The 69045-nt window shown below is 40.2% G+C and overlaps 1 protein-coding gene across 1 annotated transcript; it reads left to right on the top strand.

Annotated features, from left to right (window-relative positions):
* The first annotated feature begins 9117 nt into the window (after positions 1–9117).
* On the top strand, positions 9118–68159 carry LOC127525811 (zinc finger protein 345-like). Its single transcript, XM_051927855.1, has 3 exons — positions 9118–10151; positions 18396–19650; positions 65309–68159. The coding sequence occupies exons 1-3, from the start codon at positions 9773–9775 to the stop codon at positions 65847–65849; spliced, it is 2175 nt and encodes a 724-aa protein (XP_051783815.1). The 5' UTR covers positions 9118–9772; the 3' UTR covers positions 65850–68159.
* Positions 68160–69045: the final 886 nt, after the last annotated feature.

The raw sequence follows: 69045 nt of genomic DNA, 5'->3' as shown, positions 1-69045 counted from the left end.
TGAACTCTTCCCCTCTATTATAAAACACAAGAACTGGCTAGGCATTTTGTAAAATTGAAAAATGCTTCACACACTTTCATATGGCAATCATATGTCATGATTGTGAAGAAGTAACTTTGACTTAAAAATACTGAAGCTATCCTTTAACACAATACACATAACTAATTTACGTAAGCTGCGTGAATACATCAAGATGAATAAGTAGTCACTCGGTAGATGCCCTGGGGCTTCATGGAAACAGTCAGTCGCCACCCATGCAGTAAATAAAGAAGAGGTATCGGCCTACACGTCTGCGGGAGTAAAGCGAGACCCCTAAAAACAGGGCACTCTGCAACTACCATTCTGGTGCCCTCCAGAATGGGACAAAGACACATTTCTCCTTGATTTCCTCCCATCTGCTCCACAGTTTAAAATTACAAATCAAACACTTCAGACATTGCGATTAAAGTGTGCATTGCAGACTTTCAGTTAAGGGGGTTTGCATACATTTTGCTCACACAACATGTGTTTCTACACTTTCCCCCCCATTTCAGGGCACCATAATGATTGGACACAGCAATGGCAGGTCTATTAAAGCCGTTGTCATGTTTAGTTCTTTGTCGCGTATCCCTTGCATGCAATGACTTCTTGAAGTCTGCAATTCATCAACATCAGCAGGTGCTGAGGATCTTCTCTGGTGATGCTCCGCCAAGCCTCTAATGCAGCCATTTTTATCTCCTGCTTGTTTCTAGGGTTTGTCCACTTAATTTCTCTCTTCCACATATTGAAGATCTGCTCAATTGGGTTGAAACCATTCAAGAATTTTCCATTTTTTAGCTTTGAAAGACTACTTTGTTGCCTCAACAGTATGTTTGGATCATTATCCTATTGTATGATGAAGTGCCATCAAGTGACTTTGGGGACATTTACTGGAACTTGAAGAGATCAGATGTTTCTCTGCACCTCAGAATTCATTGTGTGACTGTCGTCAGCAGTTCCATCATCAGTGAAGAGGAGTGTGCCAGGACCTGTGGCAGCCATACACGCCCAAACCATAACGTCCCCACCACCATGTTTAACAGATGAGGTGGTCTGCTTTGGATCTCAGGCAGTTCCTTTTCATCTCCACACTTTGCTCTTGACACAACTCTGATCAGGTTCACGTTTTCCCAGAATCCTACAGGCTCTTTTAAGTCCTTTTTCACAAACAGTAATCTGGCCATCCTATTTCTGTGGTGTTCATCTTGCAGTGTGTCCTCTGTACTTCTGTTCATGAAGTCTTCTGTTGATAGTCGTTTCTGACACATGCACACATCGCCCCCCGTGAAGACTATTTCTGATTTGTTGGGTAGGCGTTTGGGGCTTTTTCTTTACCATAGTGGGGATTCTTCTGTCCTCAGCAGAGGAGGTCTTCCTTGGCCTACCTGTCCCTTTGTGATTACTGAGCTCACCAGTGTGTTCGTTCTTCTTAATCATATTCCAGACTGTTGATTTAGGTCACCCTAAAGTTTTACTGATGTTTTTCAGCCTCTTAATGGCTTCTTTCCCATGCACAGCTCTTATCCTCCTATTGAACTATGGCGACTACAGATTCCAAAGGTTAGAAGAAAGCCGAGGTATCTTATAAAACAATGAAACCCACCTGAGGAATCACAAACACCTGTGACACCAATGGTCCCAAATATTAGGGTGCCTTGAGCAGAGGGGTAAATCAAGGAAAGACGTGTCTTTGTCCCAAATATTATGGAGGGCATTGCATATGAGAGCAGATGAAGGTAAATGATTTCAGTAAAGGGTGATGCTTTATTTGATGACAAGAGGAAGCTATTAGTAATTTTATACAAAAATAAAGACATGTACGCATTTGAATAAATCAAATAAACAGTCTTTTTATGAACTTTATCTAGATTAACATATTCAATATGCAGCTTGGCAATGTGCAGTGATTTTTATTGTAAATGAATGAATTACCAGATCATTTAGACGTGATCAACCCAAGAAGATGATAAAACACAATTAATCCACTGCCTTGACATTAATGGTAACAAATTACATGGTTTCTCAACGAAACTTCTGGCCACATCCAAAGCATTTAATACACAGCGATGTGAAAATGCATCTTCTCTTGTATAAACAGTTCATAAATTACATTCCAACCCTTCTCATGCTAAAATCTGCGCACCAAAGTATCATAACTTACACAAAACAAACTAATATTATCAGTTAGCAATAATCTTGATTCAAAGCAAACGGGCTAAAGTAATGTGCCGATATCTGCAGCAGCATGTTTTAATGGACGGCAGCAGAAAGAAACTCGTTTCAATTTTCATTGACGCATGTGCAACTTATTTTCATATATTTTCTGATGGGAAAAACGTCGTGGGAAAGCTTTGGCAGATTGAGAAAAGCTCCTCGCGGCGACATGTGGGATGGGAGCTGGGATTTGATCTGAGTTTTCTTCCACATCTCACCATGCAAACGAGGACAACGTTATAGGGGAGGGGTCTGAGAACCAACCACGTGGCGCACGTCGTCCCGCAGTTAGGAGTAGAACCTTCTCGAACACTGCAACAAGTCACAAGATCTTGGGGGTTGAAAATCGATTTGGGCTCCAAAAGCAACTTAAAACAAGACATCGCGATCTGGGGAGAGAAAAACCAAGAACAGCCGTCGCCACCCTGAGTTATTTTATTATTATTATTATTATTATATAGCGCCTTTCCTCTGCGCAAAGCGCTTCACAGCAATTCAAAATGAACACGAGATCATATACAACTTTTGGATAAAACACTAATAAAGATAAATACAAGAAACACAAGGTTCTGAATTAGAATATGATAATAAACCAGAATAAAAATACAAAATATTACAGGAAAACCCTGAACAAAATACATAATTTTTGACACAAATGCAAAACATCCCGACCATTTGGAAAGAGAGGTTAAACTGAAAGAAGGACCAAAAAATAACTTTTTTTTTCTTTCTTTTTAATTAATGGACTCAAGTGATCTCTTTATTTACGGATGTCGTTCCAAAGTCAAGGGCGCTATAGACCTGAAGATTCTGTCACAAATGGAGCGCAGGATAGTTTGGGGCACAAAGAGATTGCCAGAATCGGTGGACCTTATAGATAGGAGCCTAGTGATAGGGGAGGGTACTGTTGTAGTGTAAAGCAAGGCCACTTAAAGCTGGATAGGTTAATAATGGATTCTATATTCAATCCTGTAAGACACAGGGAGTCAATAGCGGTGGAGCGGGATGGGTGTCACGTGCTCGCTTTGCGAGTGACTCTTGCAGCAGAGTTTTAAATGAACTGGAGCTGCGATGACAGATTAGAAAGGGCACCTGCCGGTAAATAGACGATGCGGGATGTAATAAAAGCAGGGACAACTCCGCGTCAGAAAAGGAGATGAATGAGCGAACACGTATGTTGCGGAGGTGAAAGTAAGAGCCATTCTTTTAATAAAGTATCTATCTATCTATCTATCTATCTATCTATCTATCTATCTATCTATCTATCTATCTATCTATCTATCTATCTATCTATCTATCTATCTATCTATCTATCTATCTATCTATCTATCTATCTAATGTGGTTTATGTGCGTAGAATAACAAAGGGAAGAATCAAAAAGGACACCGGAGTTCTTAGCAGAAGAAGAAGGTCTGATTATATCATTATCGCTGAAAGTGATTGCAAAAAGCTCATTTTCATAAATTGAGCTTTAATGCAAATTAGGATGACTTCGATTTTGCTGCACTTTAGTTTTAAAGAGTTGTGCTAAATTCAGACTTTAATTTTATGCAACTGGGAAGCTGAGAAAATTCTGAACTTCCCCTTTAAACATTGAAATAGTATCTGTATCGATCTTAAGGTGACGACTGGGGGAATGGGACCGAAGAGAATAATGCGAATTAATATTTTGGAGATGCCGGTACGTATATTAACGATCGTAACGCCAGTAGTGTACAGTGGCAGTACATGCTGAGCCAGCGAAGTTGACAAGATTTAAGGGACTCTCCAAAATTTCGGCGACTCTGCATCAAACGACTGCAAACTCGAGTGCCACTGTTCATTTATTTATTTATTTATTTATTTATTTATTATTTTTGTAAAAGTTTTATTTATAAAAATACAAGCCACAATAATCCCATTTCAAGATAAACAAAAACTGTTTTTAAATTACAGTTTCATTTATTTTGTCCATTCATTCGGCCTCTATTTCGTGTGTAAGTATATACGATGATCTGCTTCAACAACATACCAATGCAATACTATGAGCATTTTGATGCGACTGTGTTCTACTTTCACGCTCGCGTACGTATTGTATTTTACGACGCTGTCCGAGCCGCGGCTGTTATTACGACTGACGTCAACCATAATGTTTTGTCCGTACGGCGGGCATGTTACTATAGCGACAGGGGGCGTGTAGAGAAAGACGCATGGCGTGAAATGTAAGCGCTGCTAAACTTTACCTCGTGTGTGCATTTTGATTGTCTCGTCAACGGAGCGGGGTCGTGGAGGTCTACCGCAAGAAGAATTTCGGTCGAGCCGCTGGCTGGTGGTATCGCAGGTCCTTGCCGAGAAAAGGTAATTTCTTTTGTAATGAAGTGAATAATGAACCGAGGTAGAGTTAGCTTGATACTCGATTGCAGAATGACAGAGCACCCCAAGACCGCTGATGATAGAGACACAGATGGTTGCACTCGAGCCAGACGTGAAAGGTCTTATTAAACTCTCTTGTTTGCCTCGAACCCGGCTGAGCTTGACGCGTGTGTGGTCCCTCCGTAGTGTCCGCCCGCATCCTTAAGGATGCGTTGAAGATTTTTTTTTTTTTTACACGGGTCATTAATAATTCTCGTTTGGCTGAACACACACATTTGTGTATAAATTTCCGCGCCGAACGTTTGTAAAGACATTAGACTTTTTATTTGATAAGGTCCGTAATGCTGACAAAGTGTCTGCTTTTTACTTAAATGCCTTAACATCACTGCTATGCTGGCCCGTTTAAAAATGTAGCTTTCTCGATAGACGGCCCGATTATTGCCAATATATCCGTAACAGTTTATCTAGGTGCCCCCAAAATCTCAAAGTACAAGAAACTGTAAGTAACCAATCCATTTTTCCTTGCAACACATTGGAAGTAAAGAACATTAGCTACATTGCTGCATGCTTGGTCTGAAGCTTCTCGTCCGCGCTGCTTGAGTTCATCCATTGTTTCTTTGTAAGAACTGCCTACACCACTTCAGGATGTTGTGGGACTGGAGCGCATTCCGTCAAACGGTAAAGGCTCATACGCTCAATCACTCGTACAAGGCCAGTTTAGAGTACCAGTTAGCGTAACACACACATTCTTGGGGGACATATGGATTTGTCTCCTATGAAGACAGCCACTGGGACAGCTTAAACCCAGGACTTTAAACCTGTAAGCTAACCAGGCTGTGGTGCCCACGTGCAGATTCGATGTACTTCATTTAGTTTATCACAAAAATTAGAAGATCTAAAACCAATAATTTTACTCCTTGAGAAAGCATTATTTTGTTCTGTTTATGAACATGTTCTTCTTCAAGCTCTTTTAATGGCTATAAATTACTTTAAATCCACCATGTAAATCATTGCTACCAATTAACCATTTATTTTTGTTCTCTGTAACCAAATGGGAGTTGCGAGACCTGGAAACGTTTATTTTGTGTAGTGTCCAAATCGTGTCCTGACTACATCTGGTTGTGCAGTTAGCCTTAAAAGGTAACACGCATTAATCCTTAAAGATTAAAAGCAAAGTTGACATTTGTTTTAGAAATGTCCGTGGACGTTACAGAGCTCCAGTACAAAGCACCAAAGTTTGAAAGAATATCAGTCAAGCCTTATGGACTTAACCTGCGCTTGTCACTTCTGCCTGTACCTGGCATATTGAAGGGAGGTTTAGAAGATCTTGGGGGTTGAAAATCAAGTTGAAGTTTACAATTTTCTCAGTGTGCCCCTGCACATTTGTCTCACCTTGACCATTTCTGTTGAAATTCAAATGTAACAATCTGGTGGACACTGCTCAACAAGACATTGGCTAGCTGCTGACCTTGTTTCCTAATTTTCAGTGAGTACATTTTTATATTAAAATAAATAATCTTAAATGTTATATGAAGCTTTGTATGCATGTCTGTATACAGTATGTGTGTATCGCTCTCTATATAAAATCTCTCTGTCTGTCTGTATGTATGTCTGTTCGCTTTTCACAAGAGAACTATATAATGGATTTAAATCCGTTTTCTTCCTATAATTTGCTTGAACATATTATAATATACACACACACACACATACACACAAGGGTGGGCAAAAGTAGGTTTATAGTTGTCCATACAGAAAAAGACATACACACACGCATGTCCACCTTAATAAAAGGATGAGTGTCTGTCTGGTAGCTATGTGTGTGTCACTACAGTAGATGGTGTATCATTAACTATCACTGCTTTTACGAATACTAAACGGACATAGCAGATACATGTGCATTGCAAAGTTTATTGCTTGGGAGTATGTTGATTGTTTAGATTTCATCCTGTCTTTGACGGGTAGCAAAGCTATTATGTGTGTATATACCAGTGGTGTTATGATGCCAGACTTTCTGTATTCAATACTAATACTGTTGAAACTTTAAGATATTCAATGCCGTTTAATACCATGACAAAAACAGAAATCTCATTCAACAGCTTTTTATTAAAAGTATTTCTATTAATGAAGTGAACAATATTTTGACTTTGTCTGTAATACAATATAAAATATATAAATACTAGCAGTAGCAACCATTTTATAATACTGGGATATCCATCAAATGGTTACCCAACTTTCATTTTAAGTAAACTAGTATTGGCATTCATAAATATCAAAATACAATACAAGGCTTGAATTTTAATGTGTAGCAGAGATGGGAATTCCCACAGTGTGACAACAAATGGGGGTTTATAATCTTGGGGAGATTTCACCTTCGGGTTTATAAAGAATATGTCAGGAGCTACATGATTTATCTTGGCATGTGCACATTCTAAATTTATTCTCTGACAGTTTCTGCCCACTAACTGGAAAATACTTTTTAATATTATAACAAAAAAAAATCAAACATTATTTTATATATAATGTGTGTGTGAAGCAGTACATCCTAAGACAATTAAGGATATTTCCATTTAAACAAACTCTTTAAAGGTGTTTTTGTAACAACATGCTTTTAAAGTGTGGTTCGGCCGTAAACTATTCACTATTGTAAGGTTTATGTTTGCATCATTACCTGGTTTAAAAAATGTTACTAAAGAGTAACAGTTAACAGATGAGTCGGATTATTTAAAATTTCAAATATTAGAGAGAGTTCCAAAATCTGACCCTCATTTATTTATTTATCTTTTAACTTTAAAGTGTCTTGTGTGAAATCCAACATGTCTGTTTTATTATTATTATTTCGGAACTCCTGTTTGACAGCTTTTGATTTGCCGTTTTCTTATGTGACTGGTCAGACTTTGTCATTGCTTATGTCTGTGTACACATTGAGAATTACAGAATTATTTGGGCCACCGTTGCCTGTGGTCAATAGATTTATAACTGTGAGACAGCATTCCATTCTTCAGCATACCCTTCAGATATATGACAGGTGTGATTTTACTTCTGGGTTATACTAATTGCCTTTAAAAGCCAAACAAATGACATGATGTAAATGCAATGTTTACTACCAACTGCGTGCTTCGGCAATTATGGAAGGAGATGCCTGTACAGAGTTAGCACTGTGTAATATAAAAAGCAACTTAGAACAGCATCTTTATAGTAATGGTGGAATTTAGTTACTTGGATATAAACTGGGAAAGCCTAACAGGTTTAGGAGCGCTGTGGGGCAGAAGAGACCGAAGTAGTCAGTGATTGATGGTTTAGCATATGTAGTTGAACGTTAAAATGGTGAGGCAAGACTCAAGCAAAGTGGCTATTTGGCTAATCTAAAACTTGTTAATACTGCAGCGAGAAGTCAAGCAAAATTACACCTTTTATTGGCTAACTAAAAAGATTACAATATGCAAACGTTTGAGGCAACTTGGGCCCCTTCTTCAGACAAGATGTGAAAGGGCCTGAGTTGCCTTGAAAACCTTACATAGTTTTATTGGCTAACTAAAAAGATTATAATACGCAAATTTTCAAGGCAACTCAGGATTACATCTTGCCTGAAGAAGGGGCCCGAGTTGCCTCGAAAGCTTGCATATTATAATCTTTTTTTTTTTTTTTTTTTAGTTAGCTAATAAAAGACGTCATTTTGCTGACTTCTCATTTCATCCATAATGGATAACACAGTACAACACCTTAGTACTTAATATGGCAGTAAAATTTAATTAGTGTTTCAATGCTTTGAAGGACAAAGCACATCTCGCCCATTAATTCAACATTTATTTATTTAACAGTTGCAGTCTTTACCACACTCCTAAATACGTAACTGTGGATGCATGTCAGCCCACCCTGCCTGACCTTAAACCGTATTTACTGGTTAGAAAATGGGACGGATGCTTGGACTTGTAGACATATGTGTTCCAAACTCGAATTGGTTCTGAAATATCAGTTCTTGTGACATCTGTAATGTGTGTGTATATACTATTTATAATACTATTATGTGTGTGTGTGTGTGTGTGTATACAATGTGTTGTTATTAACCTTTTCACACCTGTATAATTCAATTCGGGGTCAAAAGAAGGACTCCCGCCTATCCATGGACCACTGGGTGTACAGCAGGGACTAAACCTGGGCAAGACTCTGGTCAAGAGCAGTCCTTGTTTTTAATAACTTAAACATTTTAGTGATTGCTTTTGCAGAAGAAACTAAAGAATGGTGGATTAGTAGATACCCTACAGATGTGTTATGGTGTCACACATTGTGTAATTATATACAATATTTTTCATTCAAAGAAGGGACTTCAGCTATAAAATTCATATTATGAGAAAGACATAAGGGTCCGTCTGAGGGGATTTATCACTGTCCTCAACCAGATGCTGGTACAGAAACATTTGGAAAGATTAACAAAGATGTTTGACTATGTAGTGTCCATGCTATATGAAGTACAGTTAGGGAGGCCTAATTTGGGACAATGTGATCAGTGTATTTTGGTGTAATTCTAAATGTATTCTTCTCTGTTTTGTTGCAGAGTTAAAGAGAAGCCTGCATTTGGAGTAACCTATACAGAAATGGAAGAGAAATGTCTGGCTATTCAGGAGCTTCTACACATGGGATATAAACATGAATAAGTGACCTCAGAAGACACTAGTAATGACAAGTGATGTGTGAGGTGCTGATAGGCACAGCCACCCCAGTTTTTTGCTGTTTTGTGGTTGCCATTTGTTTTTTTTACTGTGTGATACATTTGATTTAGTGGTGGACAGAAAGATAGAGAAAAAGAGGAGCAGCCCTCAAAGACTACCAATATAATTGAACAGATAGTTAGTAAACAGTTGTATCAACCAATCAGAGTGAAGGAAACAAATTATGTTCAGTGTGATTGGCTGGTGTATTTCATATAAAGCAGATTGACGGAGCCGTGTCACACTGTACCTGTAACTGTCGTGTCTGGGACTCAACTCCTTCCTCCTGTCAAAGTCCAAATGTCCATGAACTTTCTTCTGTTGCTCATAGCTGGAAGTGTTGGTTATTCTTGGTAAGCAGTGTTTTTTTTTTGTGTCATATGCTGCCAAGGAAACTGTGAGATTACACACACCTCCTGCACAATACAGCAAGGAAAGGGGAGAGTAATAGATGCCATTGATGTCTCATTTTAGTGTATACAATGGAGTACATAAGAAATGTGAATATTAAGGAAGAAGACTCTGAATGTGAATCTGAGCAATGCCAGGCAAAGATCAATATAATTCAGGAAGAGGAGGATTGTAAATGGAGACCAACGGTCATTAAAGAAGAGTCTGAGTCAACATCTGATACTACTGACTTCAGAAAAAGTGACATTGTAATCCACATCAAGGCAGAAGAGGTTAAATTAGAGTCTGCCTCTCAGAATGTGTGTCCAGATGAAGGGCTAACTGGGAAAAGCTTAATGAAAAGTAGACCTCACATCCTCCAGAATCATTCTGCCCAGGTGAAGACGGAATCTTTGGATCCTGAGGTGAAAAAGACGGAGGAAGCATCATGTTCAACATATCCTGGAGGAGGTAAGAGCTGACATAAAAATATAAAGCTTTATGACTTTTTTGAATTCTGAACTAAAAAACTAAGAGCACTTAGTAACTTGGGTGTAATTTGTAAATTGAACAAGAAAAACAGCAAGTTATGTATTGCTTATTAGTTTCTCTAAAATGCCAAAAGTACCATGAACCCACAATTAACCAGTATTATGCCAAAAACACAAACGCTAACCATGGATGTACAGCAGTCCAATTGTAGGTGTTAAAAGCACCAACGGAGGTGGTCGCTAGTGGTATGTCACATATAATAAAACATCTTTAATCTTTCTCATAATCCTTCAACTTACACAATTCTGTGACTGATTATTGAATCACATATCAAAAATGAAATCAAGGCAGATACTCATTCCACCCACTCCTGTGCCATTTTAAACAGTCCGGACAACTTCCATTCTAATGGCAGTGCAAGTCAGTAATATTCTGTGCAGCACAAGGCTGTATTGATTTACAAATTGTTTTGAGCAGGGGTGAGCAATGTCAGTCCCGGAGGGCCGCAGTAGTAGCTGCAGGTTTTTGTTGCAGCCCAATTTCTTAATGAGAAGTCAATTCCTGCTGATGAAGCACTTAATGCTCAATTGACATTTTGTTGCTTCATGTTAGTGTTCTCGCTTGTTAAGGTTCCCCACCCATAATTGCTTATTTCAGTCTTTTAAACAGCAGCATTCAGTGCTTTTTAATGGCTCCTTATTAGCAATAAAATGTAAATGAAGAAGGAGCCAGAAGTTCTCCATTTAGCTTGTTTCCATTTATATCTGTGTGTGTTCATGATGCACTATTTGATTTAATAAAACACTTAATAGAAAAATGTGAGAAACTGAAAATGATCAGTTTTACACTTCAAATCATTTGGATGATATCTTTGGAAAGGAAAAAATCTGTGATATAATAACCAAACCCTGCAGACTAACAAGCCAAAAAAATTAAATAAGGTCTAAGATTGGCAAGGATTGGTGTCTAATTAAACAATTGGGTTGGAAAGAAAACCTGCAGCCACTGTGGCCCTCCAGGACTGACATTGCCCAGCTCTGGTTTTGAGCCAACAGTAATCCCTCGCTATATCGCGCTTTGACTTTCGCAGCTTCACTCTATCGCGGATTTTATATGTAAGCATATCTAAATATATAACGCGGATTTTTCGCTGCTTCGCGGGTTTCTGCGGACAATGGGTCTTTTTACTTCTGGTACTTGCTTCCTCAGTTGGTTTGCCCAGTTGATTTCATACAAGGGATGCTATTGGCGGATCGCTGAGAAGCTACCCAATCAGAGCACGCAGTTAAGTTCCTGTGTGCTGCTGATTGGCTCAGCGACGGAGTGCTGCATTAACCAGGAAGTCTCATCTCACTCATTCAGCATTAACGTGCTCCTGCTACTGCTTCAGGGGCCGTGTCCAAGCGCCAACAGAAGATGCAAATGATTGCAGAAAAGGTAAAAGTTTTGGATATGTTGAAGGAAGGGAACAGCTACACCGCTGCAGGACACCATTACAGCATCAATGAGTCCACGATTCTTTTTATTTAAAAAGGAGGAAAAGCATATAAGATATACGGCCGCAGTGTCCTTTAACCAGGGCGCAAAACGAGTTGCAAGTGGACGTGATAAGGCAGTAGTGTGGATGGAATCTGCTTAAGGGATTTGGATTGAAGAGTGCTGGAAGAAGAACAACAGCAGTGCTACACAGTCGCCTGAAGAGGCTCATTTAGAAGAGCTGTAACGCTATCCTTTGTTGTGCAGTAAAATTAAACTCATCGTTATCGGACAAGTTGTCGTGTCATTGTTGGTGAGTAACCATAATTATTGTACATAGTTTAGTGTCACTGTACACACATTTTACTGTATACAATTTTTCTTGTATTGTACGTATTTATTGCTGGTGGCCTGTCTGTCGTAATGGCTGTAACATATGTGATATCGGAGACGCTCGATATCTTTAAAATAATATTTAGGTTTTACTGTTTATAAACTGTGTTTACATACATAATTTCAACGAATCTTACCTAATATCTAAGAGAATACAAAGGGTTTATGCTGTATAATTGTGCGGGAAATGTTTATAATAGTGTGGGAGAGTTTATAAGGGCTTAAAATATATAAAAATAACCATATGAACATATGGTTTCTACTTTGAGGATTTTCACCTTTCGCGGGGGGTTCTGGAACGCAACCCCCGCGATGGAGGAGGGATTACTGTATTTTTTATTTTTTTATTATGTATTTTTTTTTTTTCAAAAGAAAATTATTGCTAGTTGTTTGCCTTAATTTATGACTAAACATTTATTTTCTTCTCGCACCTAAAACTAACCAATCAAGAAAAAATAATTAAGGTAAAATAAATGCTTACCTTTACAATTTTGTGAAAAGTGCCTATAAAACTATTCTGCCCCATCTGCAGTCGACTGGTATCCAGTCCAGGATTTGTTTCTGCTTTGTGCTAGACTGGCTCCAGGCTTCTGCAGCCATTAGCTGGGTAGAAAACACTGGGATGTCCACTTCTGGCTGAGATGAAACTGACCAATAGTGCTTGCCTTTGTTTGTCTGTGTCAGTAAAGTCTGTTTCATCTAGTTTTGCAACTAATAATCTAACAATTTTTTCTTTTTTTTTTCTTTTCTGTGGAATGGTCAACAAGAGGCTGTTCCTGTGTGTCCAGCTCCAGTTAAGTGACTGCTAGGTGTAAGGGAGGCATGCTGTGTATTTTAGATTCATATCTATCCTGTGCAGAGAGGGGTTTCTCCAGAGATTAGCACATGGCCCCTAACTATTTAGTTTGTATACTGAATTAACAAGATAAGGAATTTTGAGTGGAGAAGGACAAACAAACTGTAATTGCCTTTACTTCACTATTGGCTTGTAGGCTTATCTTGCTCAACTAGAAGCATTCTAACTCGCCTCTTTTAAGTCAGTGGATAACTGATGTTATATATTATCTAAAATTAGAAAAAAATCAAATTCTCACCTAGAGAATATGTGCAAAACTTTATCAAAACATGGCAGGATCTAATCAATAACATTTTAGAATAAGCAGTCAAAGCATTGAGGAAGCGGATTCTCTCACCTGTTTTTTTTTTTTTCTTTTTTTAATTCATTTACTTATTTATAAATTTTTAGTATTATTATTACTCTGCTGACCTAGCACTGTTTCTCATGAGTGGGAGTCAATTTGTTTCGAACCTAGTTTTGTTAAACTTGACTTGCTTGTATGGAATGTTATTTGATTTTATTAAAATTCATAATCCATCCATCTATCATCCAACCCGCTATATCCTAACTACAGGGTCACGAGGGTCTGCTGGAGCCAATCCCAGCCAACACCAACAATTCCAATGCAAGGCAGGAAACAAACCCCGGGCTGGGTGCCAGCCCACCTCAGGGCGCGCACCCCCAACCCCATACCCACACACACACACACACACACACACTAGTCCTTAATTTAGAATCGCCAATGCACCTAATCTGCATGTCTTTGGACTGTGGGAGGAAACCCACACAGACACAGGGAGAACATGCAAACTCCACGCTGGGAGGACCCGGGAAGTGAACCTGGGTTCTCTAACTGCAGGGCAGCAGCACTACCCACTGCACCTCCATGCCGCCTTAAAATTAATAATGTTAAATAAGTAAATAATACAAAATACACTGTCATGCTAATAATGCTGGAATTATTTATACAGTTGTCCCTCAGTATCCATGGGTGAGTGGTTACAGGACACCCCATGGGTATCAAAATCTGCAGGTCCTCAGGTACCTTGTATAAAATGATGTAGTATTTGCATACAACATACACACACCGTCCTGTTTAATTTAAATCATTTCAGTATTCTTTATTGTACTTAACACAATGTAAATGCTGTGTAAGTAGTTGTCATACAACAACGGCAAATCGGAAAAAGTTGGGGTCGGTATGGGAAATGCAAAAAAATAAATAAAAATGCAGTAACTGTTAAATTTCCTTTGACTTACTTCATTGCAGACAGTATGAGCCCAAGATATTTCATGTTTTGTCAGGTCAGCTTCATTTCATTTGTTAATATACATCCATTCTTGCATTTCGGGCCTACAACACTTTCTAAAAACAGTTGGGATGGTAAAACATTCACCAATATGTAATGTCGCCATTCCTTCTTACAACACTTAAAAGACATTTTGGCACTGAGGATATCAAGCAATGAAATGTTTCAGGTGTTATTTTGGCCCATCCTTCCTGCAAGCATGTCTTAGAGTGTGCAACGAAATGGGGTCGTTGTTGCATTTTTCACACACATTCTCTACTGGGGACAGGTTATGACTGCAGGCAGGCCAGTCCAGTACCCACCCCCTCTTCTTCTGCGCCCATGTCTTTGTAATGTGTACAGAATGTGGGTTTGCATCGTCTTGTTGAAAAATACATGGATATCCCTGGAAAAGATGTCGACTTGAAGGCAGCACATGTTGCTCTAAAATCTCGATGTGCTGTTCTGCATTAATGCTGCCATCACAGAAGTAGAAATAATCTTTGCCAAGGGCACTGACACAACCCCATACCATGACTTGTTGCTGATAACAGTCTTGATGGTCCTTTTCGTCTTTGGTCTGGAGCACACAAAAAAGATTTGCAATTTTGATTTGACTGATCACAATGCACATCTCCACTGTGTGATGGTCCATTTCATATGTCTCTGAGCTCAGAGAAGTAGACGCCGCTTCTCAACATGGATAAAGTAAAAGTTAATGTAAAATTTGACATGGCATTTGTCAATGTAACTCCACATTGTAGTGCTTGACAAAGGTTTGCCAAAGTAATCCTTTCAAATCCCATGAAGTTATATCAGCTGTTGATGAGTGACGGTTCTTGATGCAGTGCTGTCTAAGGGTTCGGAGATCACAGGGGTTTAGATTAGGCTTATGCCTTCACCCATCACACACTTTAACTCCTCCAGATTCTTAGAATTGTTTCATGATGTGCGCCGTAGAGGGAGAAATATTCAAATCCCTTCCAGTCTTTCTTTGAGGAACATTGTTTTGAAACATTTCAATCATTTTCTCATGCATTTGTTGACAAACTGGAGATCCACTGCCCATCTTTGCTCCTCAAAGACCTGGTCTTTCATGGTTACTACTTTTGTACCCAATCATGATTACAATCGCCTGTTTGAAATCACATCATTGTTTGACCTCATTACTGGCCCTAATTTGCCTCATCCCAAAATTTTTTTTAGAATGTGTTGCAGGTCTGAAATGCAGGAATGGAGGTATATTAACAAATTAAATGAAGCTGACCAGACAAAACATGAAATCTCTTGGGCTCATACTGTCTGCAATGAAATAAAAGTCAAAGGAAATTTAAGAATTACTGTGTGGTTTATTTTTTTTTTTTTTGCATTTTCCATACCATCTCAGCTTCTTCTGATTTGGGGGTTTGTATATTATTTAGGGGAAAAATGACAAGGAAAAAAATCTGTACATGTTCAGTACAGTCTGAATGGCAGCCTTTCTCTTATATGAGTTTCTTGAAGTCTTCTGGGAATACTGAGGCTTCTTCAGCTAATTCCATTTCTCCCGTGATCTTTAAATTCTATATATATTCTATATATAATATATATGAAATTCTATATATAAATAAATTCATTCTCACCTTTTGCTAATTGTCTTGGGGGATAACTATGTAAAATGTTCACATTTACCGTATATACTCGTGTATAAGTCTGGTCTTGAAACCCAAAAAAAGTGATCATAAAATCAGACTTGTACACCCATTTAAAGACACCACACTTAATTTTTATTTATTTATTTATTTATTTTTTACATCTTTTTGCTTCCTCCAATCTCGCACCAGTTTCTCAGACGCATCAAATTTTGTTGCAGCAGCGCAGTTACCAATTTCTTTCGCTACTTCAACAATGTTTAATTTAAAACCAGCTTCATATTTTCTTCTGATCGAACGCTCCATCGTAGATAAGGGATGCTCTTATGATAAAGGTGTATGAGGGTGTGAGATACAAAAAACACACAAACAGTGCAAACGTCATTTCAGAATAGCTCGGGTATTACCTTATGGTCATGTAGGTACAATGCATAGAAAATAAAGGCCGTGTGCTCTGTGGTTACTCTCTCAGGTGGGTGTTAGCATATCATAATCTCTTGAACCAATAGCGTGAGTTTTCCGCAATCGACTTATACAACCGACATTATAAAGTACCAGAAATTATACAGTAAAATCAAGCCCCGACTTATATGCGGGAGAACTTTATCCATGAGTATATACGGTAAGTGCTCGTACTCTGTATGTTACACTGATGTATTAACTTGAAGAGTGAGGAAATGCAGAGCAGTAGCTTCAAACATTGCAACACAATTTGTCTGGCTTCCCAATTAGAAATTTAAGCTTTGCAATTTAAGAGTGTTGTTGGGGTATTTTGCCATTTTTAAGTGCAACGATTCATCAGGTTGGTTTGTTAGTGAGTGATGAGTCCCTTTTGGAGTTCCTAGCATTGCATCCAGGGTCTGAAAGTAGACAGAGCGGAATGGATAAACAGGATGAGAGCTGGTACACTAGAAAACACTGCCAGTGTTCATCTAAGGGTGGCAATAATCAAAAGTGAACTTCAACCAGTGATGCAAAGAATTTCAGAGAGCAGGCAGATGGGGCATCCCCATTTAAAATAAATAGGCATGCATGTAAATATAAACAATTTGGTTGTTTTTTTTTTTCCCCTTTCAAAGTATGTAAATGTGAATTATACATTACAGTGGAGTACGTTTTTGGGGGACCTCTTAAATTTAAACTGATGCTGTCGGTCCAGGGGTGTTTCTAGAATTTGAAGGTTTCAGGATCATAGCCCAAGTGATTGTTGCCTGTGGTCTTGCATATATATAAAATTGGGGTCAGGGTCTATATGATGGAGACAAGGATCAGGGGCTTACCACTATTGTCATGTATGTAATCCAGAAAATATCAGGGGCTAAAGACTCAGTAGCACTTAGTTAATATTTCAGACATTTTTTAATGTCTAAACTTACTCTCTCTGATGCTTGCAATAGTTTATGAAATTTTGAGTAGATAAAGTTACAGTATAATAAGGTATATAAACTATTTCTGCTATTTTAACTTTAAAAATAATAGCTTAAGAACAACTATCCAATTCCTTTTATTTCTGTACTGTGTAAACAGGTTGCATGATTAACTATAAGTACAGTACCAAGTTGGCTTTACACATTTGAAAAGGTGATTAGTGGAATCAGCAATCGACAATTCTAATGAACGTTACAAATACTATTTAATGCCATATAGATTGGCCAATGCCCCAGCTGTATTTCAGTCATTCATGACATATTTTGTGATGATTTGGGAAATTTACATGTTGATATACAATAATGATATCCTTTTTTTTTTTTTTTTTTTTTTTTTTCTTTCTTTTCTTCTCAAAAGACCTTCAGACTCATGTGTAGCATGTCTGCGAGGCATTACAACAACTACGGGACAATCAGTTGTTTGTCAAATTAGAAAGTGCAAATTTCATGGGCATATGAAATTAGTCACACTGGTCTAAATGGAGATCCTAACATAGCGGAAATCTTGAATTGGAAGACACCGGAGAGTGTGAAACAGGTTTGATGACTATTAGAGATGATTAATTAACATTTCAGTACAATATTTTCTCCCATCACATTACAAACAAAAAACAAATCCTAGGAGCAGTTTTTGTGGTCTGCTGAAGCCGAATAAGTATTTGATACATTAAGTTGCTCTTTACTGAGACTTCTGGATCCATCTTTGCAGTTTATTCTTGATGTAGGCATGTCCAGTATTGGTGGAGGTGCAATCCTCTTTTAAGAATTCCCTGATACCAAGAAAGTTCATTCCTGCATTTATTTTTCAAAAAACTTAACCCCAGCAGAACAGAATTGTGATGCTGGTAATCATATTTGTTGACATTTAAACTTGAAGAATGGATGCAGAAAACATTTTGGGAGTTCCAATTGTGAATTTTCCAGATAATCTAGTAGGTTATATAATACCAGCTCAAATAAAAGACTGTGACAAAGTGTCTTAGGGTAAAGTTGATGTCCCTCTTGACTTACATATGCGAATTGGCTCACCGCATTCAACCCACAATGTTCCCCGCTGGTGTTGGCATTTCTTTTTTATTTGTATTTATTTTAAAATGAATATGATATTGCACACTGACTATCACCTCTGACTTCTTTTAAAAGAAAATGTATATTTTGTATTTCTGCAGATTTGCAAGAACATGTTACCCTCTCTCTTCATTGTAGACCACATCAAAATGAAAACCTAGAAAAAGTGACATCGAGAAGTATAGATGTGAACAACACTCAACAACAGGTTCATAACTCAAATTCTGCACCTTTGTATGTTGGCCAAGTGCAGAGGAAAACTACACAAAAATCTGAATCTAAACATCACAAAGAAAAGCCAACCTGTTCTGAATGTGGAAAAGAATTCTCTAGTCATGGCAATCTTTATTCACATAAAAAAATTCACAGTGGTGAGAAACCATATTGCTGTCCTGACTGTGGAAAGCGATTCACTAAAAATAGCAATCTGCAGACCCACTCAAGAATTCACAGTGGAGAGAAGCCATACGGCTGCTCTGAATGCGGCAAACAATTTTCTCTACAATGCAGCCTTCAGATACATGCAAAACGTCACACAGGAGAGAAGCCATACTGCTGTTCTGAATGTGGGAAACAATTTACCACAAGTATTGCTCATCTGATCCACACAAGAATACACACTGGAGAGAAACCATATTGCTGTTCTGTTTGTGGTAAACGATTCTCTACTAGTAGCACTCTTCTAACCCATACAAGAATTCACACGGGAGAGAAGCCATATTCCTGCTCTGAGTGTGGAAAAGGATTTGTTACAAGTAGCCACCTTCGGCTCCACAGAAGAATTCATACAGGAGAGAAACCATTTTGCTGCTCTGACTGTGGCAAACAATTTTCAAGAAGAGGCAATCTTCTCACTCATAAAAGAATTCACACTGGAGAGAAGCCATATTCTTGTGCTGACTGTGGCAAACAATTTTTACAAAGAGCCGGTCTTCAGTCCCACACTAGAATTCACACGGGAGAGAAACCATACTGTTGTTCTGAATGTGGCAAACAATTTTCTGTAAAACATAGCCTTCAGTTACACATAAGAATTCACACTGGGGAGAGGCCATATAGCTGTTCTGAATGTGGTAAACAATTCACTACCAGTCGACATTATCAGATCCATGCAAGAATTCACACTGGTGAGAAACCATATTGCTGTTCTGACTGTGGCAAACAGTTCTCACGAAGAGGCAATCTTAAGAAACACAGAAGAATTCACACTGGAGAGAAACCATATTGCTGTTCTGATTGTGGGAAACTCTTCTCTACAAGTACTACACTTATGACCCATACAAGAATTCACACTGGAGAGAAACCGTATACCTGTTCTGAATGTGGCAAACAATTCTCACGGAAAAGTAATCTGCAGTCCCACACAAGAATTCATGGGAACAATGTAAGTGCTACACTGAGTCCTCACTGCAAGAGCTACAGCAGTACAACAGAACTGTCATGACTGTGTGGTTCTAATAGTACGCAAACTAAGAAAGTTGGGAGAAATTGCCTCTTTGAGAAGTCATTTTGCTGCTGTGAATGAGGCAAGTAATTCTCTAAAAGGCTTCAGTTACAAAGTTTTCACATTAGAGAGAAGAAAAACAATCAGACAAAGCATGTATACTGGATATTTTCAGGCCCAAATGAGTATTCAGTGCTGCAAATGTGAAGGTAAAAAATAAAATATCTGGAGATGAAATCGCTGAAATTGTGACCGTGGTGCTGGGATCACCAGAACTCAAAAAATAAATAGTCAAGCCCATCCCAATGCCCTAACAATTTCTATCACCCTCTTTGAAGTACAAAAGGAGTTATTGCTGGGGACAATGCAGGTAGTACACTGAGCCATTACTGCAAATGTACTATAATAATATTAACAGAGTAGGCCATCCCAACTATAGTGTGGAATTCACTCCTGTTTTATCAGATAGCACATCGAACCTGTTAGGAAACAGCGAGAGAAGCCACATTGCTTTTCTGAATGTGACAAACAGTTTTTCACCAGTAGCAGAGATGGTGAAGATTTCATACAGATGAGAAACAATTTAGAAGTAATTGGCCAAATATGGCTGAATACAGGTGAAAAATAATTATGATTGAAAAATGAATTGGATTCAAAACAAAGCATAATATTGGTTAATGATTGTGGCAAAAAAGAGCAGTGATGTGCAGAGTTAAGAAAGCAAGGAATCAAAGTGCAGATAAATAAGTGACAGTGATACTACAAACATTTGTGCATATATGTTATGTCCAGAAATGATAAAAAGAAAAACAAAGCGTACACTTAGAAATGCAGGAACCATGCCATCAGTATAGAACAAAGTGATCCAGGAAGTGAAGGACAACCTTCTGGACTTCCTCAAGACAGAGAAGCAGAGAGGACACCACAGTTGATACCTCAGAGCTGAGCTTTTTCATTTTAAGCAAAAGAAGATTAAGAGGTGACGTGATTGAAGTTGTTTAAAATTATGAAGGGAATTAGTCCAGTGAATCAAGACTGTTTATTTTAAAATGAGTTCATCAAGAACACGGGGACACAGTTGGAAACTTAAGGATAAATTTCTCACAAACATTAGGACGTTTTTCTTTATGCAGAGAACCACAGACACTTGTAATAAGCTACCAAGTATTGTGGTAGACAGTAGGACTTTAGGAACTTTCAAAACTCGACTTGATGTTATTTTAGAAGAATTAGGTGGATAGGTCTACTGAGCTTTGTGGGACTGAATGGCCTGTTCTCATCTAGACTTTTGAAATGTTCCAATCTCAAAGCAGCACAGAGTACAACCTTCTTGTATGTTGGTAGAAATGAGCCATGCTGGGTAAGTGCTCAAACAAGCTACAGTGAGCTAAAAGCTGTCAGGCAAGGCACACTGATGGCTGTTCAAATAAGTGCTCAAACAAGCTACAGTTTTACCTTGTCTTGAAATTTTTATTTTGATAATTTGCAACTTTTAACTAATAATACTGGAAACTGTTAGGCAATGATTTAAACTTTGAGTCTTTATTGATCTGAACTTTGTATCTTGCTATACATATAAAATTATATATATGTTCTTAGCCTGTGGGAGATCAAGATTAGCATGGACATCAACCTTTGGGGTTAGGGGGAGGGATTAGGGCAAAACAAATTTACAATATGAACATGACGAGTAATTAAGATGATCAATCATGTATAATGGTTAGGCCCATGTGGATAGAGTTCTTTAAGTATGGGATGTATGCTGGACAAAAGAAAGGAGACCTTCAGCTCCTGCACTTTGACAAGATGTCTTCATCTCCCATGAAATTTGGAAAGATGCAAGACCTGTGTGAAAACGTTTAAGCAGCTATGCATACCAACTTAAAGAAACCCATCCCCTTAAAGAAAATTATCTTCATGAAGACTCTTTTAAAATACATTTTGCTTCTGTTGATTTTTTACTGTGTTATTAATTTTGCTTTATTACATCCATCCATTCCATCCATTTTCCAACCCGTTGAATCCGAACACAGGGTCACGGGGGGTCTGCTGGAGCCAATCCCAGCCAACACAGGGCACAAGGCAGGAACCAATCCCGGGCAGGGTGCCACCCCACCGCAGGACACACACAAACACACACCAGGGCCAATTTAGAATCGCCAATCCACCTAACCGCATGTCTTTGGACTGTGGGAGGAAACCGGAGCGCCAGGAGGAAACCCATGCAGACACAGGGAGAACATGCAAACTCCACACAGGGAGGACCTGGGAAGTGAACCCAGGTCTCCCAACTGTGAGGCAGCAGCGCTACCCACTGCGCCACCGTGCCGCCCTGCTTTATTACAATAGCAAGTTTATATTGTTGTGATGGGTCAAGGTATGGTGATAAAAGCACCTACAGTAATAGTAGGGTTGTTGGAGGATGGCAGGCCCAAAAGGGACAGATGGCACTGACACATTCATTCCAGAAATTAAAGGTAATTTAAGGAGTCCATACCCATATTCCTGATATCACTAAAAAAAAAAAAAAAACACAAACCTGATACTGTATATCTTTTTCATCATCAAATAAATAGGTATATGTGTTAAATCTTCATGTAAAATGACTTTAAAAATTCAATTTAAGACTAATCATGTTACCTAAAAAAACATTTTGAGTTAAACATTAAAAAATACAGTGGTAATGCAAAAATATACAAAAAAGAGCATCTAAAATAATTAAATCTATTCCAAATGAAGAATTTTATCAAAGATGTAAAAGGGACTAAAATAAGGGCTAATAGTGTGACCCTAAGAAATAACTGAACCTCAAGGCCCAAACCAATAACTTCAAGATTAGGGCAATATTTTAAGATTTAGGATTAGGGCAGGGTTACAAAGGTTAGGTTTAGGGTGTGAGGAAGGGCAGGGCAGTCTAGAAAATGTGAAATTAAGTTAAGGGATGTGAAATGGGGCGGGCTAATCCAAAAGTACAACAGCCACTACTGTACTAGGTCCCTTGCCGATTCCAGATTCGAGTGTTTCAAATTTCCTGATACTTTGGTGAAGTCCATACCTGGATTTGCCAGAGCATCCAGGAGCCATATGATAAAATCATTAATTCCATATGCATGTTGTACGAACTGTGCAGGTAATTGTTGGGCTGCTGGGATCTGGGCAAACCATATGATTGCCTCTTGGAAAACCTTTTTAAGGCTTTGAATTAATAATAAGCCTTATAATAATAAGAATAATGGAATATTCTGGTTTACTATTTCATTCATAAATTAAATCCCATATCCCAATAATAATAAAAATTCTTTTGATTTGAGGTTGGGGTTCCAATTGTCTTAGCCACTGAATTAATTGAGAAATAATTAATACAGATATTAATTCAGTTTTGTCTCCTTGAAAGTATTGTAATGCCTTTAATCTAAATGCTATTTAGAGTGTCCTTGTGTTAGCAACGAATAAATCCCATGGTTGGAAATTGCATGTTCTTGTTTTGGAACCAAAGCCCATGAGAAAAGGATGAAGCTCTGGCAACTGCTCTGAGCAGTATAGTGCTCATCTACAGATGGCTGGAAGACCTCACTCCTTCCTGTCCCTATAGGAACAATGTCTCCCTCACTCCAATCACACGAACTTCAGGACTACAGGCTTTGCCAGAAGCTTTCTTTTGAAATTGTTATTGTGAGTGTCCAGCCGATATTAAAAGAAGCTAAGTGTATCCTTTCACTAGTGGTATTTTATTTCCCTTTCTTCATCTTAGAATTACCACAGTACCACTAGAAAAGGATATATTCTGTAGATAGACAGACCTTTGGTTTAGTAAATGCTGCAATCTCTTAACAAACCTACTGCAGTAGTATTCCCAGGGAGAGTATGCCCCCTGCTGGATGCACTGAAGAAGTCCAGAGATGTCGTCATTAGAGCTTTTATTCTTTATCCTGCCAAAGTCCACTTTAATACAGTACCTGCAGGTTCGCAGCTCTTCATCTCAGATCCCAAGCTTCCTGTGGAGGTGATCGATTCGTTCTTCTTGACTGGTACCTGGCCAGTCTGACCGTCTAGTGTACTCGCTGCTGTTAGTTATTAACCGTAATAGCACAGCTGACTTCTTTCACTAATAGACTTCTAAGGTTATTTCTTTATTTGAGGATGTGTGAATTTATACGAGTTGGTACTGGAAACTATGTGAATTTTATTGTATTCTGGTATGGCATTGCAAAGGGAGGAGGATGAGGTTTTTGGTTAAGATGGGTCCCGCACTTTCACTTTGAGCCTGCAGCTTTTGTTTTTAAATTGTGCATTTGAAATGGTTGGCGATCCTCTTTCCTGTATTTGCACTGCTCTGCATCTTCACACTGTTAGAATCTTGCTTGTCGATTTTTTGTTTTCTAGAGCAAGGCCCTTAACCTGCAATTGCTCTGTCCTGGGTATGACGTTAATCTGCATCCAGCCTTGCATGTATGCCCTCCAACCTGCAGGGAAACAGTTGGAGTTTGGTGGCAGAATTGGCACTCCAGCCACCATAAAAAACCTCCTACTGTTCCACTTCATCTGAACTTGTGTGGTGCTGAGGTGTCACCCGTTGCATGGCTGCACTCAGGGCCTAATCTGGATGCTGAGTTGGTTTGTCGTGTGGTGGGTGCGGCAATGCACTGTATCAGCGCCTGCTCCTAACCTCTCCCTCTCTCTCTCTGACCACATTCTCTTTTCTGTGGAATTCTAGCTAATCTTGATACTGCATCATGAAATGCAAGGTCACTGTCTACCTCGTGGAAGAGAGTGAGTGTTCATGATCTTCTGCAGTGCCATAAAGTAGATGTAGCTTTTCCTTTAAGGCACACATCTTATCTAAAGGTGCATAATACATCACATGCAAGTGTTATCTTGGGCCCAGGGAGAACATGCAAACTCCATGCAAGGAGCACCACATTGCTTGCACTTGATAACATACAACATGTCAACCCCCTCTGGTGCCATAACTAGGGAGCGGGACAACCTTCCATTGAAACTTTTGTATTCCTTATCGGTAATAACTGCCTTATAAAAGTGCACTTTTAGAAAGCATCAGATGTCCTGTTGTAGGCACTAGTGTGTGTGTCTGTGCAACTCTATGCTTCATATAATTCTCGGCAACCTTACCTGTGGAAAGTGAATTAACTGAAAAAAATTGCTTTTAAGTTCTCAAAAATGAAGCCACAAAAAAAGGCAGTTTTGAATTTCATGGATTTTTATTTTTAGAATTGCAAGGGACATTAAATATAGTATTTATTTTAATTTATAGAACCTCACATCTGTAGTAAACTGTTTTCTTTGGCATCATTTAGCAAGAATTGTGGAATTCATTGTAACAAACTTGTACTTTTAGTCCACATGGCATGCATACATGAATATGAACATTTAAATTCGTTCATAATCCGTGTAACCTGCCGGATTATAAACAGAATGTTATGTCACTAAAGAGGACGAAAGGAGAGTTGATAAGACAGGAGATCTGTCGTCTCAATCAACAGGTGGAAGCTGACGACGAAAATGACGATTTCATTCTCTTTCGTGTCTGTTGGTTCACTGAAAAGTTGGGTTTAATAAAAGCAGCAACAGGAGAAAAAGTTTTAACTGCTGTAGTAACATCCTTAGAACGCACTCAAATTCTAATGCCCCGAAGATCTACACATATGATTATATAGATCATCAGTCCGGGTGTCTGTACAAAGATATTCCCCTAAATAGGGTCAGTAAATACCTGCGGATGGGAATGTCAGTACCGGCTATTACTAAACTGTTTGAGGTATTGGTCAGGAAGATTGGAGGCAAGCATAACGCATTATTTAGACAGTCTAACGTACGACGATACTTTTTCAGCACGTCCTAAATCACTTCTCATCGTTTCGGGTTAATCAGTCCACGTTTACAGTTGTCAAGTTATCCTTTGTGGTCATAACACAGAAATGTTCAGAAGTGGAACGCCACTTGCCACAACCCTTGCCCCACTACTTGATGCTGATTGGTCATTTGGTTAAATTCCATTTTAGGCTGATTAATGCGTGGTCTCCTTGTAGCCACTATGCGAAATTCAATACTCTGTTGTTTTTAGTTACGACACACTCAATAGCCATGAACTAAAATACAATACGTATCTATTTTGCATTTTAAACTGACTCAAAAATTGCGATTTGGTTAATGTTTTATTTATAAAGCCCTTAAACCTTGTCAATATTAAACTCACCATGTATTTCACTGCAATGTGGTTAGTACTGTAGCCTGACGCTTGAGGGACTGTTGAGCCTAGCGGGGTGCCGGAGAACTGCAGTCAGCGAAATGATTGACGTTACAAGGACGAGAAGGGCTGGTACCCTGAACCAAGCCGTTGAAAACGGAGGCGGGGATTTCTGGATGCTTCGGGGTGACAACGAGATGGTGGTGAGGGATTCTGGGATGGAACCCGAGTTGCTCTCTCTTTCATGGCTTCCCTCCTGGCCCGAACAATGAGAAATCAATGGATCATTATAAATAGTTCTAGTTCAATAGCGTTCGTTTTGGTTTACATTTGTGTATTCTCCTCGGACAATTCCGAGTAAAATAATTTGCATTCACTTCTTTGCCCTGCAGTGTCTTCCTTCTCGACCCTTACGGTGAGGTCGCTACAATACAAGTACGTTGGATTGCATTTGATTTTGTCAGAATCATCTTACATACATTTTTTGACATACATATCTTCGAAAATAGTAATTTCTGCAAGATTAGCACTAGAGGCTTTAAGAGGACTTTGAAGTTTGTTTTCTTTTTACCCTCACGAAGGACTTTTGTCTTTCTAAAGTGATGACGGAAGTGATCACGTCACCCAGAGAGACGGAAAAGGCGGCGAGTGATTCTCGTTCCACTGTCAAATTCAGAGAAAAGTAAGATAGACGTGAAATAGAAACGGCACGGTAGCGACACGCTGAGACCCCTTTTGTAGTCACCGAGCGGCTCTTCCTCTTGCTTATTGAGCTGTGCTGGAGTCCAAACGGCTGGTCATGTGGGTTAACGGATCCTGCTACTCGCCTAAACTAGCATTGTCCCGCGTTCGCCTTAAAGTGCCCAGCTACGTAGCCGGCGTCCTGAGTATTCATTCCTCTGTCCTTGTGCTAGAGGCTGCTTTCAAAGCTGCATGTGCACGTTGATTTCTGCGCTTGTGTATCAATGGCGCTCCGGTGGCAGTCGCTTGTTTTTCTGTACCTCCGTAAAGAGAAACGTGTGCTGTTTTAAGACGCATCGCTTTACATCCAGCAGCAGATTCAGCGTTTTTGTTTTGTTATGTAGGCGCCGTACAAGTAAAGACCGAGTGTGTCTGCGGGATTAAAGTGTCTCTCGGTATGCCCACCTTGATGACGCTGATCAGTTCTGTTTTAAAGCGTCCACTCATTCCACTCGTGTTAGTTTTGTATAGCGCTCTTCATTGACGACAGGCTCAGAGAGGTATGACAAGTTGAGTGCTAAAATAAAATTACGAACTTTACAAATAACCACATAATACTCACAAGGATAGAATCATTTAAACATGGAGTAAAATTTAAAAAAATAACTAATGTTAACTGATCCTAATAATATTTGTCCATTTAATATCCTCATTTAGATATGGCCAGTTGACAACATAAGAGAGGAAAACAAACTCCAGTGTGTAGCGTCCGCCTGGTCTGTTCACGGCCACAACCCTGGAGACCCCTGGCCGCCCTCGCCCTGCTGGGTATTCTTCAGTTTTCAGTCTTGTGAAGAAGTAAGTACACCCCATGACATGTGTTTTTTTTTCTTGATTTTCATTGAAACGGTACCTTTAGGTAATTAAAAAAAATAATAAAAATTGGTTGTGCAATAATTTATTTAATGAAAAATGAACAGGTATGCCATTTCCATCCGTGAACAAAGTAAATACATCCTTGGCTCTAATAGCTGGTACTGCCACCCTTTTTTATCAGAAACCGTAGGCATTTGAACTAGTTGCCTAGCAGTCTCTGATTTCAATTGAGAGAAAAAGTTTACAAATATTAAAGATTACAATATGTAAGCTTTCGCCATCCTGCCTGAAGAAGGGACCCGAGTTGCCTTGAAAGCTTGCATATTGTAATCTGTCCAGTTAGCCAATAAAAGGGGTCATTTGATTTGACTTCTTATTTCATCCATAATGGCTAACATGGTACAACATCCCACCACTCCTCCATGTGGAAGTCGTTCAGCCGTGTGATATTCGAGGAATGACGTGTTTGCAAAGCCTGTTTCAGATCCTCCCCAACAGTGTTTCCATGGGATTCAGATTTGAGTTTTGACTTGTCCATTCCAGAATCCTCCATTTTGTTCTTTTCAGCCATTCCTTGTGGATTTAGTGGTACGTATGGAGTCACTGTCATGTTGCAAGGTCCATTTTTGGTTGAGCTTCAATCTTCTGACATATGGTCTCCCATTATCCTTAAGCACCCTCTGATATAGTGAAGAATTCATGGTGATTCTACGATGATGAGCTGACAAGGCCCTGATGCTGCAAAGCAGCTCCAAACAAAAAATATTCCCACCACCATGCTTTATAGTTGCTGTTGGGCACTTCAGGTCAAATACTGTCTTTATTTTTCACAAAATACGTCTTCTGGTGCTGCATCTTCGCCTCGTGTCCAGAGCATGTTGATCCAGAAGTCCTGTATAGGTGTTCATGGGCAAACTTTAATCTTGCTCTGGAGATCAAAGAGTTTCTCCTGGCGTACCTCCCATGCAGAGCTAAGTTGTGTAATGGCAGACTTCTGTGCTTTGATATCAACAGTGGCTAAAGCTACCTGTTAGGTCTCATGATAAAAGCTCTGGGATTCTTGGAGGCATCCTGCTGTTGGGCTGAACTTGTTGGGGTTGCCTGGCCTGGACAAGTTGCTGGTTGTTTGAAGTCTTCTCCACTTGTAGGTGATTTTGCAGACAGTGAAATGGTTGATTTCAAATAGTTTGAAAGTCTTTTTAAAATTCTTTCCCAGACATTTTTTTGTGAAGGCTTCCCGGGAGCTCTGTTAATCAAGGCCTGTTGATGACACACATTTCAGGAACAAAGAGCAAACCAAACTAAATATCTGAAGTGTAAATCAGTCAGGTTCAGACAACATCCTCATTAATGATGTTCTAATCATTTGTACCTTATTCTAATTTTAATTACTTGAAGTACTGATAAATATAGTGAGCGGATTTACTTTTCCCACATGCAAAATTTGCATTTATGTTTATTTAAATTATACAAATAGATTAAAAAATGTAAGTGTGACATGATATGTTATATTACCTTTATCTATAGATACTGTTTAATTGAAGATCACATCTTGACATTTCCACATATTTTTTAAAAAGAAAAAACATTTGTTGGTGGCGGAACAGTGGTGCAGTGATAGTGCTGCTGCCTCGCAGTAAGGAGACTGAGGTTTGTGTCTCAGGCCCTCCCTCTGTGTAGCTTGCATGTTCTCTCGGTGTCTGCATGGGTTTCCACCCGCTGTCCAAAGACCTGCAGGTTAAGTGAACTGGAAATGCCTAATTTCTCCCTAGTGTGTGTTTGTGTGTGTGTGTGTTTTCACCCTGTGATGGACTGGCGCCCTGTCTTGGTCTGTTTACCATATACAGTGCATCCGGAAAGTATTCACAGCGCATCACTTTTTCCACATTTTGTTATGTTACAGCCTTATTCCAAAATGGATTAAATTCTACCAGGAAATTTTTGAGCACTTCATGCTTCCCTCTGCTGACAAGCTTTATGAATATGCTGATTTCATTTTCCAGCAGGACTTGACACCTGCCCACACTGCCAAAAGTACCAATACCTGGTTTAATGACCATGGCATCACTGTGCTCGACTGGCCAGCAAACTCACATGACCTAAACCCCATAGAGAATCTATCAAGAGGAAGATGAGAGACACCAGAGCCAATGATGCAGACGAGCTGAAGGCCGCGATCAAAGCATCCTGGGCTTTCATAACACCTCAGCAGTGCCACAGGGCGATTGCCTCCATGCCACGCCACATTAATGCAGTAATTCATGCAAAAGGAGCCCCGACCAAGCATTGAGTGCGTATGTGGACAGACTTTTCAGTAGGACAACATTTCTGTATTAAAAATCATTTTTTTATTGGTCTTATGTAATATTCTAATTTTCTGAGATACTAGATATTGAGTTTTCATTACCTGTAGGGGGTGGCACGGTGGCGCAGTGGGTAGCGCTGCTGCCTCGCAGTTGGAAGACCTGGGGACCCGGGTTCGCTTCCCGGGTCCTCCCTGCGTGGAGTTTGCATGTTCTCCCCGTGTCTGTGTGGGTTTCCTCCGGGCGCTCCGGTTTCCTCCCACAGTCCAAAGACATGCTGGTTAGGTGGATTGGCGATTCTAAATTGGGCTTGGTGTGTGGGTGTGTTTGTGTGTGTCCTGCGGTGGGTTGGCACCCTGCCCAGGATTGGTTCCTGCCTTGTGCCCTGTGTTGGCTGGGATTGGCTCCAGCAGACCCCCGTGACCCTGTGTTCGGATTCAGCGGGTTGGAAAATGGATGGATGGATGGATGGATTACCTGTAGGCCATAATCAGCAAAATGAAAAGAAATAAACGCTTGAAATATATCACTCTGTATATAATGAATCTACATCATTTATGAGTTTCACTTTTTGAATTGAATTACTGAAATAAATTAACTTTTCAATGATATTCTAATTTATTGAGATGCACCTGTAAATGTACTGTGCAGTGTATAGCCCGTTCAAAAAAATCTAAAAGTGCTGCCACCATTCCTTTTGTTGGTATTAACTGTTTTGCAGAGAATGATTAAGCTGGACTTGTATTGATTGGGACACGTCTAGCTCTGGAGTGGAGGAATCCACAAGGCCTGTAAAATGATCTGCGCAACCATTTGGTTGAGCTTATTTTAGGTCCCAAGATCTAAATGAAGCATGAGCTGTATTTAACTGTCCCCGCTTGGATCATTTCCTCCACTTAGTTTAAGTGTGTCCTGCACAAAACAGTCATTAGATGGCACTGTGACTTCAAGAAAAGATCCTTTTCAGGCAGCATCTGAACAGACACTTCAAAATCACTGCTGACGTGTGTGATTATTTTCAGAACATTTTCAAAGGAGAGTTTATTTTTTCTGAATTGCTTGGCATCAGAGGGTTTACTGAACACAATTATTCAACTAACTAGCAAGAAATAAGTGTAATGAGCTTGTAAGCATTTATGAAAACATTCTTTTACCAAATGGGTGAGATGTCACTTAATAATAAAAATATACGCTAACAGTAATTTTTCTAATGGGAAGCACAGTAGTGGAGTGGTAGCACCGCAGTCTCACAGTAAAGAAACCAGGGTTTGTATCCCGGGTCCTCCCTGCGTGGAATCAACATGTTCTTCCTGTGTCTGTGTGGGTTTCCTCCCACATCCAAAGACCTGTAGGTTCAGTGAATTGACAATCCTAAATTGGCCCAAGTGTGTGTGTGTGTGTGTGTGTGTTTGTGTTTGCCCTGGGATGGACTGGCGCCCTGTCCAGGGTTTGTTCCCGCCTTGCACCCTATGCTAGCTGAGATAGGCTCCAGAAGACCCCTGCAACCCTGTTCAGGACTTAACGGGTTAGACAATGACTGACTGACTGACTGACTAATCTCTCTATTATAAAAGGAAATCTTGAGATGAGACGAGACTAGTGCCAAGAGATTTTTTCCAAGTCTCACCCTCCTCTTAATTATTTCAGGTTAACGGTCCATTCCCACGGTCCTCTCACCTCTCATTCGTGTGAATGCTTTTGTCAGATACAGTTCTTGCGCTCTCAGCTCAGAGAACCACCCTCTACAAAGAGGAAGGGTGCGAGGAAGCAGGAGGATATCGAGACGTGTGATGTGCCAGATGCAAGCTTTGAATCCCCAGATGCTTCCTGTGCAGTGGCAGATAAGTCACCAAGCCGTCCCTTTAGGAGAATCTGGAAGCTGGAGGATATCGAGATGTGTGATGTGCCAGATGCAAGCTTTGAACCTCCAGTTGCTGTAAAGACACCCTACCAGTACTTCAAAATGCTTTTCACTGACCAGATGATTGAACACATTGCTCACCACACCAGTCTGTATTCTGCCCAGGAACTTGGCTATCCTACTGATTTATAAGTGTGTTTAGATTCCCGGCCACAGAGGATTACTGGCACCGCACTTCACGCTACACCTTGATAGCGGATACCATGCCACTGAAAAGATTCAAAATGCTTTGCCAGTTCGTTCATTTCAATGATAATCAGCAGTGCCATGACAGCTCCGACAAATTCTACAAGATCTGTCCTCTGTTTGAGATACTTCGTAAGCAGTGTCTCTTGATTCCTGCCACCTGCAAGCAGTGTGTGGGTGAAGTAATGGTTGCGTATAAAGGAACAAAGGCAGGTACTCTAAGGAAGTATGTTGCAAATAAACCAGACAAATGGGGCTTCAAATTGTTCTGCTGGGCTAGTTCCTCTGGCATTGTTCATGATCTGCTGCTCTATCAAGGGTTGTCCACTCTTCTCAACGTTGACCTAAGTGCAGACGAGCAAAAGCTACTACTGGGAGCCAAACTGATGACAACCTTGTGCAAAACCATAGCATATCCACGCATTTCAGTCGTGTTCTGTGATACCTGCTTCACCAGTTTCAACTTGTTCCAGACCCTGTCCACAAATCTGGGCATCAAGTGCACTAGCACTGTTCGACCAAACCGCACTAGAAGAGCTCCTTTGATGACAGATGAGGAACTGATGAAGTAAGGACATGGAGTTTATTATTATAAACTTTGGACGGAATGATTGCAGTGAAATAGTCTGACGACAGGTGTGTCATGTTCTTGAGTAACGCCCATGGACTGGAGCCATTTTCATCTGTGAGACGATGGAGCAGGGAAACCAAAGAAAAGGTTACGGTTCCATGCCCCTCACTCATTACAGCCTACAATGAACACATGGGAGGTATTGATCTTTCTGACATGCTGATACATTTATACAAAACCCCAGCAAAGTCAAAATGATGGTATTTTCCCTTGTTTGGGTACATCCTTGACCTGTCCATCTCAAATTCCTGGCTAGTCTACAAGAGGGACTGTGGTCTTCTGAAGGAGAAACCAATGCCTCTCAAAAGGTTTCGCTTGGCAGTTGCTCACAGTTTGAAGCAAGTAAAAATGCTGAAATCCAAAGCAGCAAGGCCTTCATCTTGCTCACCTCCTGATCCTCTACCAAAACGCCTCACTGTGAGAACATTGCAACCAACACCCGATGTGCGTTATGACAACTTTGCACTCTGACCAACGAGGGTGGTCCAAATTCTGTCCGACCGGTGTGTCCAGATGGAAATGTGAGAAGTGCTCCATTTTTCTGTGTCTGAATGGGAACCAGCAATGCTTTTAAGCATACCACCAAAAATGAGCTGAATAGTCAAACCAAGAGGCCTAATGGCCTAAAAAGCCATTATGCTGTTGCATTACAAATGTTATGTCCTGACGTATTCTACAATATTACTCAAGATGGAGTGAGTGTTGTACTTAGTTTAGCATTTTATACATATAAACACTGTTGTGCTGTCACATCCACAATGAGAAGTTTGTTCTATGAAGAAGCGTTTCATTTTGGATGTCAATTTATTTGGTTGCATACGGTGCCTAATGCTCAATAAATTTATTTTTTTTCAGTATAAATTGTACAAATTTATAAAGGGGGTTTAAAATACACTTTTACCATTAACTGACATCTTGACAATTTGGTTGACACTCAAAATTCAAAATATTTGTGGTGAGTGAAAACTAAATTGATATTTTATTCATGTTATGTGCCAAGGAGCCAAATGCAAACAAATAATTTTTGCTATGCTTTTTTTTTTCTGGGTGAGAGCATGAAAGTGACCCAGATCTCCTAGGTTTAATTTAAAGGAGACAGGGCAGAAAATACATATACACTCACCGGCCACTTTATTAGGCACACCTCGCTGGTCCCGGGTTGGACCCCCTTTTGCCTTCAGACCTGCCGTAATTCTTGTGGCATAGATTTAACAAAGTGCTAGAACTGTTCCTCAGGGACTTTGGTCCATATTGACATGATAGCATCACGCAGTTGCTGCAGATCTGTCAGCTGCACATCCACGATGCAAATCTCACATCCCAAAGGAGGTCTATTGGATTGAGATCTGGTGACTGTGGAGGCCATTTAAGTACAGGGAACTCATTTTCATGTTCAACAAACCCGTTTGAGATGATCTGAGCTTTGTGACATGGTGCGTTTATCCTGCTGGAAGTAGCTATCAGAAGATGGGCACACTGCGGTCATAAAGGGATGGACGTGGTCAGCAAAAATACTCAGGTAGGCAATGCTCAATTGGTACTGATGGGCACAAAGTGTGCCAAGAAAATATCCCCAACACCATTACACCACCACCAGCCTGAACCATTGAGGCAGGATGGATCCATGCTTTCATGTTGTCGCCATCAAATTCTGACCCTACCATCTGAATGTCGCAGCAGAAACCGAGACTCATCACACTAGGAAATGTTTTTCCAGTCTTCTATAGTCTAATGTTGGTGAGCCGGTGTGGTCACCTACTGCAGTAGCCCATCTGTTTGAAGGTCTAACGTGTTGTGCGGTCAGAGCTGCTCTTCTGTAGACCTCAGTTGTAATGTGTGTTTATTTGAGTTACTGTTGTCTTTCTATCAGCTTGAACCAGTCTGGCCATTCTCCTCTGACCTCTGGATATCAACATGGCATTTTCACCCAGAGAACTGCCGCTCACTGGATATTTTCCCTTTGTCGGACCGTTTTCTGTAAACACTTGAGATGACTGTGCATGAAAATCCCAGTAGGTCAGCATTTTCTGAAATACTCGGACTGTCTGCTCCTAACAACCATGCCACATTCGGAGTCACTTCAATCCCATTTCTTCCCCTTTCTGATGCTCGGTTTGAACTTCAGCAGGTCATTTTGACAACGTCTACATGACGAAATGCACTGAGTTGCTGCCATGTGATTGGCTGGTTAGAGATATTTGTATCAAGCAGTTGAATATATAATATGTAAATAAAATAAAGGAACTGTGACAATACTAAACTGTCAAAACAAGACATGTACTGTAAGGGGAAACTGCAAAACTATTAAAATAAAAGAATATGTGTACTACACAGTGTATAGTGCCACATGATGGGCTCCCCTTTGAATTAATCTAACCCCTTTTGTCAGTATTAGCCTCCTTAGCGTTGCATGTTTTGGCTTGAAAAAATGACAAGTTTATTAAATCTCATCTTTCTACTGGAAAATGTTCAAAACACTAGAAGTACAAAGTCAGAAGTGTAGAAAGTATAATAACAATACAAATAATAATAATGCTAATACCATATATGCTGTCAATATATGTAGTTTGTGTGGTATATCTTGAAGCACAGTGAAATACACAATCCAGTGTCACAGTCGGGACAGTACTAGCGTGATTCCTTGTGGATTCTCTTCTGCACATGTGTGACTGACGTGAGGGTCACTTTTGGTTTCACTGTCCGTTTCAGGTTCACTGCCTAAAAACAGATTCACTTCGTCATCACTGCTCACATCACTGTCAAGAGCGAGCAACATCTGGGCTGCTGAAAAACGTTTCTTACGAGACACCATTATGAGGCTAGGAGGAGAGATGTCTGCACCATTGCTCAGGTAACACTCGGGCCTGTCACTTACACAAGACACGTCTATATCATTTCCCAAGCAATGTTTGGCACTTTTACATCCAGAGTAATCACCGGGGCTAACGCTTATGCGAGACGTGTCTATACAGTTGCCCGAGTGACACTCGGGACTAATGCTTTTAGTATTGTTTTTATGGCCCAACTGATGCTCGGGTCTAACACTAAGGAAGTTAACTGTTTGCAGAGAGTGATTAAGGTGGACTGCTCTTGATTAGGACACCTCTAGCTCTGGAGGGGTGGAATCCACAAGCTCTTCAAAAGCAGTAGGCACATCATCATAAAGCACGTGAACCTAATAACGTTTTTTTCATGCTGGCAGACCGTTAAGTTCTATCTGGCTTTTGTGTTCACAGTCGGACCATCCCAAGAATTTGGTACATTATTTTTTTAAATGTATAAACAAATGCTTAACTTAAGAACACAATTTTTTGTGGCAAAATAAGACATAGTATGATTGTGAAAAAATAACTGAACTGAAAACTACCAAATGTAGAAGGTAAGTGAAATCATTGGTTTATAGCAGTGGTTTGAGTAACGGTGGTCTGTGCCTTTGGTATATTCAGGCCCTTAATTCTTTTTGCTCTCTCGTCCCAGTATGGTTTCTTTTCACTGATGGAAATGTTGCTATGTACCTTACTAAACAACATGAGAATATTAAGTGATGGTGTTATGCTTACTAAAGATTACTATTCATAGCTTTATTACACTTAATGAAAGTATTGACAGTCAATTACATTTGGTTGATGCCAATTGATTTCAGAGCCAAGGTTTATAAAGAAAAACTTTATACTCATCTGTTGTGATGTGAGATTTTGCATTTAAGTTGATAAATATTTTGTATGTCTTTATTTGTAACTTACGCAAAGCAATGTAATATTAGTATTACATTATGTGAGTAGCATTCACCCTCCACCAGGAATGGATCTCTTTGAATTTTACGACAGAGTTGGGGGGGTATGTGCCTTAAACCAGTTTGACAAGTGTTCTCTGCTAAAGTCTCTCCCTTCAACCCCTACAAGAAAGCCAGGTTGCCTACCTGCCAAGCTTTACCTCAACAAATGGTTTTTGGGGGGATGGCAGGTGTTAAGATGTTCTATTTCCCCTATTGGTCTGAAGTATGGCTGTTTGGAATTGGCTTGTAACAGAAGCCTTTCAGTACCGCGACGCCCTATTGGCTGTAGGGGTTGGACAGAACATCTATAAAATTTACTTGCTTAACCTCACACTCTCTCTCTTACTAACTTCTGATGAAGGAGCATCTCTTACCAAACTGATGAACTGAAAGGACAACACAATGGAGAGCACAGCTCAGCAGCCATATTGAACAGACATGTCGCTGAAAGCTGACCACAAATGAACTAGAGACATTTTTAAGTAATTAACAAGTCTGTATGCCACCTGAAACTACACATCACCATTTAATCAGGTTGTATGGTTGCCAATATTCAAATGTACTTTGCATATTGTTATTATTTATGAATATTACCAATAATACATTGTTTAAATTGTAATTTAAATCCTGCTTGTCTTTTACTACACCTAATTGCCTGAGGTTATAGATATAGAAGGAAAAGTGGGGAGAAGTTATATACTATAATACTTAATAAACAGTGGTAAGTCTGTGGGATTTGAAGCGTTCTGACAGAGGCTACATATTAATAATACAAAAGGGAAAATAGAGCAATATATTACTCTATCAAGACCAAACACTCTAAAAAATTCCCAGTTCAGAATGAGTTTTGGAAAACACTCAAAATTTTCCATGCAGGTGTGGAAGTAACCCCAGAGGAAGACAGGAATAGTTCAATCAATCAGTCTTCATTCAGTCACAGAAGAGTACGTGGATTCCACATGGCAAGGTGAGTCCAGCAGGGGGGCGCTAGCTCCCTGGTTGGAATGAATTCTTTTGTAATTGCAGCGTGTTACATAACCCAAAACTATATAGATATGATATTAAAAGGCGATACCCCTCCCTTAGTGATATGGCGGTAAGAAATCACATAGAAGAAATAACTTAGCTTTCATTATTGACGGTTTACACAGCATAACAGATGAGGAAGCCATGACAAGACCTTGTGCACAGTCTGCCATTTTCGTCGCTGCGTTGGAAGGATTTTCAGGATCGGATGACGTTATCTCCCATCTGTCCGTTGGCTTCAATGGTGCGCCGGGCTTTATACTGTTTCTCCATGTGCAGGCCCCCACTTCATACTGACTCTGACACACAGAAATAGCACAACGCCCATTTCACAGTTGTCACTTTCATCTCTTGTAATACTTGCCTAGCAGTTCTAAATGATGAGCCCCTGTGTGCTAAATCTGGCCTTGTGTTAGCTGTACATGTGAGTGGATTTATAAAATATTTTTTTGTACAGGGCACAGTGACATGTTAAACTTATATACTTACTAGCAAAATACCTGCGCTTCGCAGCGGCGAAGTACTGCTTTAAAATTTTAAGTAATAAACTGAGGGAAAATGTACCAATAATTATTTGTTAAGGATCTCTTTTGTATCGCCCCTCTGGTTGTAATATAACCAAGCTGTGCGCTGAGTTTACTCTTGAGTATGCAACGTATAGTTGACCATGTGAAAAGCAATCTTGCCTCAAATCAATGCCAACTTTTTCTAGGGTCTGTCCCTAAGACTTATTAATTGTCATTGCGAATCAGAGCCTTACTGGAAACTGGAGGAGTTTGAACTGAAATGGGAGATCAGAGGGTATAACGGGGATGCGAGGAATAAAAACTCTCTCCCCTGAGCCACCGCCAGTAAAAATAGTTGCCTCAATGAGGTTGTTTTGCAGACACGTGACCTGAAGTCTCGTGCCGTCACAAAGTTTCAGTGGCTGTAAGTTTCTCAGCCCCAACCTTCAAAATTAGATTATGCTCAGGAGTGCCTGGAAGATTCAGAGTGTGGACCGAGCTGCAGGCTATGAACATATATATGTACATAAGTAGGATTCAGTTAGCGTTGGGAACCTGCATACCAAATTTCTTGAAGATGGGCCCATTAAGTAACAAAGACCGTTGGAAAGTTCAATATGGTGGCCGACAGTGGTGTCATACCACCGAAATAAGTACGTACATCGGTTTCGGTTAGCGCGGGGAAGCCGCCTACCAAATTTCGTGAAGATGGGGCCATAAATAAGAAAGTTTAACGTGGTCGGACGTTGTCGACTGTTACGTGTAGAATTTCGAAATGCAACCTGCTTAACTTTTGTAAGTAAGCTGTAAGTAATAAGCCTGCCAAATGTCAGCTTTCTACCTACATGGGAAGTTGGAGAATTAGTGATGAGTGAGGGCTTTGCCTTTTATTAGTATAGATGTATATGTGTGTGTGTGTGTGTGTGTATATATATAGATATATATATATATATAGATATATATATATATAGATATATATATATATAATATATAATATATATATAGATATAGATATAGATAGCTTTGCTGTGGCTCAATCTGGTTAAATGGAAAAGAAAGAAAAGAGAATGCGCACGTTTCTAATATGTTTAATTTCACAATGCTTGTGGGTATACAATATTTTTTGTTGTTCCATTGTCTGTGCAGAATGTTACACTGAATAATATTGTTAAGTTCGTAGACGTCTTTGTTTTTGGCCGCAAGAATAGCTTGTTCACTCAGCCAATCGTGATTCTTATAATTGGTTTGAATATTGGGAAATACTTTTTCAACCAATTCTTCTTTTTTTATATTTTTATTTTATTAATTTTCATTGTAATCATTCCATACAAACAGATCAATTTATAACCCAACAAATTTGAAGACAAATCAAACCCCACCCCTGAGAAGGAGAGCTTAGCTAAAGGAAAATTGCTTTAGGCTTTTTAATAAGGCAACATTAGACAAAAGAAGGGGAGAAGTAAATATCTATGTAAATAAGAGATGGAGAAGGGAGTTAAATGCGGTCATAGTTATTTCTCTTATTCTAAAATAATATTGATTAAATCCTGCCAGGTTTTGAAAAAATTTTGTACAGATCCTCTAACTGAGAATTTGATTTTTTACAGTTTCAAATAATATAAAACATCGGTTTCCCACTGACCTTATAAGAGGAGAATTAGGATTCTTCCAATTTAACAAAATAAGTCTGCGTGCCAAGAGTGTAGTGAATGCAATCACCGTTTGCTTGTCCTTCTCCAATTCAAGTCCATCTGGAAGAACACCGAACACAGCTGTTAATGGGTTAGGAGGGATTGTGACCCCAAGGCTGTCTGAAAGGCACTTAAAAATTTTTGTCCAAAATGATGTTAGTTTGGTGCAGGCCCAGAACATGTGACCCAGTGAGGCAGGAGCTTGGTTGCAGCGCTCGCAGGTTGGATCCTGGCCTGGAAACATTTTGGACAGTTTTAAGCGAGACAGATGAGCTCGATATATAATTTTTAGTTGAATAATTCTATGCTTTGCGCATATAGAACTCGAGTGAATTCTCTGCTTTGCTACCTTCCACTCCTTTTCTGATATATTGATTAAGAGATCTTCTTCCCAATGTCCTCTTGGATCTTTGAAAGGTAGGGACTCTAATAAGATTTTATATATTGCGGAAATAGTGTTTGTTTCCTCGAAATTGAGCAGTATTTTTTCCAGCATTGTGGAGGGTGCAAGGTGGGGGAAATCGGACAATTTCTGTTTAACAAAATTTCTAATTTGAAGATAGTAAAAGAAATGTGTAGCTGGGAGGTTGAATTTTGAACGTTATTGTTCAAAAGATGTAAATATGTTGTCTATATAAAGATCTCTGAGCATTTTAATCCCAAAACTTTTCCAGGTATTAAAAACTGGATATACTTGCGAAGGTTGAAAGAGGTGGTTCTCTTGCAGAGGTGCCACTGATAAAAGATTTTCCATCTTAAAATGCTTTCTAAGTTGGTTCCATATTCTGAGTGAGTAAAGCACAATTGGGTTATTAGTATATTTGCGATAACTTTCATTTATTGGAGAGCAGAGCAGGGAATATAAAGAAGTACTACAGGATTTTACTTCTGTTGCAGACCAAGCCTGTGTATGTGCATTTATTTGTGTCCAGATTTTTATGGCTTGTATGTTTGCTGCCCAGTAATAAAACTGAAAATTAGGTAAAGCCATGCCACCTTCTGCCTGAGGTCTTTGTAGGGTCGCTCTTCGGTACGTAGGTGTTTTGAGTTCCAAATGAATGAGGTTATTATTGAATCTAACTGTTTAAAAAACGATTTATTGATATATATTGGAATGTTTTGAAATAAAAAGAGAAGTTTAGGAAGGATATTCATCTTAACAATGTTAATTCTTCCGGCTAGAGTGAGATGAAGGGTTGACCATCTATGCAAGTCTTGCTTAATTTTTTCCATACAGACGCCAGAATTTTGTTGATAAAGAGCTTTATGTTTACTTGTGATATTTACCCCTAGGTATTTAAACTGATCTGCTATGGTAAAAGGTAGGGTGTCTAATCTAATATTATATGCTTGTGAATTCACTGGAAAGAGTATACTTTTATTCAGATTAATTCTAAGACCAGATATCTTTTGAAATTCTGTTAGTGCTGTTAAAACAGCAGGGACAGTGTTTTCTGGGTCCGATATATATAAGACCATATCATCTGCATATAGAGAAATTTTCTGTTCCAGTCCTTCTCTGACAATCCCCTTTATCTGATAAGAATTTCGGCAGTGAACTGCCAGTGGTTCAATAGTGATTGCAAACAACAGTGGCGACAAGGGACATCCTTGTCTGGTACCACGTTCTAGTTTAAAGTAGTCTGAGCAAATGTTATTAATACAAACTGAAGCTTCTGGATTGGTATACAGTAGTTTGGGTTTGGCCCGAATATTTGTGCATGGATCAAATTTCTCCAATGCAGTGAAAAGGTAATTCCATTCAATCATATCAAATGCTTTTTCTGCGTCTAATGATAGTAATATCTCTGGGGTGTTTGATTTTGCTGGTGAATATATAACATTAAACAAGCGTCGGAGATTTGAAGATAGGTGTCGGCCTTTAATAAATCCAGTTTGATCTTGTGATATTACCGAGGGCAGCACTTTCTCCATCCTTCTAGCTAGGATTTTTGAGAGTATCTTAACATCATTATTCAGAAGTGAAATTGGTCCGTATGATGCACATTGTAACAAGTCCTTATTTTGTTTAGGAAAGACGGTGATTAATGCTTGTCGAAATGTTTGAGGTAGTATTTGGTTGTCTCTAGCTTCTGTAAATGTTGCCAATAAGGGTGGAGCTAGCTGAGTGGAGAATTTCTTATAAAATTCTACGGGGTAACCATCAGGGCCTGATGATTTCCCGCTTTGTAGTGACTTTATAGCGTCTAGTAATTCTGTTAGCGTTAGAGGTTTATCCAGTTCCTCAGCACTTAAAGCATCTATTTGTGGTATCTGTGATGTATCCAGAAATGCATTAGATTGTGTGTTGTCTTCTTTGGGCTCAGTAGAATATAAAGACTTATAGTAATCTCTAAATGTGTGCATTATTTTATTATGGTCAATGATTTCTTCTCCATTCTTGTTGGTGATTACTGGTATTGCATTGTGAACTTCTTGTTTGTGAATTTGTTGAGCTAAAAGCTTATTAGCTTTTTCTCCGTGTTCATAGTAATGCTGTCTAGACTTATAAATAAGTTGTTCAGTTTCTTTAGTTGTTAAGATGTTAAGTTCTGTATGCAGGGCCTGCCTTTTTCTGTGGAGAACTTTATTTGGACGCCTGGCTTGTTCTTCATCTATTCTAGTAATTTCATTTCTTAGCTCTGACACTTTCTTGGTTTCTAATTTATTTCTGTGGGAAAGATATGAAATAATCTGTCCTCTTAAGAAGGCCTTTAGAGTTTCCCAGAGTGTTCCTGCAGAAACCTCTGTGGACGTGTTTGTCTCTAGGAAGAAGCTGATTTGTTTGGATATAAATTCTGTGCAGTTCTTGTCTGCCAATATAAGAGGGTTAAGACGCCATCTGCGAGGTGAGTGTGAGGGGCTTAATGATTTTAGCTCCAAGACTAGAGGGGCATGGTCAGAGATAACAATTGTGTCATATTTGCATGATTTAATTGTAGGCAGGAAATTATTATCTATAAAAAAATAATCAATTCTTGAGTAGCTATAATGCACTGGTGAGTAGAACGAATATGTTCTTGAGTTTGGGTTAAGAAACCTCCAGGGGTCTGATAAGTTGTGATCATTTAAAAACTGTGTAATTATCTTTGCAGTATTAGATGTTGTCCCCCCGTCACAGGAGTCCTGTCTAAGAGTGGATTTAAAACACAATTAAAGTCCCCAGCCATTATAATTTTATGAGTGTTCACATTGGGAATGGATGCAAATAGATTTTGCATGAATTCCTTATCATCAACATTGGGTGCATAAACATTTATCAAAATCATTTTACTGTTATATAAGTTGCCCATGACCATCACATATCTCCCTTCATGGTCCGACACTACCTCTGATGCTACAAATGGAACTGTTCTGTGTATGAGAATTCCCACCCCTCTAGTTTTCTTTATAAAGCTAGAATGGAACATTTGGCCAGTCCAGTCTTTTTGTAGTCTGAACTGATCCTTGGTTAGTAAGTGGGTCTCCTGTAAAAATACTATTTTAGCGTTTAAGCCTGTTAGGTGAGAGCATACTTTCTTTCTCTTTAATTCGTGATTCAGGCCTTTAACATTCCAGCTCACAAAGTTAACTGTCCCATCATGGAGACATTGATTCTGAGTTTTTAATGTCATTTTATAGTTTTAATTGGTAATATGACAGTTTTAATCTTAGTTTCAAGATTCCCCATGAGTTATTGCATTTTAGCCTATTGTTGCATTGATATTTATAATTATAAGGATTACAAGAATAGATGAGATATAACCTGCTCTCCTTCTCTCCCCCCTTTATCCCCCTACCCCCCCCCCCCCCCCCCATTTTGCCTCTCCACATGAGGCTAGATCCCACTTCGCGATGTCCCAGTCCTCTGACATACGAAGAGACAGAGCACGTCCAAAACAAAACAAACCCCACCCTGCAGCGGCGTTACAGAATTAAAACAGAGATATCTTTTGCAGCTAAATTCTTAATACTATCTGCCGAAAATGTTCTCATTAACAGTATTTAAGCTTGAAATAATCTTCAGCGCTTTTAAGTTAAGATATTAAGATAAAAAAAAAAAAAAGAATCAACCCTGGGAATGATTTTAAAAACTAGTCTAGGATAAACCTGGTAATTCCTACTGTAATAGTATAATGGTAATTGTATAATAGAAAAAGCAATAAACCAAGGGTATGATGTTAAACAGTCTACTTTAAGGTACAGTAGAATAAAAAAAAAAAAAACGAATCCTACTTTAATTACTTCCACACTTTCACACTCACGTCTATAACTCTGTAACTCTGATTAAAACATAAACATATAAAGTCCAGATAAAGAAAAGGATGTATAATTGTAATACCAGTCTCTTTAAACATGGATCCAGAGAGCAGATCATAGGTCCTTCCCGTTCCTTGATAGAATATGGCTCCTTATTAACTTTCAAAAAAGTGTCAGAAACAGCTTCTTTAGTTCTTTTTCAGTTTCTTCTTTGCTTAGGAAAATATAATATTGATCTTGAACTTCCACTTTCAGTTTCGCGGGATACAAGAGGCTGTATTTGATATCGGCTTTCCGTAGCAACTTTTTAATGTCAATGTAGGATCTGCGTTTTGCAGCAGTTGATGGTGAGAAGTCGGGAAAAATACGAATAAGATTATTTTCGAATATAATCTCTTGCTTGTGTCTGAGAAGTGCCATCACATCAAGCTTACATCGTAGTCGCTCGAAGCGGACAATAAAAGACCTAGGTTTAAAGGTGCTTGGTCTGTTTGTGCGATAAGCCGTGGCTATCTCAATGTCGAGTTTAAAGTCATCTCCAATTATTTTAGACAGTAATTCTACTGCAAATTTCACTGGGCTTGAGCTTGAGCTTTCTCGTTTCTCAGGTATACCCTCAATTCTTATATTATTTCTTCTGCACCCATCCTCCAGGGCTGCAAGTCTGTCTCCAAGTTTTTTGCATTCGGAATTCGCAGCTGTGGCTTTTTCATCGGCGTTAGACGGCAGTTGTTCTGCTGTTTCAACTCGAGCCGTGAGTCCCTGCTTAACGTCTTCCAGCTGATCTGAAACGTCATTAATCTGGTCAGCAAGCATTTTCAGTTTGGAATTAGTTTCTTCGATGTGTTCTACTAATTTCTCCAACATGCCTTTAAAGTTCACGTCAAAACGTTTAAATAGACGCGTTTCCTTATCTTTGTTATCCTTCTTGAGCTCAATGGTCGCCTTCTTAAGATCATTCTTGTTATATTTCTTAAGCTCATTCATGGCTGTAACCATGGCAGTGGCCAGTGTAGCGATCATCTCTTTCAGTCCGGACAGTTCACTTCGGCTTTCGTGCTCCGCGAGTGGAAATGCAGCTCCTGTTACAGCAGATGCTGCCGGCTTGCGATGAGTAGATGAGAGCACATCCTGCAGGGCCTTTTCTAGTCTCGAATGATCCTCAGAAATCGGCGATCCATCGCGACCTGTATCACTTGCACCTTCACTCCCATTTTCACTCTCGACTGGAGACGATACAATGGAGCGGGGTCCCAGGAAGTCTGCGCATTTGTCTGCCTGTTCCAGGTCAGTCTCAGGGAGGCCATACCTTGCACTCAGGCCAGAAGTCTGTCCAGACTTTGATACAGCTTTAAGTTTCTTTTCCGGTTCTTTCTGACTTTTCTTCTTGCTACTCATGCTTGTATATTGTAGTGGAAGTTCCTTGGTCGGGTTAAATACAGGATACCTCTAAATAATATGAAATACGTGGGAAAATAAAGCCGCTGCTAGCGGAGCTCTGCTTCAGACGTCCATCTCCTATAAACGGACGAGACCAAGTCCACCAATTCTTCTTTTGATGTCACTAAATTGCAGGAGTTATGAGGCAATGAAATTCGTCCTGAGGTCGGATCAACCGGCATCTTTCCGTTCCCAATTTCCAGATTTCTCTAACCCCGTTATTGACAGTTTGCATTATTTGATCGTAAATGCCTTTTTGCTGAAGCGTTAGCTTAGGAATATTTGATTGCACATACGACAAAAGATCACCCGTGTTGTAATTTTGTTCATGACGCAATTCTACATCGAACGAAGCAGCAGCAGATCGATTCGGTGATGGCATTCCCAATTGATTGAGAACTTCGTTCGCGATATCTAAGCACAAATCTTCAATCATTATCAACGCTTATTTGTAGATGTCTGCTGTGAAATCCATGTTTATATTTGAATTTTACTTGCGTATTCGACGGAAAATATCTTCAGCCATGTGCGATTTATATTTCTCCCATAACTGTGTTGGAGATGAAGGAGAGCAGGCGGTCAATATGATTGCAAACAATGCACGAATTTGATTTGGATGTGACGTGTTGCACGCGTCATTAATGTATACATCCCAGTGTCGGTCGTTCTCCAATAAATTCAGAGCTTGACATGTACTTCGGAAAGTGGCATGTGTAACGCCGTTGATAATTCTCAATTGCTGGAAAGACGTTGGACCGGGCACATTTACCAACAGCATGTGAACAAAGAAGCATTCATCTTGGGATGCACGGTGTACAGTCTGTCTATCGTAGTGTCTTTGAATATGCCAGGTTGTCCGTTGACTCGCTCTCCTCGTTTGTGTTGTTCAAATGATTTTCTACTCGCATTCCATATGTAATACGTAGGCACTTCCGAATACAGCAGTCTTTTCGCAAACCCGTCATTTTGACATAACGTAAAGAAAGCAGTTAACATTGTAGTCGGTGGATTCAGGGCTATTTGTTGCACATTTGCAGCTGTGAAATAAACACGTTGTCCATTTTCTAGATGTACTGCTAAGTGAACAACATCTGGACTTCGTTCATGTATGGGAAATGAAAGACTTCGCCATACAGCTTCATTGCTGCTTATGTATCTTCCAGCCTAATACTGTGCGATTTCATCGATATGTATGACCCTATTCCTATCACTTCTTTTCTGGTTGCACGCCAAAAACTGCCATGTCGCTGCCTTTATTCACGTACTTACAAATGTATTTGATCGAAACATTGAAACAGAATCGTAAAATATTTAGTATAGCGTGTGTTGCTTTAACGTCCAACAGATGGCGCTGTGGTTTCAAAAAAAGCATGTTTGTACCTGTCACAGTTGTGACATCTATATAATATGTATATAAAAACACGCGCGTATTCGAATGCAACGTTGCGTCAAAATTTCAAAGCAATCGGTGAAGAACTTTCGGAGATTTAAGGTTTTGAACAAACGAACATTTACATTTTTTATATACTGTATATCACTTGGGTCAATACCTAAAGAAATACTCACAGCAAATGCAATTGAGAATACACCAGAATCTGTATGATTTAATTGTTGCTGTGCGTCTTCATAAACTATGGGAGGTTTGTAAGGAAACAAAGCATGAAGTGAACGAAGCTGCTCTTCGGTGAGGTTGAATTTTTTATCAGCGTTTAAACTGTCATAGACATGAATTACAGCACCATCATAATAGGTACACACCCAGTGAGTCACTCGTTCAGTAGCTGCAGAAGGTAATATTTGAATATGTTTTGCATTTTGTGGAATGGGCATTATAGGTATGTCAGGAGTCCACATTAGCAAAACCTTTTGAGGTTGGAAAATTGTATGCGCAGCTAAAATTTCGTTGAATTTGCTCATGTGATCCGTTGATAAATAATCATTATTTACCAACTCATTCATTGCAAAATCTGACAGTGGTAAGATCACTCCTTCCATAACACTAAACACAAACACTAAGTAGACACTAACACTAAAAAACGGCAACACCGCCGGGAAGAACACTAAATGAGATAAAGTAAAAGTCTACTAAACTTCTTTATTATAACTGCTTTATTGTAGCAGGTGAGGGGACGCTGGCGCACGCTTGTTGTTGCCGCTCCTCCCTGTTAACAACACGTTTCGCAAAATTCGCCTTAATTCTGCACTTATACGCTTGTTTTATTTCGTTTATTGTACGTATAGTTCGTGGATACAGCTGACTCGAATTGCTTGGATTTATCTTAATATTTACATATTTTATGGATTCCACTTTACTGGGAACAGCTGAGTCTGTGGATCACGGGACGAGACCTACGAACATTTCTTTGTACCTGGCGATCTAGCACCTCGGGATGATCTGTCTCCGTGACGGTATTCGCCATGCTGATCTGCTCCCGTTTCATCTTACAGTACTGTACGACCTGGAACTGATCTGATGTTTATACTAACCTGGCTTACGGCTTCAGGGCGATCACACCTGAAATTACCAAGCGTTTACTGTTTATGGCTGTGTATTGGAACATCCAAATCCTGCTTCCTCCTCCTCCTGCTGTGCTTTCTGCTGCTTGCTATCACCGCTCACCTACGCTACCACACCCGCCTGTCCTACCGGCTGCGTTGTGCTGTGCTGCTTCTACACCGCTATCGGCTAAGTATCACTCACTATGTTAGCACTTTGAGTACTGAGAAAAGCGCTATATAAATGAAATGAATTATTATTATTTATTATTAAACACTAAAGTACAAAAACGAAGTAGAAAGTAACGCTAAACCGCAACACCGGCACATCGCGTTTACTAAACACTAAGAAACACTAAAGGAACAAATACTAATCAGTAAGTATCGGGTCTCCTAAACAGTAAATCAGTAAAGGAGAAAGAACTAACCGCGTCAGCTGCGGAGCTCAGCTCGGAGCGAAATGAAGTGAATGAAATCAGGTGAATGGGAGGGGAGATGATCACGTGACTCCCCCACCTGCCTTAACTCTCCATCCCTCCACAAACACAGCCACACGGACCCCAACTCTCCTTTATATGTATAGATTACACAAGGCAGAAGAGCAAAGTTCCTCTGTTTCACTCGACTTTTAATAATTTTCCTCCCTCCCCCTGACCCTGTATGTTTATCTAAACTTTTCATCTTACATTTCTTGCATCGGCTAACCATTTCTATTTTGTGTACATCGTAAAAAGGGGCTCTAAAGAAGGACAAATCATCTTTCCTGTGTCTCATGGACACATTCTAAATAAAGACGTTGTCCTGGGTCAGTTTACTGCTCCCTGTCTTATGACAGACGCCTGTATGAATAACCTGCTGTTAGAGCAAAAACAGCTTTAAACTCTTAGTAGTTTGCAAGCAGTTAAATTTTCTTTCACACAGGTTACGTATGTGCGCTGTAGAATTGCTTCATTATCTCCCAGATTCATCAAGATTAGGAAACTCATTCCAGATCCATTCAAAAAATGCCATACTGTTCTTCTGTGTGACAAACTGTTCTCCAGTATTAGCAAATTTCAGAAACAAAGCAGAATTGACCTACACCACAGTCTAAACATCGAGTAAGCCAGGAGAAAGAAAAGGAGGACACATGCGTACCACAGGGATCGGGACAGGTTTTGAAGCCAGAGAGCTACAGATGTGAGAAGAGCTAAAAGCTGTACTCCTCTGTCAGTCCTGGACCTCATTCGATGCTAGCATTTTAAAATTGTCAACTTTTAGTCTGAAGTGGTGCACCTGGACAGACTTTTTACTTTTTTAAAGGCTTTTCATTCTCTTTTCTTTTTCACGACGTGTCAATAAAACCTTTCGTGAAATGATTTGGATGTAGTATATATTTGGAAATCCTTGTCTAGTTATTGATGTTGTGTGCTTATAATGCTTTTTCAAGTACATTCATGCCAGATAAGGGCAGCAATGAAACTGAAATGGAGACAAATATACTTCAGATGCAGCGAGTGGGTGCCACTTAGATAGATAGATAGATAGATAGATAGATAGATAGATAGATAGATAGATAGATAGATAGATAGATAGATAGATAGATAGATAGATAGATAGATAGTTTATTAATCCCAAGGGGAAATTCACAAAAGAAGAATTACCATAGATAGCTGACTTATGGGGTTTTATACCAGCCATTGTGAAGAAGGTAAATTAGGGGTATATAAACCCACCACTCTTTATCTGCCAACTCCAGTCCTGGAGGACCACCGCGGCTGCAGGTTTTCATTTTAACCCTTTTTTTAATGAGTGCCCTGTTTGTGCTGCTAATTAACTTTCAGTTTTAATTGAATTGCTTTATAAAGATTTCTTATTCTGAATTTCTTCATCGTTCCTCTGAATTGCTTCATTTCCTTCCTTAAATGGCACCCAAACAGAAATGAAATGTGAAGGGAGTGAGCCGACAGAAGACCAACTAAGTCAGGGCCTCAAATTCACATCAATTTTACTCCAACCAGCTGCTTAATGAGGTGCCGATTCTTGTTGTTAATTAAACCCATTCTTTAATTCCATGGCTTGTTGCTGCTCTCAAGGTGCATTAGCAGACATTTTCCGAAATTGTTGGTTTTCCTTTTCTAAGAGCCCCATTAAAATGTTTTGTGGACCTGAACAGATTGACATTCCTGAGACTTTCATCTTTCTTTACTTTCAGATATCGTATGATGGACACCAGTTGTTTTGGCTCATTTTGTTGCTTAGTATTGTTTGGCTGCTAATTAAGGGGAAAAAAAACAAATAAGGGGTCTGAGTCTTCAAGAGCAAGTCACATACAATCACTTCAAAAGAAGTTAATTAGCAGCACAAACTGGTCACTAATTAAGAAAAGGGTTAGAATGAAAACCTGCAGCCACGGTGGTCCTCCTGGACTGGAGTTGGCGACCCCTGCTCTATCCCATAAGGTTTTTTGTTTTTATTTGTAACACATTTTAGGAACATTTTCTTTATTTTCTAATTAATTTTCTCTTACATTACCGCCTTACATTTACAATTCCTAAGCACTGCACACAATTCAAAATCTCTGTCCATTTATTAAATTTGCTACTCTCACACTGAGCAGGAGTCTGTCTCATTTAAAACCAGGATGGGAATTCAGTTCATTGCACTTCCCAGTCGCACACTTGGACTCATTTGGGACCAGTTTAGTGTGACAGCCTGACCCCCATGTCTTTCTGATGTGGGAGGAGAGGAGAGCAATGACAAAAACCTCATACTGTATGAGCCCCAGGGGAGCCCACAAACTTAACCCTGACAGTGTTTTTTTGATGGTGTGAGCTGCCATTATTATTAACCACTGTGCAGTGTCATTTGCAGATATATTCAAAACTTTAACGCAATGTGACATGCAGTAAATCTGTATGCATTGTGATAAGGCGCTATATAGGCACCTGACCCGACACAGAATGACAACGGAGGCACGTGTACAAAACAAAGAAAAGATTTTATTTTTCTTCTTCACCACATGGGAAATGCCTTCCCCGTTTCTTACAGTCACAACACAGTCCCACAAGCATGCAAAAGCAAAACAGAAAGCACAACTAAAGTTTCTTGCTCCACTCCTCCCAGGCAGCTTTGTCGTCGTCGTCGTCGTCGTCGTCGTCGTCGTCCTCCTCCTCCCGACTCAGGCGCCTAGAGTAGTGGCTGCAGGCTCCTCTTATAGTCCACTTGGAAGTGCTCCAGGTGCTCGTTGACCTACTTCAGGCTGCACTTCGGGGTAGGCTGCTCAGGACATAGACATAGAATTACTAGATGCCTCATGACCAGCAGCATCTTATGTCAACGTCGCCGCCATATTGCGAGTGGCACTGCTATGGAGTGAAGTAATGGATAAAGATGCCTCACGCATGTGCTGATTGGGCTTGTACAAACCGCTGTACGCTCCAAACCAGATCACAGGGATTACATTTCATAGGTAAAGCTGAACAATTGTTTTGGTTATATTTGGCCATTAGAAAATCCCGTTTTATAATCTTAACTTTAGCTACGCCAGGCTAAGCTAGTAAAACTATGCATTTATGTGCTCAAGTGAGCCTCCAAACAAGACAAACAAAGATAACTGGCAGTAAGAGTGCAAAATTCACAATTGGTATGCCAGTTTGAAAAGATAAGTTTTGAGGGTATAGTTTTAAAATGTGTTATTGAATCGAGCTGACGTATATGAGAGGGAAGAGAATTCCCGAGTTGAGGAGCACAATGAGAGACGCTCGAGCTCCCAGAGAACTGAGTTTGATGTGCGGTACAGAAAGTCGAGCTGCAGATGAGGATCTGAGTGAGTGAGAGGAGTCTAAGTCTGTAGGAGATCAGTGAGGTTGTGGAGAGCTTTAAATGTTAAGAGCAGTATTGTGGATTGTACTCTGTAGTTAACAGGGAGCCAGTGAAGTTGAGAGGGAATAGGTGTAATATGTTCAGTGGATTTAGAACAGCCAGTTATTATCCTGGCAGCAGAATTTTGAAGAAGTTGTAAGCGATGGATAAGTTTTTGTGGGATGCCAGATAGAATAGCGTTACAGTAATCTATACGTGAGGTGACTAGGGCATTAATCAGTACTTCAGAAATGTGTTGCATAAGAACAGGACAAAGTATAGAAATGTTTCGGAGATGGAAGAAGGCAGTCAAAAAAATGTTACTTATATGGGAGGAATTATTTAATAATAATAATTTATTATTATTTAATAAGTGTCATTATTAGTGTATAAATTGATATAATTATATTTAAACGATTCGCCAAAATATGTTGTATGTAAGCGATACTGTTTTAAACGTTATTGTTTTTTCATCACAAAACCCTGTTTCCACGTCTACCTATATTAGTTTAAATGGCACTTTTGCCACTCGCAATATGGCGGACACGCTGACGTATCGTGTCGACTGAGCAACACAGTGAATGCGGCGTCTATCTACTGTATATATGTCTATGGTGTTGACCCTGTGTGTCTATTTTTGACCGGAATGCCATCTTGAATTAATACGAGCAATCATGTAAGGTACATCCACAGTACAGAGGGTCGTAAAATGTACGCTTGCGTGAAAATGATGCGCACGCGCAGTGCGACTCGGGCAGGGAGGCGGGGAAACGGAGTACGTTGTGGCAGATGACGGTGCTTTAGTAAGTCCGTGAAAAGGTACGTACTTAAAACTATATATTAAAGCGAGACAAGATTGTGAACACAAGACACCGCAGAAGTAGCGTTTGAGTGGACTGTACATAAAAAAAAACTGAAAAACGTGAATTACCGAAATGCACGATGAGGCACCTCCGAGTCTCGAGCTTATCGTGCGGGCTCTGCTTAAGCCACGTGCGGCGCTCCTTTCTGTCTTCAGCCCGCTGCTCAGGGCGAGTTTGGCTTCTCAGTTTAGTATTCAAATCCGTGTGTGCGCGTGCCCTAACCATTTTACAGACGTATTTATGACTAGTTTGCAGATTCACGACTCCCCTTCTCCGCTAGAGATGCTGGCTATAAGTAAACAATACACATGGCTTAAATGGACGAGGAGGTTGTGCCGCACTCCGTTTAGCTGGAAGTTTTACGAGTTTGAAAGTGATCTGACCGTACAATGTTATTTAACTCAATTTATTAAGTGACTTTCAAATGTCCTGTCATTGCTGTTAAGTAGGCCAAGTACAAGATGCAGCAAGGTCGATTCTGACCTATTTGGTGCCACAGGCAAGAAAGTCTGCCCCCCCTTTTCACTCGCCATATAAAGACATACACACACACTATGCTACTAACACGGGTTTTCACTTATTTAATAAAAATAAATGTAAATAGAATAGTAAAATAATAATAGACCAATAGAACTCTTTTGCATGTAAACGGCGTATGTACCAAAACATACAGAAAACGTATACAGAAAAATAAAAAATAACTTATTTAACAGACTCTACAAACTTTATATAGAAAAGGAAGTACAGTAAATAAAGTTAGAAACACATCGCTGTTAAACGAAGGGAACTTAACATTGCAAATAAGTCTTTTTAAATCGGACACCCCTTAACTTTATTGCAGCAAAATCTATTTATAACCTTATCATAAGATGTACTCCTAGACACGTCTCTGTTAGCGCTCATCATTCCAAGACCATTGAGACGGTCTTATGTGTCCCTCCTGCAGTGCATGTATTGTTTAAAAATCCCTGGTGGCTACAGTGCCAGTGCTCCTGCCTCCAAGACCCCCTCTCCCCAGGCTCCCCCAAACGGGCGACGGCGATGGCTGCCTGAACTCAAGTCGCGTACTGCATGTCGGCCGTCACTCACCCTGCGACACAGATTGAACAGGAGGCCCAGCTATTCGTCCGTCTGGCAGGCTGTGCATCACGTGGGAATTCCAGGGGGTGTGTCCTGGCAGCGGCTAACTGCCGAAGTTGAAGCGGCTCCGCCTGTCTCACGGTCACGCGCACTGGTAAGCAAGCAGGCCGTCCGCACTTCGCACGAGATGCCTGCACTGGTGTATAAAACAACAGACAGATTGTGCTGTGCATAGTGCCGACAGTGCAGGAGCAGCTGAGGCTCACAACTTAAAACATTTCGTTGTGCTCCGGTCCGGACAAATTTTCCTAAACTAAATGAAGATAGTAATCATTACTGAGGGCTACAGTTTTGCGCCATGACCACTAGAGGGCACCTTGTGCCTGGAAACGGCACTGAAATGCAGACATAAATAAGCGCAGTGGGCAGATAGGTACAGATTTGGCTTTAGCGCAGAAACCAACACTTTATGGCACTGTAACTTTTTCTTTTTTAAATTGATTGAGATGAACAGTATGGTTGTCTTGAGGACATTTGCATAGCCCTTATTTTCCTTTTTAAATGATTTGAATGAAGATGTACCGTTAATAGCAAGTTAGTTAAAAGTTCAGGTAATTTTCTCTTAAGTGGGGGTCACAGACACGCTGAAGCCAGCTGCATTCTGGACAGGACTGAGATTTGGGCTGATGTATGACATACAGTGAAGTGTTATGATTTGCATAATGGAGCAGAAATTTCAAAACTAAATAATTACATTGTAAGCTCTAATTTCATATGATGAAAAAGATTTGGGGCTTTTGGTGGATTTACTGCTAGCCACAAAAAGACTGTTTGTGGAGCAATGCAAAAGTGTTTTTTTTTTTTTGGGCCTTAGGGTTAACTCGGTGAGAAGTACGTGTCAGTTTGAACCAATAGCACAATTCTGGGGCCATAATTGGAGAGCCAATTTAGTTTAGGGTTCTGTATTATTAAGAGCAGCACATAAATACAGTAGAGAAAGTCCTGGCAGGAAGTGGTGTCAAACTCCGGGCCTGGTGGGCCGCAGTGGCTGCAGGTTTTCCTTCTAACCCTTTTCCTAATCAGTGACCAGTTTTCACTGCTAATTAAATTCTTTTTCCCTTCATTTTAATAGCCCTGTTTTTTAGGATTCCATGCAGCTTTTCTTCATTAAATGGCAGCCAGACAGAAATGAGACATGAAATGAGCCAACAGATGACCAGCTAAATTTCACTCCAATCTCTTAATGATAAGCTAATTCTTTCTGTTAATTAAACCCATTATTTAATTCCATGGCTTGATGCTGCTCTCATTCTCTCACTGCAGACATTTCCAAAACTGTTAATTTTTTGTTTTTTTCTAAGAACACCGACAAAAAGTTTGAGTGACCTGAGAGATCAACCTTACCAAGACCATCACCTTTCTTTATTTTCAGATATTGTGTGATGGGCACAGGTGAGCTGGTCATGTGGCGGCTTGTTTTGTGTCTCATTATTGTTTGGCTGCTAATTAAGGAAAAAGAGACAAGTAAGGAGTCAGAGTCAACTTCATTAAAACTATTGCAAAAGAAGTTAATTAGCAGCTAAAGCAGAACAGTAATTAAGGAAAGGGTTAGAATGAAAACCTGCAGCCAGTGCGGCCCTCCAGGACCGGAGTTCGACACCCGAGAGGGTTAACTCAAATGTGTTCATTGCTTTCTTATGCAGTTCTAAACTATAATACTCTACTTTGTTCGGTCTGCAGAGGAAGAAAAAGGAAACTTCTGCTTCCGGTAGTTGATATACATCATGGAGGAGATGTGTCCAGTTAAACACGAGCCCCTTAGGGTTGGATATAAAAGTGAAGAGGTAGACACAAAAGAGGAGAGCAATGAAGAGAAAACGGAAAATCACACACAACATGTGGGCCTTCACTTCAGGAATTCCTTGGAGAAAAGACGTGTGGACGTTAAGAAAGAGGACTGTGAATGGGAGTCTGTAACCCTTCCTCAAGAGTTACGCAGCATTAAGGAGGAGGATTGTGAAGCTGAGGTAACTGACATTACAGAAATCTCTGGGGCAACATCTCGTAGCATTGACCTGCAGAAAAATGAAATTGTAAGCAGTGTAAAAGAAGAAGACCTTAAACAGGAGTGCGTCTCCCAGTATGTGTGTCCAGAGGCGACTGGTTCAGGCTTCACTCCGAGCAGTCATCAGTCCATCCAAGTGAAGTCAGAATGTTTGGAGTCTTACATGAAGGGAACTGAGAGAGAATTGGGTTCATGTCCTTCAGGAGAAGGTAGGTGTCGAAGTCAAACACAGTGTTGGGTTTGGGGCTGATGGGATACGCAACATGGGGGCTCTGCTGCTTTCCCACTGAACTTAGAATTAATAGACCAGAATGTCAAATTTCCGTCGTGAAAAAGTACAGATTGTTTAATTCATTTTAAAATGGTTAATAACATAATAGCAATTTTTAAATTAAACAAATCATTTTTATACAGTACCAGCTTGATTTATAGATTTTGTATTTTCCTAAAGTGCTTACCTTGATTGAGTAAAATGCTGTGTGTTCTGAAGTATAGCAATTTTCATTAGTAGTTCATCAGTTAATTACTGGACAGATGTTATTGGTTTCCATTTACAGCTTTTTAAATCAGTTTCTACCTTATTGTCTGCGAATTTTAACAAGTCTATATTTATATGTGTACCTGTTCTGTATTTAGTAATTCGTAGAATCTGCACTTGTATTTTAATTGAGAATTGTTTACGGAGTTCTGTGCCTGCGCTCAGTCTGAAGAGTGCTATACAAAAATAAGTCGTGTTGTATTGAAGTACACAATGGGGACAGCTGAGGAAAGTATGTCATGTGCAAGAACATCTCACCCTCCCAAATCCCCCAAGTGGAGTACTAGACACTTCGGTCACTTCCTTAGCTAACTGTCAGAAGTCACAACATGGATTTAATCATTCACAGATTTCTTAGTCTCGTTTGTATTTCTGTTGACAAAATTTTCTTCGTTCGGCTGCTCTAGTTAGGGGTTGCCACAGCGGATCATCTTCTTCCATATCTTTCTGTCCTCTGCATCTTGCTCTGTTACACCCATCATCTGCATGTCCTGTCTCTCCACATCCATAAACCTTCTCTTAGGCCTTCCTCTTTTCCTCTTCCCTGGCAGCTCTATCCTTAACATCCTTCTCCCAATATACCCAGCATCTCTCCTCTGCACATGTCCAAACCAACACAATCTCGCCTCTCTGACTTTGTCTCCCAACCATCCAACTTGAGCTGACCCTCTAATGTCCTTATTTCTAATCCTGTCCATCCTCGTCACACCCAATGCAAATCTTATAATCTTTAACTCTGCCACCTCCAGCTCTGTCTCCTACTTTCTGGTTAGTGCCATCGTCTCTAACCCATATAACATAGCTGGTCTCACTACCATCCAGTAGACCTTCTCTTTCACTCTCACTAATACCCATTTGTCACAAATCACTCCTGACACTCTTCTCCACCCTTTCCACCCTGCCTACACTCTCTTCTTCACCTCTCTTCCACAATCCCCATTACTCTGTACTGTTGATGCCAAGTATTTAAACTCATCCACTTTCCCCAACTCGACTCCCTGCATCCTCACCATTCCACTGATCTCCCTCTTATTTACACATGTATTCTGTCTTGATCCTACTGACCTTCATTCCTCTCCTCTCTAGAGCATATCTCCATCTCTCCAGGGTCTCCTCAACCTGCTACCTACTATCGCTACAGATCACAATGTCATCAGCAAACATCATAGTCCATGGGGACTCCTGTCTAATCTCGTCTGTCAACCTGTCCATCACCATTGCAAATAAGGAAGGGCTCAGAGCCGATCCCTGATGTAATCCCAGCTCCACATTGAATGTATTCATCTCTCCTCACCAGAGTCACACTTCCCTCGTACATATCCTGTACAACTCTTACATACTTCTCTGCCACTCCCGACTTCCTCATACAATACCACAGCTCCTCTTGAGGCACCCTGTCATATGCTTTCTCCAAGTCCACAAAGACGTAATGCAACTCCTTCTGGCCTTCTCTAAACTTCTCCATCAACACCCTCAGAGCAAACATTGCATCTGTGGTGCTCTTTCTTAGCATGAAACCATACTGCAGCTCACTAATCATCACCTCACTTCTTAACTTAGCTTCCACTACTCTTTCCCATAACTTCATGCTGTGGCTCATCAATTTTATTCCCCTGTAGTTACTGCAGTCCTGCAGATCCCCCTTATTCTTAAATATCGGCACCAGTGCACTTCTTCTCCCCTCCTCAGGCATCCTCTCTCTTTACAAGATTCCATTAAACAATCTGGTTAAAAACTCCACTGCCATCTCTCCTAAACACCTCCATGCTTCTACAGGTATGTCATCTGGATCCAACCTCTTCTCTCTCTCATTCTCTTCATTCATCAGCCTCTCAAAGTACTCTTTCCATCTGCTCAACACTCACCTCGCTTATGATTATGTTTCCATCTTTATCCTTTATTACCCTAACCTCTCTCTTCACCTTGCGCCTTATCTCCTTGTACTCTTGTCTACTTTCTGCATCTCTCGGACAATCCCACTTCTTCTTTGCCATCCTCTTCCTCTGTATACTCTCCTGTACTTCCCAATTCCACCACCAGGTTTCCTTTTCCTCCTTCCTCTGTCCAGATGTCACGCCAAGCACCTTTCTTGCTGTCACCCTTACTACATCTGCTGTAGTAACTCTTCACTACCACTCAGTGCCTGTCTCACCTTCTCCCTAAACTCAACTTTGCAGTCTTCCTTTTTCAACTTCCACCATTTGATCCTTGGCTCTGCCCCCACTCTCTTCCTCTTCTTGATCTCCAACATCATCCTACAGACCACCACCCTATGCTGCCTAACCACACTTTCCCCTGCCATCACTTTGCAGTCTTCAATCTCCTTCAGATCAACTGTTCTGCATAGGCTATAACCTACCTGTGTGCATCTTCCTCCACTCTTGTACGTAACCCTATGTTCCTCCCTCTTCTTAAAATACGCATTCACCACAGCCATGTCCATCCTTTTGGCAAAATCCACTATTCTCTGACCTTATTCATTCCTCTCCTTGACACTCGTCTCCACTGTTCCCTTCACCAACATGCCCATTGAAATCTGCTCCAATCACCACTTTCTGTCCCTTGGGTACACTGTTCATCACTTCATCCAACTCACTCCAGAAATCTTTATTCTCATCCATTGCACACCCAACTTGCGGGGCATATGCACTAACAACATTCATCATCACACCCCCAATTTCCAGCTTCATAATCATTACTCTGTCTGACACTCTTTTCACTTCCAAAACACTCTTGACATACTGTTCCTTCAGAATAACCCCTATGCCATTTCTACTCCCATCCACACCATGATAGAACAATTTGAATCCACCTCTGATCCACCTGGCCTTACTCCCATTTCATTTAGTCTGTTGCACGCACAATATATCAGCCTTCCTTCTCTCCATCATATCTGATAACTGTCTCCCCTTACCAGTCATACAGCCAACATTCAAAGTTCCTACCCTCAGTTCCACTCTCTTTACTTTCCTCCTCTCCTCCTGCCTCCGGACACGTCTCCCCATCATCTTCTCCTTCTTTGGCAAAATAACCCCTTTTATTGGCTAACTGAACAGATTACAATATTCATGCTTTTGAGGCAGCTCAGGCCCCTTCTTCAGGTTTCATTTTGCTTGACTTCTCATTACATTCATAATGGTTAACACGGTACAACACCCTACTACTATGTTGACAAAGAAAAGGAGTCACTAGTTGAACTCCTTTAGTGATGGATAAAAATGTTTTATTGCACATTGTGAAAGATTCCTGGACACAGCCAGATGCAAAACACATTCTATTTATTTTCTTTTATGCAACACACAGGGTTGAGCTTCCCAGCTCTGTATCCGTGGCCCAGATGCTATCCAGGGGTGCTGCCCTCTTGTGCCTCAGGAACGATATTGCCCCTCTTCCGGTCCTTCCCTTCTCCAGGTGTCCCAGTGGGGTCTGCCACAACATATAAAACTAACAAAGTAGAAACTGAAAAATAACTAGAGAGGCATTAGATTTTTATTTTCCCTCAACAACAGTTGAGAATGTCAGTGTTTTCTATGATGAGGCTGACCATCAGTAGTTAAACTTTCTGTTCAGACATCCAAGCAAAGCCTTTGTGTTTTTTATTTGTATTTCAGCCTCCTCGCATTAGTATGAGAGCGACTGCATTGAGGTGAAGGAAAGGAATTATAACCACTGTGTAATAAATATTAATATAGTATGAAGAAGAGGAAATGAATCAAACACAACATATCAATGAAACCAAAATATATATATATATATATATATATATATATATATATATATATATACTGTCAAATGAAAAAGTTTGGGAACCCCTCTCAGCCTGCATAATAACTTAATTTAAAAAAAAAGATAACACTGGTATGTCTTTCATTTCCTAGGAACATCTGAGTCCTGGGGTGTTTTCTGAACAAAGATATTTAGTGACGCAGTATATAGTTGTATGAAATTAAATCAAATGTGAAAAACTGGCTGTGCAAACATTTGGGTCCCCTTGTCATTTTTCTGATTTGAATGCATGTAACTGCTCAATTCTGATTACTTGAAACACCAAATTAGTTGGATTAGCTCATTAAGCCTTGAACTTCATAGACAGGTGTGTCCAATCATGAGATATAAAGGTATTTAAGGTGGTCAATTGCAAGTTGTGCTTCCCTTTGACTCTCCTCTGAAGAGTGACAGCATGGGATCCTCAAAGCAACTCTCAAAAGATCTGAAAACAAAGATTGTTCAGTGTCATGGTTTAGAGGAAGGCTACAAAAAGCTATCTCAGAGGTTTAAACTGTCAGTTTCAACTGTTAGGAATGGAATCAGGAAATGGAAGGCCACAGGCACAGTTGCTGTTAAATCCAGCAGGTCTGGCAGGCCAAGAAAAATAAAGGAGCGGCATATGCGCAGGATTGTGAGAATGGTTACAGACAACCCACAGATCACCTCCAAAGACCTGCAAGAACATCTTGCTGCAGATAGTGTATCTGTACATCGTTCTACAATTCAGCGCAATTTGCACAAAGAACATCTGTATGGCAGGGTGATGAGAAAGAAGCCCTTTCTGCACTTAAGCCACAAAGAGTCGCTTGTTGTATGCAAATGCTCATTTAGACAAGCCAGATTCATTTTGGAACAAAGTGCTTTGGACTGATGAGACAAAAATTGAATTATTTGGTCATAACAAAAAGCACTTTGCATGGTGGAAGAAGAACACCGCATTCCAAGAAAAACACCTGCTACCTACTGTCAAATTTGGTGGAGGTTCCATCATGCTGTGGGGCTGTGTGGCTAGTTCAGGGACTGGGGCCCTTGTTAAAGTCGAGGGTCAGATGAATTCAACCCAATATCAACAAATTCTTCAGGACAATGTTCAAGCATCAGTCACAAAGTTGTAATTACACAGGGGTTGGATATTCCAACAAGACAATGACCCAAAACACAGTTCGAAATCTACAAAGGCATTCATGCAGAGGGAGAAGTACAATGTTCTGGAATGGCCGTCACAGTCCCCTGACTTGAGTATCATCGAAAATCTATGGGATGATTTGAAGGGGGCGGCACGGTGGCGCAGTCGGTAGCGCTGCTGCCTCGCAGTTGGGAGATCTGGGGACCCGGGTTCACTTCCCAGGTCCTCCCTGCGTGGAGTTTGCATGTTCTCCCCGTGTCTGCGTGGGTTTCCTCCGGGCGCTCCGGTTTCGTCCCACAGTCCAAAGACATGCAGGTTAGGTGGATTGGCGATTCTAAATTGGCCCTAGTGTGTGCTTGGTGTGTGGGTGTGTTTGTGTGTGTCCTGCGGTGGGTTGGCACCCTGCCCCGGACTGGTTCCCTGCCTTGTGCCCTGTGTTGGCTGGGATTGGCTCCAGCAGACCCCCCGTGACCCTGTGTTCGGATTCAGCGGGTTGGAAAATGGATGGATGGATGATTTGAAGGAGGCTGTCCATGTGTGGCAGCCATCAAATTTAACAGAACTGGAGAGATTTTGTGTGGAAGAATGGTCAACAATACCTCCATCCAGACTCTCATCAAAGGCTATAGGAGGCGTATAGAGGCTGTTATATTTGCAAGAGGAGGCTCAACTAAGTATTGATGTAATATCTCTGTTGGGGTGCCCAAATTTATGCACCTGTCTAATTTTGTTATGATGCATATTGCATATAGTATGTGAATTTCCCCTTGGGATTAATAAAGTATCTATCTATTTTCTGTTAATCCAATAAACATAATGTCACTGCTGAAATATTACTGTTTCAACAAGGCATGTCATATATTAAAAGGAAGTTGCTACTTTGAAAGCTCAGCCAATGATAAACAAAAATCCAAAGAATTAAGAGTGGTTCCCAAACTTTTTCATATCTGTGTGTTTATATATATATATATATATATATATACAGTGCAACCGGAAAGTATTCACAGCGCATCACTTTTTCCACATTTTGTTATGTTACAGCCTTATTCCAAAATTATTAAATTCATTTTTTTCCTCAGAATTCTACACACAACACCCCATAATAACAACGTGAAAAAAAGTTTACTTGAGGTTTTTGCAAATTTATTACAAATAAAAATACTGAGAAATCCCATGTACATAAGTATTCACAGCCTTTGCTCAATACTTTGTCGATGCACCTTTGATAGCAATTACAGCCTCAAGTCTTGTTGAATATGATGCCACAAGCTTGGCACACCTATCCTTGGCCAGTTTCGCCCATTCCTCTTTGCAGCACCTCTCAAGCTCCATCAGGTTGGATGGGAAGCGTCGGTGCACAGCCATTTTAAGATCTCTCCAGAGATGTTCAATCGGATTCAAGTCTGGGCTCTGGCTGGGCCACTCAAGGACATTCACAGAGTTGTCCTGAAGCCACTCCTTTGATATCTTGGCTGTGTGCTTAGGGTCGTTGTCCTGCTGAAAGATGAACCATCGCCCCAGTCTGAGGTCAAGAGCGCTCTGGAACAGGTTTTCATCCAGGATGTCTCTGTACATTGCTGCAGTCATCGTTCCCTTTATCCTGACTAGTCTCCCAGTCCCTGCTGCTGAAAAACATCCCCACAGCATGATGCTGCCACCACCATGCTTCACTGTAGGAATGGTATTGGCCTGGTGATGAGCGGTGCCTGGTTTCCTCCAAACGTGACACCTGGCATTCACACCAAAGAGTTCAATCTTTGTCTCATCAGACCAGAGTATTTTCTTTCTCATGGTCTGAGTGTCCTTCAGGTGCCTTTTAGCAAACTCCAGGTGGGCTGCCATGTGCCTGTTACTAAGGAGTGGCTTCCATCTGGCCACTCTACCATACAGGCCTGATTGGTGGATTGCTGCAGAGATGGTTGGCCTTCTGGAAGATTCTTCTCTTTCCACAGAGGACCTCTGGAGCTCTGACAGAGTGACCATTGGGTTCTTGGTCACCTCCTTGACTAAGGCCCTTCTCCCCCGATCGCTCACTTTAGATGGCCGGCCAGCTCTAGGGAGAGTCCTGGTGGTTTCGAACTTCTTCCACTTACGGATGATGGAGGCCACTGTGCTCACTGGGACCTTCAAAGCAGCAGAAATTTTTCTGTAACCTTCCCCAGATTTGTGACTCGAGACAATCCTGTCTCGGAGGTCCACAGACAATTCCTTTGACTTCATGCTTGGTTTGTGCTCTGACATAAACTGTCAACTGTGGGACCTTATATAGACAGGTGTGTGCCTTTCCAAATCATGTCCAATCAACTGAATTTTCCACAGGTGGACTCCAATTAAGCTGCAGAAACATCTCAAGGATGATCAGGGGAAACAGGATGCTCCTGAGTTCAATTTTGAGCTTCATGGGAAAGGCTGTGAATACTTATGTACATGTGCTTTCTCAATTTTTTATTTTTAATAAATTTGCAAAAACCTCAAGTAAACTTTTTTTCACGTTGTCATTATGGGGTGTTGTGTATAGAGTTCTGAGGAAAAAAATGAATTTAATCCATTTTGGAATAAGTCTGTAACATAACAAAATGTGGAAAAAGTGATGCGCTGTGAATACTTTCCGGATGCACTGTAGCTCAGCTGAACTTCACACTAGTAGTAACCCAACTATGCACTGGGCTTTATTCTTACATCAGAGAAGTACTTAATTATGACTATTGTTTGTGAAATGAGACATTTGAACTTGCTGTATTTTTTTTTCATTACAATTTAAATTTATTAGGAACATTTTTGCCAACTCTGACCCCAACTCCAGGTACCCAAAATTGACTCGGACTCCGACTCCACCGCCCTGGTTCAGACATTAAATTCTATTCATTTATCTGAGGGAGCCATGGTGGCGCAGTTCAGGTCACATGTTTTGCCACAATAATCAGTGTGGTGTGTTGGCAAATGTTTTCCTAGCTGTCAGGGGCCTTAAAAGACTATTGTATTCTTATAATCCAATAATCCACTTCAAACAAGTCCATTTTCCTCCTTCTTTATTGACTTCAGTGGACTTCGACAAGTCCAGCGATGTTCCTGAACATTTTCATGATTTTAACAGACTCAAGCCGAAGTGAATTCAACAGGGTTTGCTCATCACTAGTCTGCATATTACTTCCCAATATAAGTATCACTTGATTCAGTCTCTTGTAGTGAGAAGCTGTCGTAGATAAAGCAAAATGTATCAAGTTTAATGGCTTAATGTGCAGCCTTGCTGTTTTGCTTGCTTTTGCTTTTGACAAATAACTTGAACAAGCATTTATTAAGTTGAAAGGACTTAACCCTTTCGGCCCTGAATTTTCTGTTTTTATGGGAAAAATTATTTTGTGAGATATTCTACCTTTGGCGTGTCTATGAAGCTCAAAAATGAAAAAACAAAAAAAAATGATCACCATTATTATACAATAGCTGCCAAATACTTCAGTCTTCATGAGGAAATACAATTGAAATTGGAGCTACTTACTATGTGGTGCGCACAGTGCGGTAGTGTCCATTTTCACTTCCGTGTTTCGCGGACTGTATGCCAGTCTCTCCAGTCTGGACTAACAGTAGCACGTCTGGTGCCAATGGCTGTAAATGGACCTGTGCTTTACAAAAACGGCTGCACATTTATGTACTAGTAATAGGATGTCAGGGCCGTAAGGGTTTTAATGTCAAGTGTTGGTTTTCATCTTGCTTGGCTATCTATCTATCTGACATTAATTATCTATTTAACTGAAAAAGGTCATGAGGACAGTGGTGTCTCCAACGTTTTAGTGTTTTTCAAGTGAAGTTTTGCTTGCCATTTATGATGATCAAAGTAACATAAGAAGCAATAAGATTTAATCTGTTACTAATAAAATGAGAATTTTGGATTGTTTTGTCATTCTAAACTAAATAATCACTTCTTGTCGAATCTCTTTGACACATTTCTGCAGGTTCTCAGGACAATGATTGCATCAGACTATCGTCACTTCCTCTGTCATCGCTACAGTGCAGAGCACAGCAGAGTAAAAAAGTGAAGACATTGACAGCTGAATCAAGAACTTTAACACTGGCCACTTTGCAGTATAATTCTGTGCCTACTGTGAAACAAATAAAAACTGACACAGTAAAGGTTGAACAACAGCAGAGCAAAGATGATCAGCAGAACTGTACAAGACTGAATCTATACTCCTGTTCTGAATGTGGGAAACAATTCTCCTACAAAAGCCAACTTAAGGTCCACACAAGAATTCACACTGGAGAGAAGCCATATCGCTGTCCTATATGTGGCAAACGATTCTACACCACTAGCAGTCGTCAGTTACACATAAGAACTCACACTGGAGAGAAGCCATATTCCTGCTCTGACTGTGGCAAACTCTTTTCTCAATATAGTGGTCTCCAGATCCACAGAAGAAGTCACACTGGAGAGAAACCGTTCTGCTGTTCTGAATGTGGCAAACAGTTTTCTGCAAGTGGCAGTCTTTATAAACATGCAAGAATTCACACTGGAGAGAAGCCATATTCTTGTTCTGAATGTGGTAGACATTTCACTAACAGTGGAGCTCTCCGGATACATACAAGAATTCACACTGGAGAAAAGCCATATTGTTGTTCTGAATGTGGTAGACATTTCACTAACAGTGGAGCTCTCCGGATACATACAAGAACTCACACTGGAGAGAAGCCATATTGCTGTTCAGAATGTGGTAAAACATTTGCTAGAAGTGGAACACTTCAGAACCACACTAGAATTCATACTGGAGAAAAGCCATATTTCTGCTCTGAATGTGGCAAACAATTCTCCATGAGTAGCAGTCTCAAGAAGCACACAAGAACTCACAATGGAGAATAGGCAGAGCAGGAGTGGTGAAATGAGTCGTCCTGGGATTGTCTAACATTAAAATTCACTAAGCACTCTCCTCAGTAACCTCAGTCAAAGATTTGATAACAGCACCCGAAATTGGCCAATCCCCTAGACTGCCACACAGCTCCTGTTTTGTTGATGATTTGAAGCTATTCAGACCCAGTAACCAGAACAGCTTCACTTGGTAAGGAAATTCTCACAAGATAACCAAATAACATTTGGGCTAGGTAAGTGTGCCAAGGCAAATCAGTAACAGCAAAAACATCAAATTGGATGAGGAACATACTGGGTGGGGCATATTAAAGATCTCCTACGTTTTGAAGGGGTATAAAAAATGAACAAAGCTATCTAAAAAAAATTGTATATATTTCTGAAAAGTACATAAAAAAAATTTTGTTTTAATGGTTTTTAAAAATCATATCTGACAAATGGCGGTTGTTGTTCCTTGTTTGTGGCTCCACTGATATGGAAGTGAGCCTCATCGATACTCTGAAGAACAGCTGCAGCAGGAACCCGTTCAAGAATTTCCACACTTAGGGCTCTACGGTGGGCATGATCTCTCTCACTTAACAATTGGTAAAGATGCAGTTTCAAATCGGCCTCCTCAAACTCCAACTTGATATCCCCAGAGCCATGGCATGCTTACGAGTAGAACGCCTTGGCGATTGCTGAATGGATGCTCTTACTGCTTCCACATTTTCTTGCATTCTAATGGTCCTTGGTCTGCCAGCTGATTTGCTTTTCAGTGTGGACCTAGTTGCCCGAAGGTTAGAAATCCATAGCAAAATTGTTTTCCGATCTGGTACAGTTGCATTTCGACCAAAGGCCAAGCGTGTACGGAACACTCTCTCTGCGTCACTATCACAGAATGGTTGTTCTCATAATACACTTGAACGACAAAGCCCTGATGTTCACCGGTCCAACTCATGATGGGGACTGAAAACAGTAGAGCTTAACCTACTGAATAACCTCCCTACCCCCACTACAGCCCTCACAGTTCTCCCTCAATTTATGGGAGATCTTTATGCCCCACCCTGTATTATCAGAAATCTCAACCTAGAAGAGACCTACAAATATCTGGGAGTAACTGAAGATGCAGACCTTCACATACTTCAACATGAAGCAAAGAAACCCAAAGCAACATCAATTATTAAGCTTGCCAAACATTCTGAGGAAACGAAGGCACCACCCCATGTGCACAGACAGCAAAATCAAGAATACAAAAGAACTGACAAACAGAAGAGGAAGAGCAACTGGAAAGACCACAAATATAGTGAAAAATATGCAGACCTCCAGCTCCATGCAGACCAAGAGCTGAGCCATGGATGGCTTGCAAGGAGCGAGTTAAATCCACGAGATCTGAGATGAGCCAGATGGAGAATAAAAATCACTTGAGACTTGAAAAAATTAAGTCCATGCTCATTCAGACGCCCTACCAATTACCTTCACTCCATATGAATTACAGAAGGAAGCGTTTTTAGGGACAATGGGAGAACTTACTATGCAGAGCCCTGGCAGCAAACCTATGAACAGTAGCAGTGCAAAAATCACTCCGAAAAAACACTTCAAGAGTTAAGAGTGGGGTTCATCCTTTGCCCTGAAGGTAAGCAAACCAAACCATTGTTGGGAGATTAACCCCTGAGAGAAGTCAAAAACAGTTGGACAAACCCTGGATAATGAACATTTCAGTGACAAAATGACTAGTCAGATGTGGAATAAATCCACCAAAATTGTGCCGGGGTGTGGATTACCTAACAGGACTTGTCTTCCAGATCTGTCTAGACTCGTACCAATGGCCATCACCCCGTACAATCTGCAAAAAGGAGGCATTAATGAGAATGGTCCTGGTGTTACACTGAGCCATGGCAGAAAGTTTTAAGAATTTTAACAATAGCAGCGTCATAAAAATCACGTTATGGCTAAAGAGTGAGATTCACTGCGGTCCTGATAGTAAGCACCCAGCCATGAGAAACTAACCCCAAAAGAACCTTTTCAATGGAGCGATTAAAAATAAAAACAGCAAATGGCTTCATCGGAGATCAACGAGCCTAGCTGTCCTGCCAGTTCCCATCATCCTCTATGAACTACAGAAGTTGGCACCATGCGGCTGCCGAGCCAAACCTCTGTGGCAAATTTAAAATGCATCACAGCAACAAAGCGAATCTGAAGTTCTAAGGAAAAAAAACTCCAAATTTCAAACCTATTATGACTGTATTAAAAGCATTTCTTTTTAAATTACCGTGTTAGAATCAAAGATGGAGATTCTGGTAAAACCTTCTATTTTCTATTATATTTGTATTTTTTGTTTCTATTAAAGTCTCTCTCTAGTCATGTTCTTGTTTTCATGTTTATTTCACTTATTAATTGTAAACTCGCATGGTTTTTTTTAACATTTTAACATTGATTTTGCTGGAAGTACCAATACAATAAATATGTTTAATTTTATTGATCATTTACATTTTTATTCCTGTGAGTGGTTGTGTAGATAGGGACCCCAGTGCACTGTTCTGCCTGCTGGTCAGTCTATAATGCTGTAAAGATGGCCCTGCAAGATGCAAACCTCTCATGAGCACCAAAGAAGTAAAACGATGAGCCTGGAGGGTTCTAGAGCAGTTTTAGGTACAGATGAGGTAAAGATTCACCTTTACCAGAGGGATAGGAACGGGAAAGAGAGGGTCTGCAGATGCACACCCTAGCACACTAGTCCATCTGAGGAACATGGAGGAGTCTGCACGATGGCTTGGACATGCATAGCAGGTACTGGAGTTAGGCAACTGGGCGTTAGTGATGTTGAGAGCAACAGGATGAATTCCAAAGTGTACAGAAACATCTTCTCAAATCCAAACATTTCCTCTAAGCTCCTTGGATGACAGTTCATAAAAGAGCAAGACAACAAACTGAAACATACTGCCCAGCCCCAACCAAGGACTTCATCAGAAAGAAATCGTGGAAACTTACACAACCCAACCGAGAACGCATTTCACCTATCAAAGAGGTGAAGTCCAAAAAGTCCCCAAACGTGCCCACCTAACGAGGCTGCCAGAATGGCATGGCAGAGCAGGCCAGATGAAGTCATCAGGAGTCTGGTGAGGTGAACTGGTTGGAGACATGAGGCAGTTGCCATGTGTAGGGGGCATGCAGCCAAATACAAACTGGTAACCAACGTTACTTTTGTCTCAATGCT

The sequence above is a fragment of the Erpetoichthys calabaricus genome, chromosome 1 (assembly GCF_900747795.2).
Source record: "Erpetoichthys calabaricus chromosome 1, fErpCal1.3, whole genome shotgun sequence".
Classification (NCBI taxonomy): Eukaryota; Metazoa; Chordata; class Cladistia; order Polypteriformes; family Polypteridae; genus Erpetoichthys; species Erpetoichthys calabaricus.
This window is presented reverse-complemented; position numbering and strand designations above follow the sequence as displayed.

Coding starts and splice junctions, on each gene's coding strand:
- LOC127525811 (XM_051927855.1), top strand. CDS start 9,773: ATGGAGTACATAAGAAATGTGAATATTAAGGAAGAAGACTCTGAATGT. Junction 10,152..18,395: donor TTCAACATATCCTGGAGGAG/GTAAGAGCTGAC, acceptor GTATTTCTGCAG/ATTTGCAAGAACATGTTACC. Junction 19,651..65,308: donor TCACGGAAAAGTAATCTGCA/GTCCCACACAAG, acceptor CACCACTAGCAG/TCGTCAGTTACACATAAGAA.